Raw genomic sequence first — 60,948 nt, forward strand, 5'->3', positions numbered from 1 at the left:
TATTTCATAGTGAGGCTCATGAAATTTGTATGTAAATTGCCTACGTGTCTGCATCTTATTCGTTACCGTTGTATCCATGAGAACGGAATTACTGTTCTAAAGAGAGATTGATAGCATAACTCCTATATAATTATTTTTAAATATTTTAAAAACTAATTTTTCTTAAAAAATGATGTTGTTATCTTAGTTACATCAGTTCATGTGATGTATTTTAATATGGACCCTTCTCAATTGCCTAATTGAATTAGATGATCCAATTCGAGAGATTGATACACACGTTATGTGGGCCCACGACATTTAAATCTATGAGTATAGAATTTTGGCAAAATTTAAACCCCACGTAACTCCTCGAGTAAGGAGTTAATTTATTAGACTGCTTAAAATGTATCACATTAGTCAATTTATTATAAATGACAAAAACATATATTGAAGAAGAAAGACAAATAGAGAAACTCGTGCGGAGGAGAAAAAATATATGAGAAGATTATTTTTTAAATTGTCTCGTTTATTTTCACAATTCTTCTTAATTTATCTTATCTCATCATTATAATTTTTTTAAATCTCTACACTAAAGAAAATAAATAATTTAACTTTTTCAAATTTCAAAATAAAAATAATATTAAAAAAATATATTCTAAATTTTTTTATTCAACTCTTAAGTTTCATCTATGAAACAAAATAGTCTATTCATCTCATCTCAAAATTTCTTTTTAAAACATCGCTCAAATACAAAATATTTTTCAATTTCAATTTTTCAATTTTCTTCATATTATCATTACAACTTTTCCAAACTTCCAAACAAAACACAAAAAAATAATACAATTTTTTCAAATTTAAAACAAAAATGATTTTAATAAATAATTTTTTAACTTTACAATATTTTTATTCAATTTTTTCTCATTCATTTTTCAAAACTCAATAAAACATCTTAACTCAAACTTTTTCACTACTATTCACATTCTATTTCACTATTATTTACAGAATTTTTATCTCATCTCATTATCCAAATATGACCTTAATTTGAGGTGAGGTTTGGATAGTGAGTTGAGATGAGTTAAGATGAAAATTAAAATTTGAATAAAATATTGTTAAAATATTATTTTTTAATATTATTATTATTTTGGTATTTGAAAAAAGTTAAATTTTTTATTATATTTTGTGTGAAAATTTAAAAAAATTATAATGATTAAATGAGATAAGTTGATATTAATTCTAAATCCAAACAGGATCGGTATAGAAGTAGCATGGGGGCATAGTGATACCAGATGGTATCCTAACAAGGCACAAACCCCCTTCTTTTTGCATATAAAGAAATGGAAGCAGATCATTTAAAACTCCAAAAATCTATGAAGCCATATCTAAAGGGGTAACCGATCCGGTCTAGTTCAATTTTGGTTAAGTATCATATCACTACAAGAAAATGGCCATATTGCGATGATTTTTTGTCTGTTGCAATTAATATCGCCACAATAATCTATTTTTCACAGCAATTTCTTGGTCGACGCGACTTCCAACCCGTAATTTTTATTTCTATCTATTGCAACGATTTTAAACACAATTGCAGTGCCAAGATTTCGCTGCAAATAGTATTTGAACTTATTGCAGCGAATTTAGTGAAAAATGCGTCGAATTTTACCGCCGCAAAATGTCAAAACATTATTGCGACGCACAATTTCGCCGCAACTCTCATTGTAATGTCCACGACACCAATATTACCACATAAAGTTATATTTCCCCCCAAAACCCGATCGATTTCCCCCCCAAATCCCGATTTCACATCGTCTCCATTTTTTCCTACCAGCACTGGTTCTCTCCCAAATCTCGATACCTGCATCATCCCCCCAATTTGCACACGCTGATTTTAGAGCTCCAGATTCCATATCATTGCAGCCTCATCCGTTATTTCGTGGTTCTCCTTTCGCTGAATCCGAGCCACTTTTTCCAGACCCGAAGTGAAACAAAGTCACCTTTCTCCACGTCCGTTTCCGAGTGACCGTTTGGGAAGTCCAATATCGACGGTCGAGATCGTCCATCGACACGGTCGGGACTCTCTTTCATGCATCGCATGTATATGTGGTTTCCTTTAATCTAGATTTCTCCCCCTTCATCCTCGTATGAGTTGCTGATTGCCAAAATTATGCATTTCGGTGGGTACTGATTCAGTTGTGTCTAAATGAATGTCCTTTCTGGGCTTGTAAGCATTGAGGCTAATCTGAGTGAACCTTTTTTTTTTTTTTGTTCATCTGTAGCTTATGGAATTTTTTCCCTTAGTTTGGTTTATTCATGGCCCCTTTACTGGTGCATTGTTTGTGTTTGTCTCCTTTGATTGACTTTGAAGTTCCGAACTGTCACCTATTCAAAACAAATGAAAATGCTGGGTAAATGAAGTTACCCACCTATCGTTGAAGTTTCAGACCCTGAAATTTAATGTTAATAGAATGTCTTTTATGTTTTCTGTCATATTCAAGTGCAAAATCTTAGTTGGAAATCGCTGGTACTAGCTTAGCTATCCTTATATTATATTATAGTTGTCTTGTCTATTTTAATGAAGCCCCTTTTGTCCATACGTCTGAATACTGCTTGTCCTTTTCATTTTAGATAAGTTTGGAATCAAATACAATCATTATTGCGTCCGAGAGAAAGTATATATTATGCCTCAAGACCTGTGATTGGTTTCGAGTTTCATTATTTATATTTGGTGAATTGATTATAGTTATAATGCATTCATATATTTAATTGTTTACTTGAACTGATTATAGTTAAAATACATTCATCTATTTAATTGTTCTTACTTCAAATGTTAGTTTCTTTGGTGCTGAAAGCATTTTTTGTATGCATAGGTGGGGGAAGAGGATTCCTTCATTTTAACATATTACAATTGATGTTGGTTGAACAGTTGAACATATTGAATGTTTTAAATTCAAAATGATTTTGGTTAATAGTTGCAATAGGAAAATTATGAGTTTGAAAGATAGAGATGTAATGTACCTTGGTTAAGGATGACTTATAACTTGTTGATTTCTTTATTCGTCCCAGGTAGTTTAATCAAACCTACAAGAGAAAATTCAGCTTTACGTTAATTGACACCATTGAATATTGAGTTCAGAAATAAGAAAGGTTTTGCTTTAAAAATACTAAGGTATTTATTAATATCTATACAATTAAAAGTTTGGATAAAGGCCCTCACAAATTGAGTTGAGATGAGATCAAATGAGCAGTACCATTAATTATATATAAGGGGGACTAACAATGAAACACATACATCCATGTAATTGCAGACAGAAACAAGCAAAAATTACCCATTACTTTGCTTCTTTGAACTTGCCCATTTCACCTCTGTATGAGATTTTATCAATTTGATTTATTTGGAATGAATCCCTTGCCAAAGTACAATTAACAATTGTACATTAGGAATGAGCAAACTGTTCTTATATAGCATCCAACAAATTATGGAAATTCCTACTAAAAGAGTTTATACGAAAACAACTGTATATAATTAATGATGTCAACTCTCATAATAAGATTACAACCATGCATGATATATGCAAAACTACAACATGTGGCATCCATCACTTAGATCTCTTTTATTCTCAAGTAACAAGCTCATGATGGAAACAAACAAGACTCTTGACACATGTTATGTTGAGTTCGATGCTTATCTACTAGTTGATGATGATCATGTTAAGGTTACAACATTGTTAAACAAATTATGGGTTTGTCAAGTATTACATATCATAAATTAATATTAATATGTATTAAGCAAGTATGAAATCCACATGGATGATCACTTCCTCATGCTAAATCTAGCGGCTTTTTGTTCACACCTCATAAAGTCCGTCTTTACACTTTCTTATCCCATATGGATGTAGAACATCGTAATAACCTGTCATATCATCGTTCATCGAGTCGAGTAACAAATTTGATGACTCTTCTTTTTATTTAGATGGACAAAAGCTGGATGAATTTGGGTGATAGATTTGTATCACCTGCATATGCTGAAGGGGTTAAAAATTTCCTCACAATGGCACAAAACTATTGTGAGGGAAGTGATCGCATTCGGTGTCCCTGCCGTATATGATGTAATAACCTCTTATTGCCTACATTTGAGCTTGAGACTCACTTGTTCATAGAAGGAATCAATCCAAATTACACTCAATGGATATTTCATGTGGAGGAGGAAACACTCCCCATCATTGACGACGACACCAATCCCGAGGATTGAGTTGAAGACAAGTACATTGATGACATTGACCGTATGTTAGATGACATACGGGCAGGCCCTTTCAAAGATGCTCCTGAAGACAACACTACATCGCCAACTCAGCCATCGATACCACTTCCCTCCTCAAACTCAACTTTTGACCAACTATTAGAGGATGCTCAACGTCCTCTTTTCGACGACTGCACTAAATTCTCAAAGTTCTCATTCGTTGTGAAGTTGTTACACATTAAAACTCTCGGTGGGTGGTCAATCAAGTCTTTTGATATGCTCATAAGCCTTCTACGGTCTGCCTTTCCTAATGCTAAATTGCCTAGTTCATATGAGGAGGCAAGGTCATTGGAACGAGGTTTGGGTTTCAAGTACCACAAAATTCATGCATGCTCAAACGACTACATTTTATTCTGGAAGGAATATGCTAATCTTAATGAGTGCCCTATATGTAAAGCTTCACGTTGGATGCCAAATACACATGGGTCACGAGTGATCCCACAAAAAGTGATTCGACATTTACCTTTGAAGCCAAGATTGCAACGTCTCTTTGTGACAGACAAGATAGCATGTGATATGAGATGACATAAAGAGCAGCGAGTACCCGATGAGACTAGTATGAGACATCCTGCTGACTCTCAGTTCTGAAAGACATTTGATCAAACCCATTCTTGGTTTGCTCAGGATGCTCGCAATGTTAGGCTCGGCTTGGCAAGCGATGGCTTCAATCCCCACAACAACCTAGCAAAGCCGTATAGCATTTGGCCAGTGATTCTTGTCCCATATAACTTGCCGCCGTGGTTATGCATGAAAGACCAGTTCTTCATGACATCGCTCATTATCCCTGGCCCAAAATACCAGGGAATGACATTGATGTGTATTTGCAGCCGTTAATTGATGAGTTACTTGAACTCTAGGAGCATGGGTTACCTATATATGATGCTTCCACTAAGGTGCATGCTACCTTATTGTGGACAATTAATGACTTTCCTGCTTATGAGAATCTTTATGGGTGGTCAACAAAAGGGAAATTGGCATGTCCCTCTTGCAATGCAAGCACAGATTCCATTTGGTTGAAGTATGGCAGAAAACAGTGTTATATGGGACATCGACGGCTCTTACCGGCAAGTCACATTTGGCGAACGGGAAAATGGTTGTTCAACAGTAGAAAAGATCATCGCATGCCACCAAATTGGGTCAAAGAAGTAGGTCTCTTAACTCAACTACAACTGCTTGGATATGTCCAATTTGAAAAATCTTGTAGGAAGAGAAAACGCACTGCAGATCAGTTAAACTGGACAAAGAAAAACATATTCTTCAAGCTACCTTATTGGTCAATGTTGGGGCTTCAACATAATCTAGATGTTATGTATATTGAAAAGAACATTTCCGATAGCATATTGGGCACTTTAATGAACATTCCTGGTAAAACAAAATATAATATAAATTCTTGGCGTGATCTGGAGAACTTGGGCTTTAGAAAAGAATTACATCTTAAGCGTGAAGATAAACGTGTTACAATGTCACGTGCACTGTACACATTACATGGAGATGAAAGGAACAAATTATGTGAGTGGCTCGCTAAGGTTAAATTTCCAGATGGGTTTGCCGCCAATGTCACGCACTGTGTATCTGTATGTGATTGCAAAATCTTTGGGCTCAAAAGCCATGACCATCATGTTTTCTTGCAACGACTGCTTCCTATTGCTGTTGGGGGGGTTCTTAAGGATTGATATTGCATTGGTTTTGACTGAACTTAGCAGTTTCTTCAAAGAGTTGTGCGCCCGAACACTGGATGTGAATTGCTTATCCCAGCTTCAACTTGATATCGTCACCATTCTATGCAAATTGGAGATGATATTCCCTCCTTCTTTTTTCGATATTATGGTCCATCTAGCTGCCCATTTGTCGGGTGAGGTCATACTCAAAGGTCCAGTTCAATATCGGTGGATGTACCCGTTCGAAAGATATCTCGGCTAGTTCAAGCGGTATGTTAAGAATAAAGCCCATCTAGAAGGTTCAATAGCGGAAGCCTACATTCACATCGAGTGTTTGACATTTTGCTCGATGTATCGCCAAGATGTTGAGATGAAATTTAATCAAGCGGACCGCAATCTTGATGGTGGACAAGAGGATACTATAGATGGATTCAAAATTTTCAACCAGAAACTTTGTCCCTTGGGTACAGCTCGTAATATGCAATTAGAAGATAGACTACGTACCTCAGCCATATGGTACGTGCTTAACAACTGTACAGAGATTGGATCCTATCTCGAGTAAGCAATCATGACTTCCTTCGTGCTTTATACGAAACAACCTACTACTATCCATAAGGTTATAAGTAACTAACTATATATTTCATTGGCCGATTATGTTCTCCAAATGTAGGGAGCACTACGACAAATGTAAGGAGGCAAACCCAAATTATGTCGATCACACGCATCAAACTGAGTTTCTAACTTGGTTCAAACAACGTGTAAGTTAGCATTTGGGTGCATTTTATCTACTTATAATTAACCTGACCTTGCATTTGACTATGTGTATGAAAGTATAAGTTCACAATTTAGCTCGATATTCCTGTAAGTTCAAGACCAGCGTACGGGAAACCCACCATGTGTCTTCATAGATTTGTATGCGTTAGCTTGTGGTCCTGACCTTTGGGTTGCATCATATGCTGGCTGCATTATAAATGGTAAACGGTTTCATACGAAGTGACTTGAACTTCGTCGACGATCCCAAAATTCAGGGGTGTTGGTCACTAGTGACGAAGATACTAACCATTTAGACTTCTATGGTGTTCTTAATGATGTTGTAGAGTTACACTACATGGGAGGTCGTACAGTATACTTGTTCAGTTGTGATTGGTTTGATGTTGGTGATAAGAAACGTGGGGTACGAGTAGACGATCATATGATTAGTGTCAACATGGACAAAACTTGATATAAGAACGAACCATTTGTGTTGGCATGCCAGGCTTCACAGTGTTTTTACATTAGAGATATAAGATTGAAGAGGAACTGGTATGTCGTGTAGAAGTATAATAATAGGAATGTGTATGACATTCCACCAGTGCCAAGGGTTTTAGACGATATTGATGGCGAATCAAGTGAGGATGATGTCTATCAAGAAAATGAGCCATCATTTGATTATCCACTTTTACATTGTGATGCATGTCTAGTATTAACTCCACTTAGTAGGACTAATATAGAATCTATTCATATTGATGCACGAGGCCATATAACGGTTGGTGGTGACTGCAACAATTCAACAGAATTTATTGATGATGGAATGGTTCCATCTAGTTCCGAAGATGGTTATGGTGATTGGAAATATTCAGATGAAGATGACCTATCCACCGATGAAGAATCAGAGTCAGAATAGGCAACCTACCAACCATTTGGAAACCAGGTGAACATCGCATCAGTTGAAAGAGGCAATCTTCATTGATTGGTTTTCATCTTGGGTTGCCTATCTTAAGTTTATTATAAACTGAATCTAATTTTTTTCTTTGATTTATATTTTCCAAACCCCGGAATTTACAACATTAATGAGCGTACACGCACTAATATATATAGTTTCACAATATTTATTTTAATGCATTATACAATTGCATGGTTGACGTGGTTATATTTACACTACATAGCTTCATGTAATTCACGTTTGCTATTGTTGAATATCAGGTAGACAGAAATTTAGGAGACATTTGGTCAGAGTGTTGAAGGCAAAATTCATTGCAAAGTCATTTGAACCGAATGAGTTAATGAGGAGCATCAACGACCCAGGTATATCACTTCTCTGTGTACGAGGAACCCGTTCCAGGAAGTTTGTGTCGTACATATGTAGTGCACATAGGCCACGCGGAGTGCGCATTAGTGATGCCAGTTCAGATGATTCAACGTAGCCTCCAAGCCAGGCATTGGAGCCTTCTTGTGCGAACCCAATACTGGAGACCAAGGCAAACATAGAACCCTCCTTGAGGGAACAACCAGAGCTTGTTCAAAGTAATCAAGAAGGTATAGTTGACTTTGATGCAGGGTGATTTTACGAGTTTATCATTGGTGTGTAAGATGGATTTAAATAAATGAGAACCCTAACGCAACCTTATTGTTATTATGTCATATAGGTGAGGACGTCTCATCTGTTCCTGTAGCCAACCAGGCACAGACGAGACGTGGTCGCGGGCCGACAAAGTGCACTGAATTTGAAAAATTACGTAAACATGTGAAAGTGTTGTTGAAGATAAATAGTGGAGAAACAGCACCATGTTGCGAGAATGCAAACATGTTTACAACACGTTTAAGTTGGATCATTAAATAGCATTGCAACATGAGCTACCCTAAATGAACTGATGTACCCCAAGAGCATAATGATGAATTAATTGATCGTGTTCAGGTAAGACTTTTATACTTTGATATTTATTATTAAAAATTTAGACTATATATAATTCACGAGTGATCACCCTAAATTTTAATGGGCTATGCAGGCTGACTTTGAATTAGATTGGGACTTAGAGAACCATCGATTGACTGTGAATAAACAGCTCCGTAAGCGCTTTAATGCCTTCCACCACCAACTGCATAAGATATATATGTCATATGCTAGTCATGACGAGGCATTGGCGACTGAGACTAGTTTGGTTAGCCCCTTATTCTGGTTTAAGCTATGTGAACGATGGGGTAGCGAGGCCTTCCAGGTTTGCATTATGGGTGTTCAATGATAACCCATCCAAGTTGGGTAATAACTCCCCTAACTTGGATGGGATATTTGTTACCTTGTATACTTTTGCTTACATTGGTGGTTTTTAATGACAGAAAATATCAAGTAAAAATCAGAAGAATAGGAAGATGCTGAAAATTAACCACACAACAGGTCGCAAATCCTTTGTGAGGATGCTAGAATAGAAGGTATAAGGTTTGAACACAATGTATACAATTAACACATTTTCCATTTATAAGCTCATATCATGTCAACCACACACTCACATAATATTAAATTTAGGAGGACGATTTTTGCAAAGGGGTATGTTTTATCCATGGTTTAGTCATTTATTAGTGAGTAAGCTATCTATGCCATATGTAACATATTATCTGATTCAATATGTTACATGCACAAGGCCATGTAGTGTGCTGAGAATGCAAATTTGATGGACTTCTACAAGGAAACCCACTGGTCCAAGAAGAAAGATAAATTTGTGACACCTGCAACCGAAGACATTTATGTGAGTATTTTCTAGCATAAATCATACTTGGTAAATGCAAATTTGGTTCTATTTATCAGATTGAATCTTAAAAATGAATTATTAGGACATAAAATTCCATAATCGTCTCATTATGTCCTATTGCAGAAGGATATGGTAAGAAAGTTGGATACTCTAGAACCAGATAAACAAATTGAGGAACCAGCAGCAGGTGTCTTCAGAGACGTACTTGGGCATTGACCAGGTTACGCAAAAAGATTGAGAGAGATGGTGATCCCGGAGTGTACAAAACAACTCTCATTAGAACGAGAGAGAGAGTATATAGCTTTGATTGAAAAACATAAGAAAGAGGCTGAAACTTCCAAGAGTAAGATAGAATCAATGAAGGCAAATATGCAGTTTATGATGGATAGACAAAACGAGACCGATCGTATGTTGAGGGCCATTTTCGCTGCGTGCTCGTCTCTCATTGAGTCTCTTGGAGAGACTCAGTGAGGATATTTTTGTGGAAAAATATGGGAAGGTTTTTTTGTGGCAATTTTGGGTGCATTTTTTGTCCTAAGATGGTGGATTCACAAGATATATATATATATATATATATATAATGAGAGGTTATATGTAAATGTTTTATGGGAGCAAGCTGGAATGGGAAAGCTGTTTTGGCCCAAGATATATCTTTAAATTGAGGTAAGATAATATGTACAAACTTATATGAGATGATATTAGGCCTCACTGAAGATGAGTGAAACATGTAAGTATCTACGCCACCACCTTCACTATACTTATGATTGGGTGTAGTGGCATGCTTACTGCCATTTGGTTGCTTGTTGTGCAGGCTCATTCACCATGTATGTACATGGTATGAATGGAAGGGGTCGGCTTACGGCAGAGCCTAATACGTGACCATGGAATTTTGTAATCGGCTTCCTCGTGCATCTTATGTCGTGATGGTACGTGCTACCTGACCTTGTCTTATGCTTGACCGAAATGGATCCCAAGCACAAATTAACGGGAGACTAAGCGAGCAGGTGATGTCTTCATTCCCCTACGCGATTTATTTCTAGCTAGTATGCACATCTACAAGTAATGATATGATCTTCTTGTAATTTTTATACATTATATAGAAGTACTAAATTTGTGCTTTTGCTCAAGGACGAGAAAATGCCTACTTTACGTACACAGATAAGTTATGGTATGCTTTAGGTGATGATTGTCGTATGAACGAAATTATATTGGTTCTTAAGAATTTTATGTATTCATATTTGAACAATATTATTATTAATGGGATAGGAAAAAATAAAATTAATCCAATTTCACAAAAGGTTATAATGCAAAATCTTCAATAACTCCCTAATAAAGGATATATATCATATACAAGATTTTTTGTAGTATTTAAGGTGGTGGGAAAAACAAGTCCTTTTCCAACCCTTTGTTATTACACAGTAATCAACATGTCATTCCCTGGTTTTGTTCCTTTTGCATACAGCTTTTATCTAGAAAAAAAATACATGAATATGGTGTTCTTGAAAGAATATTGGGTACTCATATGTTTATCGTCTCTCTTATTTGTAAGGTTTGCCATTGGGGTAGATTTATGAGTGCTTGCATCTGATCTGCCCTCCTATGTAATTATAAGAGAGTCAATCACTCACTTACTCTAACATCATCTCTCTCTCTCTCTCTCTCTCTCTCTCATAATTATAAGCATGATCACTTAGGTACGTAGGACTGAAACAGAAATATGTTATATGCAAGCTGTTTTCATATAGGTGAATCCCATTTACTGCACGTGGAGGGTTGGAGGTGTTTAGATAATGTACCTGAGGAGCACGCAAAGCTAATGTAGCAAACGAGGCCGGGAGTTGTCAAGGAAAGGTGGTGGGGTAATGTACCAATTGTCTTTGGAAATTATGGGTTTCAACGCTAGTTTCATACAGATCATGATCATCTTGAATGCCTATATATAGTTCCATCTTAATAAAACTTTTTTAATTACATTAAAAATATATATATATATATATATATAGAGAGAGAGAGTAAATACATACCCTACTGATATTACTATTAGCTAGCTAGCTAAAATTTCCTCACAATGGTTCATGTACATGATGAATTTCCTCTTTTGGTTTAGAATGTAAAAAAATGATTTAAATATATAATATGCACATGTAAAAATTTCAGCTATTGTTCGTGTGCAACTTATGGTAATTCAAATTGTCACCTTCGAGATTTTTGACTTGGATATTTATTTTGCACAGCTCATGAGGAAATATAATTTTCTCCTTTCTCTCTAACTTTATGAGTAGTCCAGCTAGAAGTTGCAAGGAAAAAATCTTAGATCCTTCTTAAATTCCAACTAAGTTGTATATGATCCTTGAGATTCTGTCTTATTGAGGTTGTGTATTTATGTCTTACCTTGGATCATAGGAGTTTGAATTTTTCTCTTGTACCGATTCCAATTATTCTTTAGTTGCAATCTTAGTTGGATATATATGAGCCTGAAATCATGATGTACTTCATGCAATTCCTGGAGGTACACTGAAGTGTACTTTTGATGAAAGTTTGCTGATCTTTGTCCATTTATCCTATATGGTTAGTGTCCATGGATTGGATTTAAGCACTGTGTTTTTTTCCTCCTTGATAGATTTTCTATTTCCATCTCATGTGTGGCGCCAAAACTTTTGAGTTAGTGGATAAAAAAAAACAATCATTTGTATTTGCAAAGTTTGTTTGTAGCTTGTTTTGTAGTACTTTTAAGCTCACATCTGTCTCAACTAGCTTGTCTCCCACATCATAAGACTTTACGTTACTAGTACTGTTTAGGAGTCTTGGTGGGATTCTGCTTTACTTAAATAGTCGACTGAACTGACTATTTTTTCTCTCCTTTTCTGTTCTTATTATTGTTGTGATTGAAGATCTTCTTCATACGTTTGCTTTATTCCAATCTATATCAAACAATGCGTTCTTAAGACGTCTTTCCAAAAGAAATAACTTAATTTTCCCTTTATTTTCTTGTTAAATGCTTGTTTGATCGGTTCCATATATATTTATGTCCAATCTAGAAACGATATAATTTACTTGAGATCCCTTCTCTCCTCCAGCCGGCCCTCGATTTTCTCTAACCATATATCTCATATATATGTGTGAGCATATTTCGTAATAAATTAATTAGTCCTAGGTCGATCCATGACCTGCCTATTATAATAGGAATGTGTGTGGCAGCTTTATGCATGCCACTGTATAATATTAATTAATATTGGTGTAAGAGAACAAGTAATTATATATTCTAATGCTCTTGATGTCTTAACTCATCATTATCCTCTTCCTATATAGGAAAATTGATCAGGATGGATATACAGATCAAGATGATCAGCAGGATATAGATGGTCATCGCTCATCAAGGATCGATGTGCGAAGTTGCGGATGCTCTTGAGCCGACCATTTGTTTGAACTGGTAAAACATTTGTATTGTGGATGTTTTTGTACGTTTATAGCAAATTGTAAGAGACGGTGGATGCTCCCATTTGTAGAACTTAATTGTCTTCCATTAATGCACCATATGCTAGTGTATGTATGGTAGTAACCTTAAAGGGCCGCCTGATGTACTGATGTATAGATGTATTGGATGTTTACTTGAATTTATATATATATATATATATATGCTATTAAACCATGTAGTATTGGATTAAAGTATATTTGATAATATTGTAAATGAGTTGGAGCAGAAATTTAGAGATCCAAAAAATGGTGCATTTTGTATGCTGGTTTGGTACCAGGCGCAAAATTCTAATTGCGGCGATTTCCAGTCGCCGAGAAAAAAGTTTTGAAACTGGTTAAACATTTGCGGCGAAAAACATTGGCCGTGAAAAACTAAAGGAGCCGCGAAAGTGCTTTTCGGGACGCCAACAAATCGACGTGAATTCTCTATTACAGCGAACATTTGTCGTTGCAAAAAACTATTAAGACCATTGAATAATTCTCAACGGAGATAAAAACGCTACTAAAACTCTATTGCTACGCAATTAGTCGCTGCTAATCACAATTACGACGATTTATTTGACGCTGCCAAAATATAATTGCGACAATATTCGTGCACGTTGTAAATAATCGAAACATTTTGCGGTGATTTTTCATCTTTTAGCGACGCTATGAAATGCTGCCAATTATTTTTGGTAGCACAATAACGTTATTTTCCAAATGATATTTGCGGCGTCTTTTTAAATATTTGCGACGCAAAAATTCGATGCAAAAAAATGATTTTTGGCGACGTTTTAGTTGGTTAGCTGCTAAAACTTTTAAATGAGTCAACAATTGCGACGATTTGGGGCGTAGCATATTTCGCTGCCAATGTATATTTGCAGCGAATGTTGGGGTTATTTGCGGCAAATTTTTGCGCCGGAAAACGCCCTTTCTCTTATAGTGTATATTTATAAAAATATAAGTTTGTCTTATTGGCAATTCCTTTTTTTTTTTTTATAACAAATTTAGCCAATATAATTTTGTTTTTAAAATTATTTCTAGATGAATTTGTTCTCTGCTAAAATGAGAGTTTTTGGCTTAAATGAAATACATGAATTAATGACTTTTTTAAAATAATATTACATTATCTATTTTATGTGAATTGATTTTTTTTTTTTTGATAGAATGTGAAACAAATGTGATTGTATTCTAATTTAAACGTTTTTTTTTTAGTTTTAAATTCACACTACAAATGTGATTGTCATTTTATTTTTCTTTTTAAAAGAAAGGTTTAGATCCTTAGATCCTTATATCGATGGGTGAAAGCCCTGAAAGAGAGAAGAAACAAATTGTAAATAATTCTTAATGAACAGAAGAAAAAGTAATTCTTAAAAAAAATGGTTTTGAGAAGGAAGTACTGAAATTATATGAATTAATATAAGAGTATTGAAAATTGAGAGAAAGAAAATAAGCATTAGCAAATCTATTTAAAATGTTAGCTATAGTCTCTAAAGCATTAGCAATAGGTTAGGCAAAGTTTTAATTATTTTTTAGTTAATATATCACTTTTTTCACTTTGATTTCTATACTCAAGATTTAGGCATAGTTTGGTACACAAACCATCTAATCTAATCTCATCTAATCTAATTATTATAATTTTGTCAAATTCTCACACAAAATACAATAAACGATTCAACTTTTTTAAATCTCAAAATAAAAAATAATATTCTTACAATATTTTATTCAACTTTCATCTCATCTCATCTCTTCTCATCTCAACTTTCAGCCTCACATTAGATTAGTCATCTAATTCTCTATAAGAAGCAAGTTCAAACGTTACAACCCTTGTTAGCTAGCATTACCAATGATTTTAATGAAACTAGGATATTCTTCAATCCATATCCGATCTCCATCTGCCAGCAACGCATGTTTTGCTAGATAACGAGTTGTCTTTTTGCTTATATTTGCACATATTGCACTTTCTAGGTCAATCTCTCATTGAAGACCAACTTCATCTCTTCAATCATTTGACCATAGTTACTTTCTCAAAACTTATCCATTCATGTCTCATACCGTGATTCCAATATTTTCCATTTTATCTATCTTTTGAGTTATGACTGCATCTCAATTGACTTACACTGTATCTCTTTTAAGTTTTGTCTATTGCACTCATTCACCCTGATTCTGCAATTGTCCACTTTGACCACCGTAAGTGGGTCGATTTGAGGATCCTGATTGAGGAGGTTGGTGAAGTACATATGTTCATGGTCTTGTGAATCCATCTCTAAGAAATTATATACACACAACAATTGGTAGGGATGTTAGACACTTAAGAACTGTAGAGACATGATTTTGTTAGCTGGCTCAGGAACCGAATGGTAACATATAGGAAATTTGGCACCCTCGAATGACTGCAACAACCGGTTGCCTCTACTTATTGGTTGTCTAGATTACCGTGCCATAGAAGTATGTACCACATTTCATGTGTCCCCACGAGGCTTTATCATTATCACAGCCAATGTGGTTAATCCAACAAAGAAAATTGAGCGACATTACTATAAAACACAACATAACACCAAGCAATTTACTTTACAAAATCCAACAAAAAATACTAAGCAAAGCTGCATTATTGATTTCTTTTATTCTCATTGCTTGTTGAAACTCTTTGACGTCTCCTATTTCCAATTTATTTACTTTGGTTGGGCTAGTAAAACTTCCATAAAAGATTACAACATTTCTTCGGATTCATATCTTTTTCATAATGCATGCTACCAATTTAGCTTCCCCAACGGTCAACTTCCCCATTAGCATGCTCCATAACTCCAGGAAATCTTCTACAACACATGATCATTTCTGCAGTGGACTACCTTAACACTCCTAAGTGATAAAGATATGTGGTGCTTGAGATCTCATATTATCTGAGAATGAGAAGCTCTTATCTTTATAATGATTCCAAATGGAGCTACAATTGTATCATTAACTAGTTCTCTTGACATGTAAGTCAGATGTGGCTTGGACCTCCATTAGAATAGTTTATATGGTATTCTCTAAGTATCAGATGGTCCCGATAAGGACGTTGAGAATTTAATGGAGGGCATTATAATACCTCATACTAAGGATAAGGCAAAACATCACTAGCAAATGACGCTACAATTGTATCATTAATTAGTTTTTTTGACATGTAGGTCAAATGTGGCTTAGACCTCCATTAGAGCAGTTTATATGATATCCTCTAAGTATCAAATGGTCCCAACAAGGAAGTCAAGAATTTAAGAGAGGACATTGTAATACCTCATACTAAGTGATAAGACAAAGCATCACTAGCCACAGGACAATTCCAAATAATATTTAAAATTCAAAGTGATAAGATATTGATTTTTTCATAAATTTTATCATTAAATTCCAAAGTAATATTTAAGATTTATAGAAACTCATTTAATAAATAACCTTGAAAACTTCGAGGATGCTCATTCACCTACGTTCAAATGCACCAAAGAAATCAAGTATTTTTAAAGATAATGAAATTTACAAGGGAGGAGATATTTTTTTTTTTATAATTTTCAAATTTAAAGAGGGCGGACACGGATGAATACATGGGGTGTGGCGCACTGGCGGCGGGGGAAACAACCGCTGGTTGAGGAATGGGCCGAGGGCCGAAAGTTATGCATATAGTACGGATCACTCATACTTTAAACTAAAGGACATCAGGCCCAATAGATTAGGTTCTAATTCTCGAAGGGAAGCATTTTAGGGTTTCAGCGTTTTTTTATAGACAGACTCGTCACAGCTATATAAAGTCACCAGTCATTTTTGTTTCTAGGGTTTTGGTGCCTCCATTTTCTTCGCTTCGCTTAGACTCAGAGACAGAAACAGAGCAAAAATGAAGACCATTCTCTCGTCGGAGACTATGGATATCCCAGACGGCGTAAAAATCAAGATAAACGCCAAGATCATCGAGGTGGAGGGTCCGCGCGGTAAACTCATCCGGAACTTCAAGCACCTCAATCTAGACTTTGATCTCATCACTGACGAAGCTGGCAAGCGAAAGCTGAAGATTGAGGCCTGGTTCGGATCCCGGAAGACCTCGGCTTCGATCCGTACTGCTCTCAGCCACGTCGAGAACCTCATCACCGGCGTCACCAAGGGCTACCGCTACAAGATGAGGTTCGTGTACGCTCACTTCCCCATCAACGCTAGCATCACCAACGCTAACAAGTCCATCGAGATCCGTAATTTTTTGGGTGAAAAGAAGGTACCTTTTCTGCAATTTTGAAATGGATTTTTCTTGTTTTAAGGTTCTGTCTTTTGCTTCGTTTGGATTTTGATGCTTATTAATTTCTTTTTCTTTTTTTTCCTGTCATCTGTCTTGTTTATATACGAATGGTGGTTTGATCTGTGAGAATTAGTAACGATATTCGAACCTTAGTTCATTATTTAGTTTAATTTATTAGATTGTTGGTGTATATTGATTCTTAACTGGAAGAGTTATTTCATAGTTTACCTGTTCCATGATAGAGATTATATTGTTTATTCTGTAGTCTTATTAATTTGTGGCTTTATTTTATTTATCTCTATCCTAATGTTGAATGTTGATTGACTGCTAAAAAAATGTTGAATGTTGATTGCTGTTTGATTTAACACATACTATGGATATTTATAATCCCCATTTATATTATACATATTGTATATATTTTTATTAAAATTATGTTTGTGGTTGTACTCGTGTTCATGCATGCACAAGGTGTGGACCTATCGTACTTGTATTCTAATCTACGAATACGGATTGGTTAGGATACTTTGGAGGACTACGTTCTTGTTTCAGAATTGTCCTTTCGAACCCCTTCCAGTTGCTCGTTCAAACATTAACATTGTTGGAAGTTGTAATCACGTGCATTGGATTGCCATAAATTAGTTATTTGCAGCTACTCTTAATTTTTCTGATTTTAATGGTGGGCAGTTCTGTTGACATTGTGTTCCTTTTTACCCCATGCCTTTTCCGAAAATTTGTTTAGGATATGGTGGCATTAGATATTCCACTGTCTCGTTTTAAACATCACTGATACCATGTTACTTCATTTTGTTATTGGTGTACTGATATATATTACTTCATGAAGTGGAATGGTAATAGAATAAAGTAGACGAAGTCAATTTTTCAATGGGTAACTCATTTGTTGCTTCCTTTGGATAAGGCTTTTATCAAGCATAGATGCCTGCTTATTTGCACACAAAACACAAGGATTGGAAGGGGGGGGGGGGAATAAAAATAGAGTAGTTGGTATTGTTTAAACTGTTTTCTTGTTTCCTATTGGTTGCCATCTTGTTTGATTTATGGTGGCTATTGTGGAAATTGTTACTACTCGAGGTGTATCTATCTTGCAAGTCTTGTAGATCATATATATTGAGTGCATTTTTTGTCTTTGTTGAATTGAATCTAGAACAGGTTGAAGAATTGGTTTTGTAGTTATTGTTTTTGATGTTGCTAGGGGATTTAGATTCAAGTACATTGATGTTAAACTTTAGCTTATTCAACAGTGAAATGAGGACTTCATTGGACATTGTATTTTTTGGTTGTTAGGTAAGAAAAGTGGACATGCTTGATGGAGTGTCCATTCTCCGTTCCGAAAAGGTCAAGGATGAACTAGTTTTAGATGGGAATGACATTGAACTTGTTTCTCGGTCCTGTGCCTTGATAAACCAGGTCTCTCTCTCCCCCCAAATGCGAACAATCATTTTTATACCATGTTGCTTGCACTTGCTGATCTGACGTCTGTTTTGGGTTTGCAGAAATGTCATGTGAAGAACAAGGATATCCGGAAGTTTCTTGATGGTATCTATGTCAGTGAGAAGGGAACCATCCTTGAGGAGGAGTAATTGCCGGTGGGATAGAAATATTGTCTTAGTTTTTTGATTTGGTCTTTTTCTTTTACGCCTTTTGTTCGCATTTCATAAACTTTTGAGCATAACATTATGAGCTTTGTTGGAATTTGATTTGGAATTTTGTAATGTCGAAATTACCGGTGGTTAATTAGCCGACATGTGCTTCAAAAACAGTTTAGTTTATTTATCCTCCGTAATTTTGTTAAATTGAAATCATAGTTTTTGTGTTCGACTTGAATATTGTAAAATAGGTTGTTCCTCTTCGAGACTTGGGAAATCTGGTGCTTTCCTTCACGTTCACAAAATTTTTCATTTCATCTTATCTAATTATTATAATTTTTTCAAATTTTAAAATAAAAATAATATTAAAAAAATATTTTAATAATATTTTATTTAACTTTTAACTTTTATTTTAATTCATCTCATATTAAATAGATATTAAATAGAGCATGGCTACTTAATGGAAGAATGTGCTTTTCAGTCATTTAACTTTAAAATTGTGGCGAAATATCAAAATTCCCCCAATCAGATTCCTCCATTCACACACAGCCAACATCAACGCCGTTGGCCACCTTCGAGCTCCGTCCGCCACAGTAGAGGACTGGTTTAGGCTGATGAGAGATGGGGCAGGGTCGTTGGTGGCGTCTAAGCTTCTTCTCTCATTAAAGCTTTTGGTTGAAACCTGATGATCAGTGGTGGTTGGGTCTGATGTCATGTTGGGGTCCATGGCTGATTGCAATTTCTTCAGTTTCTTCTTCAGGTGGGTGTTCCAACAGTTTTTGAAAAATGATAGGTTACTATTTATTTACTACTCTTTTTATATTTAATTTTTTTTAGTTTTTTATATCATTATCTGTTCTTTGTGAGAGGTAGGAAGCTATGGCTGCCCACCTGATCAACCCAAATTTGGAAACTCAGAAATACAGACTACCAATTCCAGCAAAACAAGTAATTGAGAGGAAAAAAGAACAAGGAAAGAAAGGACAAGATAATGTTTTGCAAAACCAAATAAAATTTGAAAAAAAGGACATGAGGGAGTTGAATTTGTCTGTAGTTGAGTTTTTTCTTTCCTCTTTCTTTTTTGCCTGAAGATAAAAGAATACAGAGAAAATTGCTAGAAAAAAATTGTAATGTTTGAAGATTACTGTTACCCAGAAAAGCCTGCAAATGGATTATCATCCCTTCTTCATGTGGAGTGAAGTTCCCTCTTTTGATTCCAGGTCTAAGGTAGTTAGTCCATCTAAGCCTGCAACTTTTGCTGCACCTCAGTAACCCTCTTTGTGGACAAAAAGAGATGGATCTGTCAGTGCATTCAGTCTCAAAAAGAAAAAACGTTGAAAAAAAAAAAAACAAACAAATATCATTCAAGTTCATGGAACCCCCAATGGAAGTGTACCGATTTAAGAACATCTCCTCAAATACAGAAGATACAAAAAGCATGAAGAATCTTGATCTATATTATTGCACATACCAGTATTGGTTGGCACTGATCTCCAATTTCCTCGACCATGTTCTTGAATGACGTCAGATAGAGGACGTCAGATTTTAGAGAGAGAGAGAGAGCCCACCTTCGAGCAGTGCCTGGGCAAGGAGAATTTGGGGGAGGGAGTCATAGCAGTCAGTGCTCATTTGAAAATTGAGGGAGGCGAGTCGTAGCAGTCGGTGCTCATTTGAAAATTGAGGGAGGCGAGTCCTAGCAGTGCTCATTTGGGGGAGGGATGAAACGGAATCGTTTTATTAAGTGAAGTTCCGTTTCGTTAAGTATGCGTGGGCAGGCCTTGAATAATGACTACACCTAGAATTATTCTAGCCATCCTCCCCCTTCCTTCTTGGTGTAATATAAGGCCTGATTTAAATTTAGAGATAAAATAAAATAATTTTATATAAAAATTGAATAAAATATTATTTTTTAATATTATTATTATTTTAAGATTTAAAAAAATTAAATTGAGATTTAAAAAGATTGCATTGTTTATTATATTTTATGTAAAAATTTAAAAAAATTATAATGATGAGATGAAATAGATGAAACAATTTTTGAATTCAAATGGGGCTAAGTCTAAATAATTTTGAAAATAACAACAAAAATTTAGAATTTATAATCGGCTCAATCTTTATATAACTCAGATCTCTGCGGTTTATTTCAATCCAACTAAACAAGAAAATTACTGTCAAAATATTTATAAAATAAGTAATAAAAGTAAAATTATTTTATCAAAATATTATCATTTTAAGAACTCATTTTACAAGTTACAACTACTCTTTGTTGATTGTTGTGTTTAAAAAAAATTACTCATTAATTTTTAATGTTTTGATATTTTCCCTCATACGTTTTTATTCATCATTTTATATTTTATCTTTATTTTTTTTATTTTTTTAGTTTTTTATTTTTTTAGATTTTTATTAAGGGTATTTCTATTAAATTCTTGGTGGGATGCACTATAAATTTTTGAGTAGTTTGACAAGGTGATTGTCAAAATTGAAAAATTGAAGATGATTAGAGACAATTTTTTTTTCAATTTATCAATTGACAATCATCTTATCTTAACGCATCATATCATTGGTGCGGTTTCATTCGAGCAAACTTTATCCACGACTTTTCCATAATGAGAAATATATTTACAATCGTAAATTATATAATCGCCACGTAATTATTTTTAAAAAGTGAATAAAATATAAAATTTATATGAAAAAAATAATTTTTTAATAATAGATCCTATTTTTTTTTAAAAATAATTATGCGGTGTTTATGCACTTTATAATTATATATAGAATTATTCTTTTTTAATATAAAAAGAACATCTATGTGAAAAAGATAGTCCGAATGGCTTATATATTTATCTTGCGGAGCTTTACCTAATCGGTTATAACTTATGAGATGAGATGAAAGTTAAAAAAATATTATTAGAATATTATTTTTGTTTTAAAATTTAAAAAAATTGAATTATTTTTTATATTATATTTAAAAATTTAAAAAAATTATAATGATAAGATAAAATAATATAAAATTAAATGAAATGATTTGTACAAAAAAAGAAGAGAAAACATAAATCACACTCTACTGTACATAACACACTCTGCACATTAAGTATATTAGGTGAAAAAAAAAACTACAGCACTGGTGTGCTGCGGCTATGGGCTGATGCCCAGAAGAGCTCAAAAGGTAAACAGCGATCCTGCAAAATTTTCAATAATAGCAAATGAAATTCGGTTATCAAAGGGAAAAACCAACAGTTTTATGCCACTTTTGTTATGAGTGGGGAAGCCAATACGGAAACAAATCATTCGCTATCTTATCTTTAACTATCCTTTTCTGCTTCTAATCCTAATAAAGTAATAAACAAAGCATCTCATCTGTTGCAGATCTTTACAAGTGAAATAATCTCCTGACTGCTAGCCTATATATACACACACACACCCACCCACACCACCATTCTCAGTTTCTTTGAATGCATATATTCTCTGCTTTTTCACATTTCTTTGTTGGTTTCACGGAAAGTTAAAGAAGAAAATAAATGGAGCTTGATCTTTCTCCAAAATTTGCCCAGAGAGTGTATGGAGGCGATGGTGGTTCGTACTATGCGTGGTCCCCATCAGAGCTCCCCATGCTGCGTCAAGGCAATATTGGTGCAGCCAAGTTGGCCCTTGGAAAGAATGGTTTTGCTCTTCCTCGTTACTCTGACTCCGCTAAGGTTGCTTATGTCCTCCAAGGTATATATATATATATATATATATATATATATATATATATATATATATATATTCGGTATCTGATCTTTCATATTTTGCTCTCTTTTTTTTTCTGTAGTTTTGTGGGTATCAATTTCTGGTTTCTGCTTAATCGTTTTTGCGTGTTCTGCTGTTGCCTGTTGTTGTTAGATTCATTGAATGTATTAGTAAACAGCTTGACGATTGCCTCTCTCTCTCTCTCTCTCTCTCTCTCTCTCTCTCTCTCTCCTGCGATCATGAATTTACTGAATAGATGGGTTTTTTGTTATGTAGAATAAGATGTCAATTTTTTTTTTAAAATCTTTTAAAAGTATTCTTCACTGAGTTTGTTGGTGAAATTTAATAAGGTTTGGAGGTTTCCCAGGTTCTTTTGATGCGTCATGAAGTGCTTAGGGTTCTTTTGGAATATCACCTAGCCGTGAAAAATAAAATACGTGGAATTTAACATAATACCACCATGACTTATATACCACTCAACCTTGAAGTGCTGCGCTAATCATTATTTGTTAGAGATCAGAATTTCCTAATGTTAGGGGATTATTATATGCAAGAACCACAGGCATTGGGCACCTAATACCCAAATACAGAAAAAAAAAAAAAAAAGCCCAAGTGCTTTCGAAGATTTGATCACCCAAAACTTATAGACATTTATTGACCTTATTATTATATTGCGTCCATCTTTTATACTCTATCGTCTGTTATAATTTTTTCCCCAACCTTTTCTTGGGGGCTGTTGCTTGAGATTGGTTATTTAATTGGATAAAAAGAAGTGCAATTAGATGGTTTGAATTACTACTGAAGAATCAGTTTTAGGCGTTTATATGTTGAACTGAATTATGATCTGTGGTCCAGCTTGTAAGAATGACTTGATTATTTAGATTTTTAAACAGAGTAAAATTGAGCTATTGGGCATGTGCCAGAATATTTTGAATTTTCTCTTGAATGTAGTTCAGGCAAATTCAGTTTTGTTGATGGCTTCTACCAAGATACAGACCATTGTTAGAATATGATCCCATTACCATTAGCTGCTCATGATATACAATACCATTTTTATTATAATTTAGATTATCTTTTTGGTTACTCTTCATTGATCTTTCTTTTCCCTAGGTAATGGTGTAGCTGGAATTGTTCTTCCTGAATCCGAAGAGAAGGTCATTGCAATAAAAAAGGGTGATGCCATTGCTCTTCCTTTTGGTGTCGTTACATGGTGGTACAACAAAGAGGATGCTGAGTTAGTTGTTCTTTTCTTGGGAGACACTTCTAAAGCTCACAAAGCTGGTGAGTTTACTGATTTTTTCTTGACGGGTTCCAACGGGATCTTCACTGGCTTCTCAACTGAGTTTGTTAGCCGAGCATGGGACTTGGATGAGAATGTTGTAAAGAGCCTCGTTGGAAAGCAATCAGGCAATGGGATTGTCAAGCTTGATGAGAACTTTAAAATGCCTGAGCCAAATAAGGAACATCGAGAGGGCATGGCACTGAATTGTGAGGAGGCTCCATTAGATGTGGACATTGAAAAAGGTGGAAGGGTTGTGGTCTTGAATACCAAGAACCTTCCTTTGGTTGGTGAAGTTGGACTTGGGGCTGACCTTGTTAGGTTGGATGGTACTGCCATGTGCTCTCCTGGATTCTCTTGTGATTCGGCATTACAGGTAACTTATATTGTTAGGGGTAGCGGCCGTGTTCAAGTTGTTGGTGTTGATGGTCGCAGGGTCTTGGAAACTACTGTTAAGGCAGGGAGTTTATTCATTGTGCCAAGGTTTTTTGTTGTTTCGAAGATTGCTGCTCCTGATGGTTTGGAGTGGTTCTCTATCATCACCACCCCCAAGTAAGAAATTTTCCACTTTCTTAGCCGTAATATCACATTTCTGTTAGAATACTCATATATATCTAATGAATTTTGTAGTGCACTTCTTTTTGGCCCTTTACCCGATCTCTGTTGAAGCAATGATTATCATCAAGACAGAACCAGTCATGGCAATGGCCATATCATGAATAATTTTCTGTACTGAATTTTTTGATCTTTTCTTTCTGTGGCAGTCCAATATTCACTCATTTAGCTGGAAGAACTTCTGTGTGGAAGGCTTTATCTCCTCAGGTACTTGAGGCTGCATTCAATGTGGATTCGGATACGGAGAATCATTTCCGTTCGAAGAGGATGTCTGATGCCATTTTCTTCCCTCCACCAAGCTGAACAAAATGAACTTGCTTAGTTTCAATTTTCTTTGTTTCCCCAATAAAAAGGCTTAGTGTTTTGCTAGTCTGTTCCAGTTTATGGTTAAAGACCTGTTAAAATGGTTCATTCTGGATTTATATTTGGGTTGCGGTTCTGTTCTGGTTTATAATCGTAGACTTGGTTAATATGGTTTCAATCTGAATCATCATGTGTTAATCGTAGTTGGTTTGTCCAAGTCTTTTAGATCTATGCTGTATAATTTTTCATTTTATTTTGGTCAAGCATATAATTTGTACACATGTTGCTTAGCTGCTGTTGCTGAACGGGCAGAAGTAACTCCAGTGTGTGGGTGCTATATGTTTGTCTTTGAGTATTATTCAAGTTCTATTTTACGCCAGTTTGCGAGTAAAGTGTCTCACTCCAACTAGTATCATCCACCAAATATTCTTAAAGAGTGATTAGGAAAAGAAAATTGAACTTTTCTGGGCTTTGAGCTTCAAGCAACTGTTTTTCAAGAGGAAATCCGCAATACCCTCATTTACCCCTCCAATCTGCTATCTGCAATTTTACCAGAATCTCTGTAAAGAATTGATTATGAATAAAGTGTGAAGCCATCATCTCTCTCTACATACTGTTGTAATGTATCAATTTCTTTCTTTAACTTGCTTAAATTATGTTCACTTGTGTTATATTTTCCAACTGACTTCTCACTGCATAAAATGAACATAGATATTTCTTTCACAAGTCTGAGCAATGAGTATGATCTGTGTATGAACAAAGTAACAAGAGATATTAAGAGTAAGAAAAATGTTAAATGTACTTAAAAAAAATTTATTTCACTACATGTCAGTTAATGATATACTGAAAATTATGAAATTTGATATTCAAAAGCAAACTAACAAAGAGCAATGCTACGTACAGTCCTTAAATGGGGATTGCATTGCAATCCCAATTAATTTTGTCTTTAAATTTTTTTAAAATTACAATAACATCCTTATCAAAATGGTACTTTTTTTCATTTAATGAAGGGCTTACACATGCAGTCTCTATTTGGAGATTGCAAATAGGATTTCTCACTAACAAAATGAGTCTTATAAGTAAAATTATAAATGTAAGTATATATAGTACTATTCTAAGAGTAATGACTTGTTCAGCTCCTAAATAGACAAGCGCCCCTTTATATAAAAGTGTAAAAAAAAACTTATTTTTGCAACGAAAAGTTTTACTCATCATACACTTGCTTTTATTTTTTATTTTTTTTCCTTGACAAGTACTGTGTGATGCAGGAAAGATGAGTAGAAGAACTCTTTTAAAGACTTATACATGACTTATGTATTTCGAACTTCTAATAGATTTGGTTAATTGACAGTTCAAGAAATAATATTAGTATTTAGTTCTTTCTCTGGCAAGAGAATGTTTCTTTAAAGTACTAACACTAATAAACATTTGCTTTGGATCCAATTTGAAAAATAACATGGATCCATGAAGACTATGGAATATTTTTCTCCCTCTCACTAAAATGAAAAAGAAGGTTCAATGATTGCCCCCAATTAAGGTCTCTTTCAGAACAAAATAGGAACCGAATTGATGCAAAAATGACCAAACAGAACAAATTTCCAGCAAAGTAGACGCCAATCATGAACGAATCTGTATAAAAAAAAAAGTTTTTTTTTTTTTTTAATTTCTTGTTAATATTGTTAATTGGGATGAAAGAACTGATCAAAGGAAATAAGAACCAAGCTGCATGGTAGTATTGTAAACTGGGGTCATCAAAGTTTTTTCTTTTTCCCTTGGTCTTGATCTTTGCGCATAAAACGAATCCGGGTACAATGATATTTGACATTGCTGATGGTGACACAAGAGGATGTCTATTCTGAATTTGCTACTGACTCATGTTCGTGGCTTAGCTAGCAATTGCATGGGGACCTTTCACATGGACATAGGGTACAACAACTAAACTGAGATGCTCAGAACCTGCTCTGGTTGAGGGTCCTTTTGGGTGAATCATTGCTAGATTTCTTTATCCTGATCATGTTTCCACTTCTACTGTTCGTTTCTAGCCCTGAGGATATATTTTAATTGGCCCTTCCAATTTCTTCTCTTTTTGCCTTCTGGCACTGGATGACTACTACCTTTTGGGTGGTTGTTATCATGCAGATCATGCAACTTGCTTTTAGTGTGGAGAAATATTATTGAATTCAGATCAAGGAATGTATTTTAACATCATTATTCTCTTTGGTTGTCCCTCACGGTTCTAACTCACTTCCTTTTTTTTCTTTCTGAATTTTAAGAATATCCTCATTCATAGATCCTAGATCCCTATCCATGAATGAATTGATAGATTCGACTGATCAACTTTGCACGCAACCTGTGTGAAGACAATCTCCCTCATTAAACCTTGTCTTCTCAGTTCAAACCCCTTCATGAATACATTTCCGACCCATCCCAGTTGCCAGCAGTTTGAATTGACATGAGAATTACTTTAGTCACAAAGAAATTACACAAAAGTAAATACACAAAGTGGCGTGGTCTAATGTGATATGTTAGATTGTAGAGTAATTTTTATCGTAAAATAGATCTAACGGATCACATAAAATCACGTCACTTCGTGAATTTACTTTTGTGTTATCCTTTTGTGTCTATAGCACTTCTCATTACACAATTATGCCATCTGAATTCCTCATATTCTCATATTTATGCCTAGTTTTGATTCTGAATGAGTTTTACACATTCTGTGATTCTTATCACATCATGCAGAGATGCTATAACTTGAATGCAAGTTTGTGGACACTGAATAACTGCTATGGTCATAATAACACTCATAAGGGCCCCATTCTCATCTGGCTTTGTTCTTTGGTTGATTGCAATGCAATAATTAATGGAAGGACCATGGTAGGTTGCTTTGTGATGAGAACTTGTAACAAAAATTCTGCTAGATTTGATATAATCTTCCATTGGTTTCGTTTGGTTGCTAAACATGGCAAGGTCTTATTCAATGATAGAATACATCCAAATTGGGGGGTCCAAGGAAGAGGACCTAGAAATCAATATGCACCAAACGCCACCCAAAGTGTACCCCACAGACTAATTAATCCAACCACATGCAAGAACCCATCATTGTCACCCACTAAAACTGTGAAGACAAACACCAAGATTCCTCTTCAGCTGTGTCTACTTGATTATCTTTAACCCATCTTACTTTATGTTTTTGTCACACCAGGACAAGCTCAGGATCACGATGATCATATTCATTTTATCGTGCTTATAAACAGGGGGGCTCTTGTTTAGCCACGTACTAAAACCAGTCCTTACCCACATCCCCCCGGCCGTCTCGATCCTTTCTCAAAAGCATTCTGAATTCCATTATCCACACCAGCATAAGTTCTTTCCAGAATCACATCTTGTTTTTTATATTCGAGAATGGGTTTTTGTCATAGCTGCTGGTTGGCATGTTTATCTATTCTCCTAGCTTTAAGCGGAGAATACCCATTAGTTCTGGTTGATTCGGCTAGTGATCACAAGCAGCTCGAAGAGGGACCTGTAATCAATATAACCAAGCATCTTTCTTTCCCAGATTTCATCCTCAACAACAACCCCAGAATTGTCCATGATGTCAGACTCTTAGGTAGTGCCAAGTTCTCAAATGAAAAGGGTGTCCTCCAAATCCCTGGGGAATCCCTAGCAGTTGATCTCAGACATCAAGCGGGCCGAGCCCTCTACTCCTCTCCCATCCGCCTTCTTGACCCTAACACCAAAACTCCGGCTTCCTTTGAAACCACCTTTGCTTTTCAACTAAATAATGCGACCAACCTCGGTTCTGATACTGGCCAGGGTGGTAGTGGCCTTGCCTTCATAATTGTCCCCGACGAGTTCACTGTCGGACGGTCTGGGCCATGGCTTGCCATGCTTAATGATGCTTGCGAGGAAAATTATAAAGCAGTGGCTGTGGAGTTTGACACACATCGAAGCCCCGGATTTGGAGACCCTAATGATAACCATGTGGGAATCAACTTAGGTAGCATCATCTCCAGCAGAACATTCAATGCTTCCGATGTCGATGTTGTCCTTAATGATGGCTTGGTTCACCGAGCTTGGATCTCCTATGATGGTACACGCCGTTGGCTGGACATCCGTTTAGGGTCCGCAAAAGAAGATGATCCACTAAAACCTATCTTCTCTGAGCCACTTGATCTCTCACCATTTCTGAAAGAATACATGTTTGTAGGCTTTTCAGCTTCCACAGGCAATTTGACTCAAATCCACAACGTGTTGTCATGGAACTTCACGTCCCAAAGCAAAGCTTTTCTTCGTATCCCTTCGACGGAAACATGTGAGAGTAAGATCCTTGTGGATAACGAAACTACCAAGAGTGCTCGAACCGAACCAACCGGCAGCTTCTTGATTTTCTTGGCTGTGGTGGCGTTAGTTCTGGCGGTTCTGCTCAGTCTGTTCTTGAACAGTAAGCGCAGACGTGATAAATCGAGCAATGTTGTCGTATTGCCGGAGATAAAGCAACGGCCGACGCCTCCAAATAAACCTCGCCGCTTCACTCTTTCTGAGATTTCCACAGCAACTCGGTGTTTTAGCGAGTTGGAAGTACTCGGTAGTGATGCAAGAGGAATTTACTATAGAGGAAAGCTTTCCAATGGCTGCCAAGTAGCCGTGAAACGGTGCTCAGCCCAGTTTCTTAACTCTCAGGGGTTAGATAGGAGACGATTGTTGAAGGAAATCGGTACTATTAGCAGACTTCGTCACCCAAATTTGTTGTCCATCAGAGGCTGGTGTCAAGATAATCGCGAAATCATGGTTGTGTATGACTTCTTCATCAATGGAAGCCTCGACAAATGGTTGTTTGGGGCCGGCGTTCTTCCATGGACACGGCGATTCAAGGTTGTGAAAGATGTGGCAGAAGCCCTTAGTTTCTTACACTCCAAGCAACTAGCCCACAAGAACATGAAAACCAGTAGTGTCTTTCTTGATGTCAGTTTCCGAGCAGTCTTGGGAGATTTTGGCTTCGTGCTCTCTGGTAATGATTCAAGACAGTTCGAGGCAGCAGTGAGCCAAAAGATCGACGTGTTTGATTTTGGTGTCTTTGTTCTAGAAGTGATTGCTGGGAGGAGCCGGTTGGACTCTGAGGTGGAGCAGAAAGAGAGGGACTTGTTGGATTTTGCATGGAGAATGCATGAGATGGATGAGAAAGTTAAGGTGGTGGATGGAAGAATGGGCTCAGTGGTAAACTTGAAACAGGCAATAAGGGTTTTGGAAATTGGGTTGCTTTGCACCCTGAATGAGAGCAGAGGCAGGCCATCCATGGAGGAAGTGGTGGAGTTTCTGAGCATGGAGGTACCTTTGCCTGAACTGCCACCATCTAGACCTGTTGCTTTGTTTCCCTACAACAGCACCACAGGTCTTTGCAGTGGGTATTCTTGTGCTCCTTTCAAGTGATTCAGGGCTTACTAGAACCCCTCTTAATGTTATCCTAGATGGTGCAGTAGCATCACATTAGAATCACTAAATGTATGAAAGCCCTTTTTGCTAAGTGATGGTGTATGATTATGCATGAGTATCATTGATTCAAAATCAGGGTATGTTTTCTATAACTTGGCTATGAAGTTGGATTATTGGGTAGATGCATGGTAGCTTGGTTGGAAATAAATTTAGACTAAGATTTTGATTCAAGCAAATGCAAGATTTTGCATTATCTTCTTAAATTAGGTGAGTGGTATTGGTCTTGATTTGCTAAAGTATTGGTATGATTTTGCCCTGATTTTCCAAATTGGGCAGGATCCTAGCTACCAGTTTAATATCCAATATAAAATTAGCATATTGTTTTTCAAATTTCATTTTACCTAGACACTACACATGAAATCTGACCAACCTCGGGCTAAGACTACTTGATAATTTGTACTTACCTATCTTGCCTGAATATTGTTGTGGACCATGCCACATGACACATTCAAAATCTGTTCTCTCAATATTAGTGCTTTCAGTGGGCTGCCTCCCGTTATAAGTTTGTCACTTTCAGTGAGCTGGTGGGAGAATAGGGTGGGGTTCTTGTTCACGAGCCTCTAGGTATTGTACAGGTAAAAAGAGCATCTCCTGTCCGTGCTAATGCTAACAATAAACCTGTTTGGAACTGCAGCATCTCCAAACAGAGAGAAAGAGATAACATGATATATGTAGTTTTAGAGTTTGCAAGTTTTGTATATTCTTTTTTTAAAAAGTAGGTAAATTTGAAATTTACATTAAAAAAATGATCATTTTTTAGTTGTGGAACCTACTTTTTTTTTAAAGGGAATGTGCGAAATTTAGACATTTAGAACTATATCAAGCATTAATCTATTATTATTATTCTTATTATTATTATTATTATTATTATATGTTCTCATATATACCATCACACGACTCTTTCATCTCCACCATCTCAACAGTTAATTTCCTAATCCTTTTACGAGGCTCTTGTGATAAATTTGGTCGATATATTATCATATACTTTTGTATAAGGAAAGGGAAAGTATTTAAAATATATCCAAATTAGTGACAACTGAAAATGCTTTACCTTATATTGATGCTAAATATCCCCAAAATAAAGAAGCCAGATGTACTAATCTCAGTTCCCTTGCTTGCCTGAGAGCACCATCCCAATCCTACTCAACATTTGCCAACTTCAAAAACTAATGTAAAACACAATAGCTGGCAACCCATGTCACACACTCACATGCCATTTTGAGGATGGAAAATCAAACCCACAACATAATGGCTAAATACTTTATGAATTTAGTTTTTCGCTATCCATTGATGATGCTCTTACACCATTAGAATATGATTCTCAATGCAATATGCAATATCACTAAAAACTAATAATAATATAAGCAATAATATAACAAGAGTAATTATTAGGTATTCTCAAAGCAGGGATAAATACTTGTAATATTTATATCTTATCATAAGAAGTTGTGTTGATTAAAATTGATACTTGTATAAATAATTTTAATTATATGGATCATAATTTTTAACATTGTGTTTTGTATGCCTGGGCAAAGTTCTAGCAACTAGGGTGAGATCTTCACCTGCAAACACAAGGAAGAAGAAGACGGGCTTGGGATGGTTCGGGTAGCCTCCGATGCCTAAGTTAGTCTCTTTATGTATATATTCACGACTAACATATCTAGAGTTTAGAGAGAGCTTTTCATATCTGGAATGTAGTATTTATACAAGGCCCCATCAGAGACATTTTGTCCTCCGTGTCAGGGTTAAACCGTCCCGCCCGTGTCTATCTTAATCGGGGCATCAATGTGACGTGGTGTTATGAAACAGTGCATTTAATGCAGCATGGCTCCCAGGGCATGCCCCGACAGTGAGTGAACGGCGCGATCACTTATAGTCCCCTTTATCAGAGAATAGAGGGTCACCCACGTCCCTCGTGTGCTTACTGACGTAAGTCTTTCAACACTAGGTGTGTAACAGGGGATGTCAGAATCGACACGTCCCATATGTTTTCTTCAATCTAGCTCACCATATTGAGCACTTCCTTAATTTGACGTAATTTAAAGGGCTAGACCCTTTGAATGACTCTGAGGCTGTTGGAGGGAAGACTTGGGTTGAGATAGGCCTCCCTAACCGCCCAAGCCCGGCCAACATGGGCCAAGTGGGAAACAATCCTCCCAATAATATAATATTAAATACAAGCAATGCAAAGAATTTTATCTATCTTTGACTGAAAAGAAAATCATCATTAGTAGTGTAAAGAAAAATCGATAAATTGGACCGAGACAAATCGAACTGGTGGGTTTGGTCTGGTACCGAGTTTGGTTCGATCCGGTACTAGTTTTATTTTTCTTAAAACCGGTCAAAATCGGTCGGTTCATGTTTTTCTTTTTCTAAAATCAGATTGGACTGAACCGGACCGATTTATATATATTATAATTTTTTATATTGTATATAATTTTTATATATAATTATATAAAAAATAGTTTTGTATTATATGATAAATTATTAATTAATATAATATTAAATTTTAAAATTTGATATCACTATAGTCTATCGTATTAATAGTTATATTAATACTATATCATTATATATTATAATATACTATAATATATCACTATATTCTATAATACAATTATAATATGCCACAATATATTACCACTATAGTATTATCTACTATAATATACTATTATATATATTATATAATATATAATATAGTATATTAAAATAAAAAAACCAGACCGAACAGGACTAGAATCAATAAAACTGGAAGTACCGGTTTAGGGTGTAACTTGTACGAAATTGGTTTTTGAAAATACAAAATCAGTGCATACTGATTCGATTCCATATTTTATCCAAAATCAAACTAAACCAGACCAATTACACTCTAATCATCATGCATCCAAACTTCATTTCCTTTGAAATCTCTGAACAAACTTGGCAACGAGTCAAGTGCCTGGAGGCTGCAAAATGAAAAGGCAACAAGCCCACTTCTCATCCAAGGCACACGTGACTCAACACTTCGGCTGAGAACTGCCCAAGACAACAGTCAAAATGGAACTAAAAGCTTGGCAGCTCTGGGATTGCAAACAGAGAGAGTGAGAGAGAGAGAGAGTCACGAGGAAAGGTTTTACAGGGGCTTTACATTTCCAGAGGAAAAAAAAAAAGACCACCTACACAACCGCATGAACGTAAGAAATCCGAAGGACCCAGAAAGGAAAGCATGAATATGTGGAAAGTAAATTCACTGAAAGCCCTTAGATATCTCCGCCAATCTGCCGTTAACGACACCACATCTAGACCTTTCTCTACTTCTTCCCCTTCTTTGATTCTCAGAAAAACCAATTGTTCATCTTCAAGAGCTTTTCCGCTTCCCTACTCTCCTTTGTCTTCCACTATCCCAGTCCGCTTTCTCCGCACGGGTAGCGACCCAGGCATCAGGTAACGCATATACATACATAGATGTGTATATAGATTTTGGTTTTTGTGAATCTTTGTTTAATTGAGTGATTTGTTTGGGGCGGTTTTGATGTGAGGAAGCTATGAGATAACGCCGCCGGTGAATTGGGGGGTTCGGATAGTACCGGAGAAAAAGGCCTATGTAATCGAGAGGTTCGGCAAGTATGCGAAGACTCTGCCTTCGGGAATCCATTTCCTGATTCCGCTGGTCGATCGGATTGCCTACGTGCATTCCTTGAAGGAGGATGCCATTCCCATCGCTGACCAGTCTGCTATCACTAAGGATAATGTCAACATTTTGATCGACGGGGTGCTCTACATCAAGGTACTTCTTGAGATGTTGTTCACTTGGTCGTTGTCATTTTGGTGTTTCAGTTAACTGGTTGCTTGGTTTTATTCTTTTAGGTGTTGAATATTTATCTGGGATTGTGTTGTTTAGTTTGTTGGTTAATGTGTCTCTCAATTCAAATGCATTTGATGCAGATTGTGGACCCTAAGCTGGCCTCTTATGGTGTTGAGAATCCCATATATGCTGTGATTCAGCTTGCGCAAACAACAATGCGTAGTGAGCTTGGTAAGATCACTCTCGACAAGACGTTTGAGGAAAGAGACACGCTGAATGAAAAGATAGTGGTTAGTTTAATTAGCTCAAGTTGTTCAATAGATTTGTCTTGAAAATCTGGCGGGTGTCTAATGTGTATTGAGAATCCCATATTTATTAACACATCCATCCACTGATAACCGGAGGGGGATAAGGGAAGCAATTAATTTCATGCTCATTCATAGTTTAATGGCTTTAATTTTTGTGAATAAAAAAATTGGTTATAATAACTTATTTTATATGAGTGATTTTAATACCTTTCATTGGCTTTATTCCTTCACCTCTTTTCCCCACTTCCTTTTGGATACATACTGTGATTTTTTTTAGTTCATTCCAGGGGGGAGTGATGCAGAAAATGCTTTGTGAGCGACTTCTAGTCTAATTCATAATTATTAGATGTGCCATACAACGCCATTGGTTATAATTAACACTGTAGGGTGGCAACATGTTTGAAAATTATGCTAGGACAAACCTAAAGGTGTTTACTTGCATCTTTTTATGTTATGACAAATTGATTCATGGATGAAGCCATTTATCCTGATCAAATTAAAATTAGGTTTTGAACATCACAATCACTTGCTCCCTTCTCCAAATTAAATAATTAAGTAGTCCACCAATTTGGGTCCCTTATAAAGGTGTTCTTTGGGCCTTTGATCCTCTAATATATAATATTCTATTATTCCCCAATGAGAAACAATTCATTGTTACTTATAAAAAAAAAAACCAATTCAGGTTTAACCCTTAGGGATTGGCTCATGTGGTGAGGGTCTTGGTCTTGGTAGTATGCTTTCTCCAGATCTAAGGTTCGAATCCTCTTAGGTGCAAACAATTTCTATGAGCCATTGGACTAAGGGAACTTCCTCTTGAATTACCCGAGGTGCACTTCCGGAAACTTCTTGCCGAGGGCTGATACACCCCCGGGATTAGTCGTGACTTTGTTCTCGGACATTCAGTGCCAATAAAAAAAACAACTCAGTCATTTGTGCATTATCAAAACCATTAGGATTCTACTAGAAGTATCTCTATCTTGATCTATCTCCGTATCTAAATATGGAAGAACAAACACTTAAAGGGCGTTGATCCTCATCTTAAAAGATTGGGTTTTTAATAAGAGATTTGAATCCTAAAAGATTTTAAAAGTAGATTTCATCATTTTAAATTGCTAGGTTCATAGAACTTTGTTTTGGTAAGCAGTAGGTTCGTAGAACTATTAAATGTTAGAATCTGAATTTCGATTTTAATAACCATGGATATGCCTGGTATCCACATAGTTTGTCAACATTATTTTGACTTTATGTAATGATATGAGTTGCAATCAGATTGATTGGAAGCGAATATATTTTGCTACTGGCAGGGAACCTTTTAAGTTCCAAAGGGATGAGATAAAATATTGAAAGCTAGAACATGCGGTTCAACAGTATGGTCGTTTTCCCCTTCAGTTTGCTTCTAGCCTACTGTTTTAGAGGTTGTGGTACTTTCTAACTGTTTTATCATATTTCTATATCGAATCAGCTTGAATCAGATTTGGGTTCTTTACAGTTTGATATTACTCTTACAATTTCGTGAATTAATCTAGATGTTTTCTCTTGTATATGTCCTATGAACTTGGGTTATGCCTATTCCTCTTTTGGTATTAATAAAATTTATTTTACTTGTAAAAAAAATTCACGGATTACTTTAGAGAAAGGAGTAATAGATTTTTGTAATGGCGTAACTGTTGCAGGAGTCTATCAATGTGGCTGCAAAAGATTGGGGTCTACAGTGCCTCCGTTATGAAATAAGTAAGTCACTTTTCGCTTTTGTTCTTGTATCAGACTTTCTTATGCCAAGTTTTCTTGGATTATTTGTAAATGATCTCTCATCCTTCATCTCAGGGGATATATCTCCTCCTCGTGGAGTGAGGGTTGCTATGGAGATGCAAGCAGAAGCAGAACGCAAAAAGAGAGCTCAAGTTCTTGACTCTGAAGGTAATAAAGTCAGTTTTATATGCCAAGTTTCTTAGTGTACCACTTTTCAACACTCAACTAGGTAGCCTTATGCATTCTTAGAAATTAACGTCTCTTTATAATTTACAGGAGAAAGACAAGCCAACATCAATATTGCTGATGGAAAGAAGAGTTCTGTAATCTTACAATCTGAAGCTGCAAAGATGGATCAAATTAACAGAGCCCAAGGTTATTTATCACGTCAATATAGATTAATTCCCACAGTATGGAAGTATTGTTTTTCTTCCATCCTAATATTAGTACTAAAATCTGTTTTGATAAGTAAGTTATTACTGATATCTTTAGAACATATATGCTATTTTGGACATGCATTTAATTTTAGCATGGACTATGATAGAATTCATAATCAATACAAGCTTTGGTCTGTATTAGAATGTTTTTGTTGGAGTGGTTGCCACAAGAAATTTAGGCTGTGTATTGGATTTTGAAAGGAACTTATGTATATGTTATCACTGAAGGGGGCTTGTTCATGTTCTCTTGTATGTTATGTGAATATCAACTCGAGAAGTCCTATGCTGAAGCCCTTTTTTTTCTCAACATATCCTATCTAATCTAATATAGCATGCACAAATTCAAGGGCACCCTAAGTCTTAGTGTTGGCACTCCTTTACTCTTTCAATTGACATCATTCAGTCTTCTTATCTGCAATACTGCTGTCTCAGGTGAAGCAGAAGCAATCCTTGCTAAAGCAAGAGCAACAGCTGAAGGACTTGCCACGGTATCACAGGCAGTCATGAAAAATGGGGGAATAGAGGTGAGGTCCTTTGATGCTCTTGAGTGCATGGGCAGTATTCTAGACATAATATTAGCATGTCAACTACCTTAATATTATTTTATTCCTCATGGAGAAAGTAGAATTCATATAGGTTTCATTTACCAAAATGTGCTTTCAGTGACAATGAATGTGCATGTAATCTGGTCTTCACCATTGGATGCTACTTCTGACAATCTGCATGTAGTTGGTTTGCTCTTAGTTTTTTCTTCTCTGCAAATATAAAAGATTCATTAAGAAAATATAGGAGTCTTACAACAATTACAGCAATTACAACAATTAACAAGGAATAAAGGGTGGGTCTTTGCCACTATGGAAATCAAGCATACATTGAGGCACTTTCTTAAGGGGGATGCTTCCGACCAGTTTGTTCAAGGCTGCCCACTACGCAATGGAATGCGCGCATCGATTTTGATATTGATGTATTTTGATTGCTTCCCATTTATTGAAATTCTGAAGCATGATCCTTGTATCTCTGATTGTGGCTTCTATTGTCCAGTCTGGAGTTTGTTGAGGTTGTTGTAGAGCTTTGACAACCACTTGTGAATCACCTTCTAAAATGACATTCCTGTTTTGATGTAGAAGGGCTTCCTGTACTCCTATACTTGCTGCCATAGCTTCTCCTTGGTTCGGGTTCTTTGACCTTAAGAACTTTGTGATTACAAAGATAGCTGTACCATCTTGGATTCTACCCACTGCTTCTGCTGTGCTACCAGACTCTCTTACTGCTGTATCAAAAGAAATTGAGAGAGAACCTGGCGGAGGGGGGTCCAGAATGGTGTGTTGCCAAGTAATTTCCATTCCCATGCATTGCAGTGTTCCTTGAAAGACTTCAGAACATTTGAAACAAACTGGTCTGTATTGATTGGGGTGGATTCATGAATGCTTTGGTTCCGATAGAACCAAATATTGTCCATAGCCAAGACTGCGAAAAGCTGGAATTTTTGTACATCTTGAGTTATTGCTTGACTGGTGGTTGGATTTAGGACGAAAAGGATCCAGTTTGTGATATCTTGGTCAGCTATTCTTTCAATGTTTAAGGGCCAAGGGGATTGCCGCCACAGGATTCTAGAGTAGGGACACTTTAGGAAAAGGTGAGAAATGTTTTCCTCTTCTGTACTGCAAATGGGGCAAAGTGCCTGATCCTCAAAAGGGATAAACAGTTTTTTAGGAGGCTCCTAGTTGGCAAGATACTGTTCAAGACTTTTCAAAGAAACATTTTGAGCCTATCCTGGATTTTGAGGGACCAGATTTTTTTCCAAGTAGGTGGGGGGGTAAGCTGAGCTTTGCCCCTGGTGTTGGATTAAAATGGCTGCATAAGCTGATTTAACAGAGAATTTTCCTAAAGAGTGATGGATCCATTTAATGCAGTCTTTTCTGTTGTGAAAGTTAAGTTGAGCTAAAGGGATTAAAAATTGCTGCATGATCAGATGAAAGAATAGGGAAGTTGTGAATTTTTGCATCAGGGAACAAGAGGGTCCATTGAGAGTTAGCAATTCCACAGTCTAATCTTTCCCTAATATTGCCAAACCCATGCCGCTTATTGGTCCAAGTGAATTTTGGGCATAGGAATCCTAGGTCCGTTAGGCCATTTTGGTCCATAAAGAGTTTTAACCCACTGGGATAAGAAGGGGAAGCAAAGGGCCTTCCTCCAATTTTTTCATCATGATTTAGGCTAGAATTAAAATCTCCTATTCCTAACATGGGACCCGAAAAAGCAGAGGGATATCGTTGAGCTTGTTCCAAAAGTTAGTCAGGGACAAGGGTTATATTGTTGGTTGTTTTCAAAGCAGAAGATGGGTCTATATTTGTGTAGTGGAAAGGGCCCACGAATGTTGTCTAGTTGCTGAAATATTTGCTTGTAAATGGATGGGCTTTGGTCGGATTTGGGTCCTGGACTGGTTCGGTGAGATTGACCCTTTTGGTTTGCTGAGAGGTGGGGAGTTGTAGGAGGGCATTGAATGGGTTAAGCGGCTGATGGAAGACGTTTGAAGCCAGGGGACGGGTGTTTAATAGGGAGGACGTTTGGAGGCTTGTCAGGTGTTAATGGGATTTGCTCTAAATGGGTAGACACTAAGCCATCAGTCAACTGTTCCTTCCCACGTGCAGATTCCCTTCCACGTGCGGCATCATTCCCACATTAAAAAATTGCTCTGGCGGCTTTTCCGATTGGAAAGAAATTCTGGTGGAGAAATTTTGTTGAAAGTTTGCACCGGTAGTGGAGAACAGGAAGGACTCACTCCACTGGTCCTGAGTATATTTCTGATTCAAAGGGACATCTAGGATTTTTTCTTTGCCTTTTCCAGATGGTGCAGCTGCCAACCTTCTTGAAGATGACGAAGTTCTCTCATCTGGTTCTTTTATACGCATTGGGGGAAGAGCAGCCCTTATAATATCTTTTGGGAGAGAATGTTCCAGAGTAGGTTCTGTATCAGGGGAGGGAACCACAGGGGGTTCAATAGGCATGCATTGCACTTGAAGAGGATTTGGATGCTGTTGAATATGTTGCATGTCGAAAACTTGATTTCTTCTATTGAGGGAGCCCTCCACTCGCATCCATGGACCAAAATGTAGGAGTTCTATGTTGGCTGCAAAGCTAGGACAAACTTGTATGGTGTGGGCCATGGCCAAGTCTCCCACATCCACAGCAGAAATCGGAAAGCCTCTCATATTTGATGTGAATTTTCTTTGTTTCCCTATTAGGCCGTGGTAGGTTGAATGTGTTTGGGAGAGGTTCTTCAACATTTATTTCTACTCCGATCCGAAGGTATCTTCTCAAAGCAACTCCGAAAATAGAGGCTCGGTCAACCTCAACTAGTCTTCCTAGCATATTGCCGATCTTTTGAGCATTGAGGTTTGTTAACAGCTCCAGTGGTAGGCCAGGATTTGGACCCAAAAAGCAGAGAAATTCAGATTTACTTCATAAACACTGAGTCCAGGGGGCCAAATACTCAAAACCATGTGGAATCCTTTAAAGTTCCATGGCCTATTGTTTAAAATCATATCCTTAGCTTGTTGAGTGGGAAACTTAAACAAGAAGACATTTACATTTACATCTACATCTTCAATGATTAGGTCGGCCACAAAGCTCCACACAGCTTTGATAGTTGTATGGAATGTCCTTCTATTCAGTGGCTTGGAGGAGATCAGCTTACCTATGAGGGATAGACTGGAAAAGTGATCTGCAAGCCCAAATTCCGGTTCCAAGAGTAGTTCACTCCAGGTGAGTGCTGCCTCTTTCTTGATGAGGTCCTCAATGTCTTCTTGGTTGGACAGCAACGCAGGAGAGAGAGAGTACGAAAATGGTAGGGGGAAGTTGCAGGTGTTAAGGAAAATGGTAAGGCTGACAGAAACTGGATGGAGATGGAAAGGGTGTTGGATGGGTGGGGTGATTTTTCTGTAAGGATGATGGGGGGGTTTTGGGGGGCGGGTTGTTGAGGAGGGATGGGAACAGAAGGCTACTGAGAGCAGGTTTTTACTCACTCACGAGTTGAGAGAAAACTCATTTGAAGAGAGAGCCAGCTCCATTGAATTGGTTTGCTCTTAGTTATCATGCATTCAGGTTAGGATGCTTCGTTTTGAATGTTTCAAATGTTAAAGCAATCAATACATTCTACCATTTGAGTCAGTGCATACATGATACAGATCTACAACTGAATCTCTCTCCCCTCTGGCTTGTCCTAGCGTTTATTGCGGTTTGGAAATCACTTATTTTCTATAGAGTGGTTCCAAAGTTCTATCCTGCACTTTTAAGGTGTCCATACTTGCAGTATATAGCTTTGTGGGTTTTTTATTTTTGGTGAGAAAATGTTTTTGATCAGAAATGTTTTGACAAGTTTAACTTTCTTTGTGCTCTTTAATCAATTTGATAGAACTGAAGGTCTTGATTACTGCAATGTCAACTGATTGCATTCATAACCTTTTCGAGATAGATACTGATATTCATTTGTGTACTTGTACGTCTTTCAATTGGAACTAATTAGGATGAAGATATGGTTGCATGTTCCTTTTAGTGTCTTCCAAAGACCCGGCATACCTGTGATTCAGAGACAAAATTGATGGCCTGTGGCATGTAGCAGTTGTACATTTACGTGAAAAAATATATATCATAAAGACTGAGTTGGGAACTGATATTATGGTTTGCATTGCAGGCAGCAAGTTTGAGAATTGCTGAGCAATATATTCATGCCTTCAATAATATTGCCAAGGAGGTGATGAACAGACCAATATATCATTATATGCAATTATATCCTTTGATGCTCAATTATTTTCACTAAACTCTCTCTCGCTCTCTGCTTTCCTTTATTTCAACAGGGCACGACAATTTTGCTTCCTAGTGGAGTTGCCAATCCTGCCAGCATGATGGCTCAAGCACTCACTATGTACAAAAGCCTGATTGGTAACGTTTTCAGTGATAGGTCTCAGAAAACCTCTTCCCCTGTATTGACAATAGGCGGAAAAAGAAATGCTTCCTCTGGAGAAACTGGAAATGAGAGTGCCACCGCTCATAAAACAGCCGATAAAGGTCTTCTTGGCAATAGCAAACCAGGATTTTCACTTCAGAGCCCTTATAAATGAGCATAGAGTTTCCGCAGAAAACCTTATGGATATTTTTTGTTTTTTTCCCTTCAGTTTTGTGGGTTGTCACTCTAATTCTACTTTTAAGTTTCTAGATGAATCTGAAAGAGGAAAGCTGATGATTATGGTAGATTGATTGTAGGATGCCTACTCTTTTGGGAGAGCACTTGCCGTGCCATATGGGACAATTAGGATGTCTTTTCTTAGGCACCGGCAAAATCAAACAAAGGAATGGAAAACTTTTCCGGTTATGAGGTAGAACTTTCAGTTTTTGTTACTTTTTCTGCATCCCTTCATGCGTGGGCTGGCAAATTGTTTATGTTCATTGAATCTGATGGTAAAGTTTCTATCAACAAGATTTGACTTTGGAAATGATGATAATGAAATCTAAATCAATTTACAAATGTTCTCTTTTTAGCCCCAGATATCATGCATAAAAATAAATCAGAAAATACATTTTCTTTTCTATTGAATTCACATTTTAGCTAAAGATGCAGAACAAAGATCAATGAGCAGACACCGGAGTCCAATCAAGCGCACAGAAGGGGCTACAATACCAGATTCAGGCTCTGTGGCCACACATAGATGATAGATACATTAGCATCAATGTGTCCAAGTAACAAAAGCTATAAATAAGCCATTGAAGAGTGGGCAACTATTTAAACCAGGCTTTATGACAAAAACCGCACATCTGATCTTCGAGTAAGTAAATAAGCTAAACATTGTATGGAGAAGTAAAATTGCAACTTCCTGCACCCAATATCACAAATACGGAAAGGAAATTACAATTGCGAATAAGCTTTCTACCATACAACTACTTTTCTGTTGCACTGTAAATGCATCATATTCATGTACAGGACGAAGCGGAGTCACGCCAAAATAATCGGCGCGTCGACCTCACACATGGCTTGTTGCCGCACGTGGCCTTCACGTGCCTCTGACGGCTACATGCGCCGTACCAGCAGCTTCAGCTTGCCAAGATCTTCTAGATCTGGGCCACCCTGTCTCCATCCCACCAGAGCATGGCTGCTACGCGCCATCACAAGAGCGCGGGAGCGCAGATGATCACAGGCCGTAGATTAGTCAACCCGATGCCGTGTTTTCCACTATGTTATCGCTTTCTCTAACCGATAATCTTGGAGAAGTAAGTGTGAATCTCTCTAAAAATCATCTCAAGACAATAAACAACAGTGCACCCACCACTCTCACCACTTTCAGCAGAGGTTCTACCGCCACTAGTGGTGGTTCCATTGTTTGCAAATTTTTACAAACAACTTATTACCATCTTTAATGACGACATCCTCTTTATAGGACATGGGTGAAGATCAAGAAATTGATAGCAAAAACTTTTTTTTTCTTTCTTTTTTATCCATCATTTTGCATTGTTGTTATTGTTATGGGATGTTGGGGAACCTCACCTCCTCCTCATGTATCATCTTTTCTAATGAAGTTTACTTGCTTACTTAGAAAAACTTAGGGAAAAAAAAGTAAAGAAGTGCAGCATACACTTAAGCAGCGATGAGAGGAGATTTCGAACAATGTGGTGCCAATTTAATAAGAGCCATCTCCCATATGATACATAAGGGCTACTGGAGCTACAAGTTCATAAATACTATCTATTTTCAACAGGCCAAACATGACTTGGCCCTTTCGCCAGGGGTGTAAAGAAAAAATTGAAAAACCAACCGAATCAACCCAACCGATTGAAAATCAGTTCGATCCCCATTTTCATGTTTTGAAACCGATTCACACTGAACCGAACCAAAACATATATATTTTAATTTTTTATATTATATATATTATATACTATATATATTATACATATTATAAAATTAATATAAATAAAATTTTAATCTTATTATTTTTGCTTCCTTGATATAAACTTACTCTTAAACATGAATATTAATATTTAGTTATTAACATGGTATTATTTATCCTTATATATTAAGTTCCATACATACATATATAATATGGTACAAGTATAAAAGTACACTTTTGATATATATTATATATATACACACCAAGGATAAATACATTTTTGATAAGTACATTTTTACACATTTTTTGTATAATTTTTTTTATCCGATTGGAAAAACAACTAGCCCAGCAAAAAAGTCCAAAACCTCCAAAACCGAATCACACATGTAAATCTAAAGCGGACCGGAAAAAAGGGGGAAAAAAATGAAAACCGAAATTTCCGATGTCCTGAATGAACCGGTCTGTATTGGTTTTCAAACTTTCAAAACCAACTTAGACCGATTCGATTCCAAAATATGTCCAAAACCAGATCGAACCAAACCAATTACACACATACCTTTCTCCTCATTCATATTCCCTCCCCAGCTTGGGATGATTAACATCATGAACAAATATGTCACAGTGTAGTTATTTTTGCACAATATCTTGTATATGATTGAGGGGATTTCACACATTATTATTATTATTTTTTTATGACGGGGGAACAACCCCCAATAAAGCCCTTAGGACTCAACCATGGAACCTAAACACCTGGGGAGACTAGCACAACAACCCACCGCCATGACCTCCCACTTAAATCCCAAGAGGAATCAAACCTGTGACATGAGACTCATGCACACAAGTTCATCCTCACACGATATTACACACTTCTTTTTATTATAGGCACCAGATGTCCAAGTACAGCGTCCCCCAACTAATCCTAGAAGCGCACAGGCCCTCGACAACGAATTTTCAACAAGTGCACTTCGGATAATTCAAGGGCAAACCAAACCAGAAAATTGGTGTAAAAAAAAAAAACCTAAAAACTATGTCCTAATAGACCTTGGAACAAACGGTATCTTCCTCCCTGCTATAGGAAAGGTGGGAACAGGTCGCTGTTCCATCCTGATGCAAGTGCACAAGAAAATGAGTGAATTTGAAAGCCATCATAGGAAAAATGAGTATAATTACGCCATCAAAAGCATCCTACTAGGAGGAGCTAGAAAAATATAAAAAGAAATGGAAGTAGATAATTTGGAGATACCTCTGCACAACAACTGAAATAGGACAAGATGCCTACTCCAAAATCCGAAAAAGAAATTTGAAAAAAAAAAAAGAGAAACAGATCAAAATCCCTAACTCAAGATTTTTCTTTTGGATTCGGGGCTGAGTTCAGTTGGAACTTCATGAAAATTTATTCATAAATCAAACAATCAAAGCCATATTTAAGCTCATAACTCTTTACAATAAAGTGGCCAAAAATAAATTAACAAAGAGCTGGATCAGAAGCGCAAACTCTTGCCACAAATTCAAGAACCCTGATTCGTAATAACCATAATATCCAAGCATATTTATCCTTTTCACTTGGCTGTAACAATCATAAATTATTTAATCTGGTTTTAGAACTAAATCGTTCCCTTTTTATGTAAGTAGAACTAAATCGTATACTTGAAAGATTTTGTCTTTATTTTGTTTGATCATCTTAAATACTTCCCCAAACATAATAAAAACCGTTCTGATATCCTCAATAACTCATGCAAATGAAAATAAAACAAAAACACAAACTAAATCAAACCCACAACCATCACCGAAGAAAAAAATGGGAATTTATATATATAACAGAAGGAATCGGAGGAAATGACAGACAATAGCCGTATATATGTGCATCCTACATACAGAACAAAGAAAATGCACCGAATGCCTCTCCTCTCGCCCACATTCTCACAACAAAATGAACAAAAATAAAAAGAAAAAACCAGACCAATCAATCAATGACATGAAGTCCATGAAACGCCTCAAAATCCATCAGAAAAGACCGAACAAAACGGAGAAACCGAGCACGATGAGCCAGACGATATGGACGAGAAGGAGGGCCTGACCGGAGAGAGGGCCCGGCCCACCGTTGCCGACCTCGCAGAACCCCAGCTTGGCGACCTTGACGCCGGCGCAGAGAGCGTCGGGGCAGCCGCACCAGTAGGTGACGCCGTCGACGCCACAGACTGGGTCGGCGCGGAAGCAGTTGATGGGGCAGGAGGCTGGCACGGAAACTCCGCCGCAGAGATCCGCGTCGTTCTTGCCGTTGTCTTGGGAATGTAGTTGGAGGACAGAGGAGTGGTCATCGGATTGGACGGTAGGGACGGAGCAGACGGTGAAGAGTACGGCGATCATGATGAAGACGGAAGAGAATGTAAGTTTGTAGGATTGGGCCATGAAGTTTGTCAATTTCGCAGAGGCGAGCTATGGAGGGCGCGCCTAAGGGAATCGATAGGACCCAACCCAAGAAGCCTTGAAGGTTAATGTCAAATTCTTCAATTAGGGTTCAGAATTTGGGTTGGAAGAATGAGGAAGAAGGAATGAGGATTTTTCTCTCCTTTTTTGTTCGGAGGATTGGCCGTCCAAAAAGGAAAAGGTCTTGGGTATAGGTCGTGTGCGTTTGCGGTGGGTCCATCGGTAAGAATTTTGACAATGCAAGAGCAAGGAATCGTCTTTTGTTTGCCGTTGTACAGTTTTTTTTTGTTTTTGTTTAAATACTACTATTCCTATTTATTTCTACAGCTAGTTCTTATCGCTAAGATTTTTTTATTATTATTTTTTTTACTTAATAATTAAGTAAGTATTTTTTAATATTATTATAAATTTTTTTATTTTTAAAATATATTTAAATATGCTAAAAAAATATAAAAAAAACACTCATTTCAAAACTACTAGCAGGAGCTCTAGCAGGAGCTGGGGCTCCCAACTGTCCCATGTTTTGGTCACTGATAAACAATCAAGCATGTTGTGGTTTAGTTATTGTTAAATGCAAGGTTTTTGCATTGCATAGAGTTAAATATGTAAAAATTTCTTGGCTAAAAATATTAATTTTCTAGTTAAATATTGTGGTTTAATTATTGTGATTTAGTTGTTGTTAAATATTTGTTTCTAGTTGGATGAAAATATTGTTTCTAGTTGGATGAAGAGAGGATGGCATGTGGAAAGTTGGTTTAGTCATTGCTATTGATGGGTTTGGTACATGTCTGGCATGTGTAATCTTATTTGATGCTAATCAAATTTTGATCCTTTTTTTTTTCTTTGAATAAGTATGTATAATATTAGTCTTCATTCTCTCTCTTGATCGATTGAATTAATTTTCCTGAAAACTTATTAAAGATTGACATTGGATATTGAACAACTTGTACAGGACATGGAAAAAGAGGAAGAACACTCATCTCCGCTAACATCATCTAGCTCAAATCCCCCAAATTCAGTATACTATTTCATAATTAAAAAACTTATTGCAACTCAATGTTTAGCATCCTAATTATTATTATTATTATTATTATGTTCATTCCTCAAAATGATCTACTAAACTATCAAAATTACATGTCCGGTTACTTTATACCAGTGCCTGCATGGTCACCAGCTCTCCTGCCATATCCAGATGACAACAAAAATTCAAGCAACATTTAGGTGGTTTTTCAACTTCGTTCTTGTCTTTTAGTTATAAGTTAATTATTTTTTAAGCAGTTTAAATGTTTTCATTTTTTTGTTTTAAGCAAAACATTGGTTACCCATTTCAATATGGGATGGGACCTCCGAGGCCATTTATCGCTACAAGTTCCGCAACGAGTGCAAGAGTTGGTCAAGAAGATAGACCCGATTGTCTGGAAACTGAAGCGCCACGTACTTCCGCTAGAGTTGATGAAGAAACTCTGTTGTATAGACCAGATGGACGAGAAACTAACGATGGCATTACTGGTACACCACAGGTAGTGCCATCCTCAGATGGTGATGATATTATTAAGGAGCCAAAGTCGGGGATGAAGTTCAATTCGTTTGAGGATTTGTTGAGCTATTATAAGCATTATGCTAAAAAATGCGGGTTTGGAGTGATGACACAAAGGAGTGAGAGGTCAGAGGATCAAAGTGTCAAAAATTTAGACTAAGATGTAACATAAACTACTACCATTTCACTAAGTAATAACAAAGGAGAACTACAAAACTCCAATAAACTCGAGATAGCGTGTATGAACACCTTAGGATAACTTCTCTCTCAAGAAGCACCAACTCTCTCTTCTCGATCTTATCTGTTCTCTTACATAGCTCAATCTCCATCTTTTCGACATCGCTGAGTCTCTTCTTGATCTCTTTCTCATTTCTTAATAGTTCATTTTTTCTTTCTTGTACATTCGACTCTATGTATTGATTACTATCTGCCCACTTAAAATTCTTACAGTATGGTAATCCCTCATATTTTGCACACACATATTAAAAATGTTAGATATACGTAATATTAATCAAAATATTAAACATGTAACATTATAAATCTAGTAGTTATTCACTTTAGACATCCAAAGAAGAGGCATCCTGGATTTCTTTTAGTATTTGAGTATCTCAATGTAGCTTCAATCTCACAAAAGCAAAATGGTTGACCCAAAGTACGTTTAGCAAATGACGAAGAATACAATGATAATGATGACATTCTAACATGAACTAGAATCACAATGGAAAGACACATATATCAAAAGCATAAAATTATTCATTTGAGAGTAGCAAAACTGATAGGGGTACACTGCTTGTTAGCATCGTGGCAGACAAATCTAAATATCAAAATTTGACTGAAGCAAGGAAGAACACACAAATTTGAGTAAGCTGCCTTCAAAATGTTAAACAAGCTTGATTGGCCTTGAATATAAATATGTATTGAATGTAACAGTTTTATCACTGCACGTATACTACAAGCACAACTCATTCACTAGTCATCACTTGAAAAAACTCCAAAACAAATGAGTTGAAAAGTAAAACAACAACAAAAGAACACCGAATTAAATAATGCATAAGCATAATACAAGTTAGTTGTACGTTTTACAAAATCGAAAAGTAAAACTCCAAAGCAAAAGAGTTGAAAAGTAAAACAACAACAACACCAAAGAAAATAATGCATCATACAAGTCAGCTGCACTTTTACAAAAGAGTTAAAAATTAAAACTCCAAAGAAAAAGAGTTGAAAAGTAAAACAGAAGCAACACCAAAGAAAATAATGCATAATACAAGTCAGCTGCACTTTTTACAGAATTGAAATGTGATAAATTATGTCACTACATATTTCGAAAAGGCATAAACAGAAACATTGAACCAATGTGAGAAGGAAGGATAGATAAGCATGTCCTACTATTCAGTGTTGCACACCTATAACTAAAATATAGAATTGATGCAGCGCCGCCACCATTATTCGAAGTTGCATGTCTATAATTATTAAAATTTTTGAAGTTACTCTATCACTATTAACTTCCAGTGAACCACCTCCCCTTCCCCCCTTGTTGGCATCCTGGACAGATTGCTAAAGGGTTATAAGCACAAGGAAAGAACCTTTATGGATACTTAATAAGCATAAAAATACTGACATAGATTCATCTGTAATTATTTAATACCGATTGGCTCTCACAAAAACTTAGAAGAACCAAAAATTAAAATAGAAACAAAATACTTTTTGGCTATTGTGACACATCAAATTAATTTCATCATCAGTCTTATCATGAAAAAAATGAAAAAGAGAAAACTGCATACATTAAAATGCTCAAGTAACATATCAGATAAGACACATCCAAGATAGAAGTGCAATAATGTAATGCTTGCTTCACTTTTAGGGCTTACAATTGTTGACATGACTTATGAATTTGACACGAACCCAATACAAAATTAATAGGTTTAGGTTAAAGGATTTGACCTATTTAGTTAAATGGGTTGGGTTACGGTTGTCAATGTTACAATCCAAACTCAATTCTTGAAGAAAAATAACCCTAGCATGGGACATATGCAACTGCCATTTTTTTTCACAAATACAGGTATACATCATGCAAACTTGTAACAAAATAATCAACCAACGTGAAAGGGTTTAACCTCTTTATTTAAATGGGTTGGGTTATCGTCGTCAATGTTACAATCCAAACTCAATTTTTTAGGAGAAATAATCCTAGCATACGACATATACAACTATCATTTTTTTCACAAATACAGGTCTACATCATCAAACAACCTTGTAACAAAATAATCAACCAACAGCACTAAACAATACTAGATATATACTTGCCTTCCACCTGGACAAGACAGAACATGGGTGACTAATTGGCTGCTTCCTTGATCACCGTCTTCTAGGATTAGGGTTTCGGGATGAAGGGAAAGGGGCTAGGATAGGGTTTTGGGATGAAGGGAAATGTGTTTTCTTTTGGTCAGGGTTAGGGTTAGGGTTAGGTGTTAGTCATTTTGGGATGGAGGGAAAGGGGCTGGGTTAAGGTTATTTCTCTTCCATCTCGTCTTCAAGGGAGAGAAACGCAAAGAGGGAGGAAAATGCAAGGGAGCTCTTTGTTTTCAAGGGAGAACACAGAGATGAAGGGAAATGGAAGGTCTTTGTCTTCGAATGAGAGAAACACAGAGAGGGAGGGATTTGGAGAGTCTCGGAGATGGCCAAATCATCTTCAAATGAGGAAAAAAAGAGAGGGAGGGAAACCGAAGGAGGTAGGGTAGATTTGGGGCCAGGTCGAAAAGGAAGAAATCACTTGAAACGGTGCATTTCTTTTTTATTTTTGGCCACGTCAAACCTATTCGCGCCGCGGCTGCATGAGGCAACTGCAGTAAGCGTTTTTGTTGCAATAATGAGTAAAATACAACATTTATCGTTCAAAAATAGATTCAGGACAATCTTCCATCCACATTCTCCCTTCTTGCATTAATCAAGTAAAGTAAGGAATCATCATTTGTTTGCCGTTGTACACTTGGAACAAGTGGTTGCTTTATTTGCCAACTCTACTGGTTTGAAAAATGTTTTAGCAGATTTGATTCGCGAGATGATAAAATTATTTTTATTATAAAAAGTAATATATTTTCTAAAATTATGTTAATTTTTACGTTTCTTTTTATGCAATTTGTTTGTAGTTGTACTTCTCTACTAGTTTTCGTCATTCCCACTTAAAAGTGACAAAAAAAGTTTGCCCATATTTTGAAGAATGGAAATACTTATATAATGGGTTTCAAAAAAAAAAAAAAAGTGGTGTGTTATACATTGTGCTTTTAAATAGCATAACTCCTATATAATTATATTTAAATATATTAAAAAATTATTTTTCTTAAAAATGATGTTCTTATCTTAATTACATCAGTATAGAATCGTGGCACAATTTAAACCCCACATAAGTATATGATGATGGTCATTCTAAGTAACTTCTCGATTAAGGAGTTAATTTATTGAATTACTTAAAAATTAGTCAATTTATTATCAATTACAAAAATCAAAATAAAAAAGTGACAAAAATGAAACTCAATTGAGAACAAAAAACATATACTGAAGAAGACTTAAGGTGAGTAAGGGATGTCTAGCATATTGCTAGACAAAATAAATAAGTTAGATTAATTCATTCTCGATCTGTGAGTGCGGAATTTGCAAACCTGGGTCGTTTTTCTAGAGACGTGAGGCATTAGTCACTTAGCGTTCCGTTTGGTGGAGAAGAAGCGAGGCGAGGAGTCCAAGGCGTCGCTCGTTTGGCATTCTGTTGTTGGAGATGATGTAATATCTAGTAATCGAAGGACTAAAACCGCTCTCTACCAGGGGAGGGGTCAGGATGCTTTAGGCAAACCCCGCCCCTTTGGTCCATTTAGGAGGTAATTTGTCGGATGGCTAAGGAGCCAATGCGCTCTTCACCGTGATGAGAGTGAGGTAAGTTGTCGGGCAGCCAAAAGGCTGGACCCGCTCTCCCACATGAGGGGAGTTGGGCCACCTACCCACCTATTGATCCTCACGAGGAGGTAAATTGTCAAGCAGTTTGAGATTGGACCCGCTCCCACCCGTTGACATCACAAGGAATGTAAGTGTTGGGTTAGGCCGGAGCTGATCCCTCTCTTCATCATGGCAAAGGTCGGGGTAAGTTGTCATGTAGTAGAGGGGCTGGATCCACTCTCCATTGCGGGAGGGACAAGACGGCCTTACAGCGCATCTCGCCATTTTCCTCCTGCAGGGAGGTAAGTTACTGGACAGTTTGAAATTGGATCCACTCCCGCCTGTTGACGCTCATGAGGAAGGTAGATGTCTGGTAGGCGAGGGCTAGCCTACTCTCCACCGCGAGAAGGATAAAGCAGCTTTAGGCATAACTTATCCCTTTGGTGTCTCGAGGGTGGTGAATGTCGGACAGCTGAGCAGCTAGTTCGCTCTTCACTATGATGGGGGCGGGGTAAGTTGTTCGGAGAGCTGGAGAAGCTGGACCCACTCTCCCCACGAGAGTGGTTGGGCCACCTGCCCACCCTTTAGCCCTCGTGGGGAGGTAAGTTGTCGGGCAGTTTGAGACTGGACTCGCTCCCGCCCATTGACATCACATGAAAGTTAAGTGTTGGGTTAGGCTGGTGCTGGTCCCACTCTTTGTCATGGTGGAGGTCGGGGTAAATTGTCAGGTAGCCGAAGGGCTAGACTCGTTCTCCATCGTGGGAGGGATGAGACTTAAGCTATCTCATCATTTACCTCCCACGAGGAGGTAAATTATTGGACAGTTTCGAATTGGACCCACTTCCGCCTGTTAACGCTTACAAGGAAGGTAAGTGTTAGGCAGCTAAGGGTTGGCTGCTCTCCACCACAAAAGGGATAAAGCAGCCTTAGGCGTAACTCATCCATTTGGTACCTCGCAGGAAGGTAAGTGTCGTCGATGGAGATTTCGTTGATGGAGATACATTGTGGAGATTATGCCGATGGAGGTTACATTGATGGAGATTATGTTAGTGGAGATTATGTTGATAGAGATTATGTTGGTGGAGATTACGTTGATGGAGTAAGGAGTTGAGATATGCGAGAAACATTTTATCCCTATAAAGCCACACTCTCATTAATAGAATTTACACCATCGACATGGAAATATAAATTACAAGTCATAAGGCTCTTTCGCAGTAAAACTCCCGTAGATGCTCTGCGTCCTGTGGGCGTGGACCATGTGCACCCCCTATCCTTAGCTTCAATTCTTGCACGTAACACATCCACGCCAGGACCTGTTCTCCTTGAATTTCTCCCACCCCCTGAGAGGCTTGCCTTTTGACTCTCTCCGCACTTCCTCCATTCCCACTCTAGCCTCCGAGAGAGAGGGTATCGATGCCTCAGCTGCCAACCTGCTCTATTTCCTCTTTCAAGGAAAGGCAACCTTCGATGTTATGAGTAATGGATTGGTGGTAGGTGCAATAGTGTCGACTAGTGCTATTATAGTCGTCTTCTTGGGCAGGTTGGCAGTTGTCTTTCTGGGTGGCGAGCTCCGGCCGATCAAATCGAAGCCCCAAACCCTTCATAGGGCCTTCTTCTCTCCTGTTGGTGCACGACTCTTTCTCCAGCTTCTTGAGAGCCTTGCCTATGGTTGGTGATTTCCTTTTCCTTTCCGCATGTTCCAGCTCTTTCCTCCTCGGCTCGATCAAGACTCAAAGTGTGTCCTCGGCATTGATAAAGTTGTCGGCTTGATCCATGAATTCTCACAGCGTAGCGGGAGTTCTCCTCGCCAATTCTGCCATGAAAGCAGATCAGGGCCACACTCCTCCCAAGAGGGCCGCCAAAGTTATCTTCTCGTCCTGGTCGTCTGTTGGTCATTCATTTTTTGATGAACCTGAATAAATATGTCTTCAGACTCTAGTCTTCTCCCTACTTGATGGTGAGGAGGTACGCCGTGGGGCGTCTCCTTCTCTGACTCACCATAAATTGTGAGGAATATGCTGACCAGCTCCCCAAAGTTGTCTATGGACCTGGGTGCCAAAGATCCAAATCATACTCTCGTCGGCCCCCTCAAGGTCAGCAAGAAAGCCTTGTAGGCCACTTCTCCCAAGAAACCATGCATAGTCATGTGGGCTCTGAAGGTTTCTAGGTGTTCAAGGGGATCTCTAGTACCATCGTACATGTCTATGAAGGGCACTTAGAACTTTGGTGGTAGGGGCACGACCATCACCTCATCGTTGTAGTGTAGGCCTGTACTGGTGAGCAATTAGTCTATTGATAACGATGTGTCCATCTTTCTCGCCATCGTCCCTTTGAGGTTACACAGCTCGTCCTGCTTGTACTGGAGGCATCTTCCTCGCCATCTCTTCAGATCTCACATGCTCGTTGTTGCTTGGTTCTGCTTCATTTTCTGGCTCGTTGGTGGCTACTCTGAGTGTCTCGTTCTCCTTTTGGAGGGTCTCCACCTCCATAGTTAGTTTTCCTACCAGTTGTTCCATTGCGGCGAGCCTTGCTTTCATGTTAATCGACATTGCTTATTCTTATCCCGAGTTGTCTGAGAACGGGTTATCATAGGCATATGAAGAACACGTGAAGTCTATAAAGATCTCACAGACGGCGCCACTGTTAACGTCGTGTTTCACACGCCTTTAGGTCGAGTTCTAGCAACTGGGGTCTTCGGTCTTTCACTTGCACACTTAAGCAAACACGAAGAATGGGAGGCCTTGGTGGTGGCCGGGGAGTTTCTGATGCTAAAGTCAGTATATCTCTTTAGTAGTTTGTGCGTAAACTTAGAGGAATCAGAGAGAGTTTTTCGTATGTGGAGATCGACTCTTATACTAGATTTCCTGTGGGGACAGCTTATCCCTAATTTTGAGGGGCATTTGTCATTTCCACTGTTCATTTAGTCAGAATCCTTTAATGTGGCGTGGCTTCTGGGACGGCGTCATTAATGCGGCATGGAGTCTGGAGAGTGACGTCATTAATGCAGCATGGCTCCCTGACTCACTTTACCCAAAAACTTTCCTTATTAAGCCTTTACATGCCTACTGTCAGAAGATTACGGGTTCTCCATATTTCCTGCCTACTTGGTTGTGCAGGTTCTCGATGGTAGTTTGTCATTAGGGCGGTGTCAGGCGACGAGTTTTATCTACCCCTATCGTCCACTTTCCCTACATGTGAGTTGTTTCGTGCGTGGGTTTTACTCACGGGCCGAGTACTTTGCAGAGGCCTACTAACTCCTTTTAGAGAAGGATCGTTCGGCTTGAATGAACTTGGCTGGACTCTCTTACTTACTTCCTAAGTGGTCCCTCCTAGGCTTGCTTTAAGGGCCGACATTGAGAAAAATCCCCTTACACTGACTTTAATGAAAGCCACATATTGATTAAAAATATATATTTATAAGAAATCTCGACTCGAGGCATTCCTAACATAATTCCCATATAATGAGACAGGAACCTATTGTGCAAGTAAACGGAGAGTTTCTGCAAAAAAGAGAACATCATGAGTGAAGAGGCCATTTCCATTTCCAGCTATGAACAATAATAAGGTGAGAACATCCAAAAATGGAGCTAAAAAATATTTCCAAACACCATCCGCATGCAACAGAACCTTCATAAAATATATATATATATATATATATATATATATACACACACACACATATACATATACGCGTGTGTGGTTTTGGATGATCCTTGAATACGGCAACAACATTTTGAAACAAGGGGAATGCCACATTTGAATAGCATATAATTTAGATAAAAACTAGTATATAATTTGTTTACACATGAATTTTTTACGAAATAAAGTTTCAAAATAGACTCGCTTTTCGCTTTGTTGTAAGCATCGTATTTTCCTTTACACTTTGAGAAATAAATAGTTTAATTTGATTTGTTAATTGGGTTGAGATTTTTAAAAAAAACTTGAAGGTAGTTGAAAATGTTGCCGAGACTCGAGAGAATTGAAGATCTAATGTGAAAGCGATTAATTTGCGTTGAAAATTAAAATCCCCAAAGCAAGTAGCAGATTTCAAATCCTAAATAGATTTGAGTTGTAAAATTTAGATTGATTTCGTTTGGTTGTCAAACTCCTCTCAACTCATCTCAACTCATCATTACAATTTTTTCAAATTCTAACACAAAATATAATAAATAATTTAACTTTTTCAAATTTCAAAATAATAATAATATTAAAAAATAATATTCTAATAATATTTTATCATCTCAACTCAACTCAACTCAACTCACTTTAACATCCAAACACAATCTGAGTTTGGACAGTGTGGTGATGTTAGATATTTTGTGAAATATAATGAAATAATAATAATAAAATATTAAACAATAGTGAATAGTAATAACAAATAGTAAAAAAAATGATCAAATAATAAATAATAGTAGAGCCTAAGCATTACATTTAGTACAGTTTGAGATTGTGGTTGAAAAAAATAATTTTTCACAATAAATCTTTTAATTATAGAACTTTTTTGAAATTATTATTATTAAAAAATTGTTAGCTGTTTGATAAATATGCACTTAAATCTTGTCATTATAAATCATAATAAACAGAAATACTTTTTAATTTTTAATTTTTTACTTTTTTCATCTAATCATTATAAGTTTATTAACTTTTTCAAACTTCCAAACAAAATATAAAAAATAATTAAATTTTTATTCAACTATTTATCTCTTATTTTCCAAAACTCTATAAAACATCTTAACTCATAATATTTTATTATTATTTACAAACTATTTCACTACTATTTATAAATAATCTCATTTTATCATACTATCCAAACAAGATCTAAAATGTTTGACAGTTTGTTTGAAGCAGCTTCCATATCAAATACGAAAATGGGTGATAGTATGGAGATTCCAGGTGTTTCCCTTGTTTACCCGTCACCCCAGGGTATGAAATTCAAATCTAGAAAGACAACCAATTCGCGACATAAGAGTTCTAAGTTTAGAGCAACCATCAGGGTAGTCTAGGCTGCCATCCAAGAATTCCGGACTAACTGTCATAACTAACAACAAACAACAGTTACTCCATATCCATCACGAGAGGCCCAAAAAGCAAACTTCTGGCCGTCGGTATGAATAAGTCACACACAGACTTTTGGCCTATAATTTGCCAGCCTAACGAGCTCTTGCACAACCAAAAATAGCTCCTAAATATCTGCATCTTCTGGCTATATTACCCTCCCACCTCTCCCTTAGTCCTCCTCAGCCTCAAACTCCCTCATTCATAAGCAAATATATATATATATATATATATATATATATATATAAAAATATATATCCTATACTGGTCTTTCAGCAACCCAACTCCCCAACTCGCCCATCCTTCCCACAAAATTCAATAAAATGGGAGGCTGTGCGACCAAGCCCAGGGAGTCTGACGTCCTTGCCGAGTCAATCCACACTGATGGTTGCACCGCTCCCAAGAAGGATGACGGGGAGACTTCTGCTCAAGTATGCATTGCATGCATTCTGATCCCTCCTGACCATCTTGAGATTCATTGCAGAAGTACTTGATTATTTATGATGCTGTTTCCTTTTGTTTTGTTTTGCTGATTTGTGACTGCAGGGGACCGACAACGGGGTCAAGAGTCAGAGTGCAGCACCCTTGATAGACATCTCCAAGGAGGAGAATGGAAACTTGTCCTCTGAACCGAAGATCATTGAAGCCGCACCAGTTTTGGTGGAGGCAGCTGAAGAGACTACCAAGACAACAACAGAGGACAAAGTTGAAGCCCCTGCTAATGAATCCAATGACAAAGTTGACAAAGTTGAAGCCCCTGCTAAAGAATCCAATGACAACAAAGTTGAGGCTGTTAAGGAGACCCAAGAGCCGGCAAAGGAGGAGCAAGCTGAGGCCAAGACTGAGAAATCAGATGCCACTCCAAGCTCAGGAGATAGAAGTGATGCACCTGTTGCAACTGCGTGATGACACTTCCAACTTAACAGAAACAATAAATCTAACTATAAGAGATTTATCATTGGAATGATACTTGTCTAATTTCAGTCTGTGGTTTATTGGGATTCATGTGAAGATCTGGAACAATTGTTAAATTATTTTTATTCCTCTGATATTTATATTTGGAGTTTTAATTTGTTGCTTTATAACACTAACCCATATATCCGGTTTTAGGAATCAAGTATGTTCTGCAAAATATTAGGACATTAACCATCATTCATTTCCTTCAAACCATTTTTCTTGGAACAGTAGACGTTCTTAAAATGCTGTCTTTTGAGGAGAACGAAAATAAAAGGAAGAAATTAATGAGAAAAAATAAAGCAAGAAAGAAAGATAGAAATGAGACGGAAAGAAATCTGTATTTGGACCTCTGAAATTCATCTTTCATATCATAGGTACAATTTTCATGAATATGTAGAGTAGAATATCACATTATTCTTTCACAACACAATTACCAAATCTTGTACAGTTTTGTTAGTGTAAATTGAAAGTGGATTCTGGTGAGACCCATTTTGGTCCCCAAAACTTTTTACACCTGAAGATGTAGAAAATCTTGTGAGCAACAAGGCACTCGCCGAGGTCTTTTGGACCAATTGGCAACACCCTTGGTTTCTCACTAAGAGAACCAATGATCAAATCCCAGTCCCCCTTGTATGAAAAAAAAAACACAAGGCACTCAGATTCCATTATGACTCTAATCCTAAAGAAAATAAACTATGAAACTTCACTCAACATTTATATTTTCACATCCTAAGGATTTGTCAGCCACTTCAATCAAAGACTAAAACACACCAATTTCGGCATTCATAAACATGAGCAGTAAAGAGACCTTCCTGCGCTGTGTTCAAATACAGATTGTTGCATTAGCCCCACATCATCACAATTTAGTGCAGATGTCATAATTACCTTAATGAAATTATCACACTAGAGCTCCATAAGAACTCTTTTCCCTTTAAGTCAGTCTCCTTCGTCCCTACCACTACCTCCAATAATGGTTGACGGTGGTAGTTTTGTCAATGCTATGCTATGGTCCACTATAATTTTACTAAGTCAAAAGGTAAATCACCAAATCCAAGAGTTTTCATGGTTCTGACGTGCGGCAGATTTGCTTAGTTCAATTGCCACTTCGGTCACCTCTTATCTGTACTGCCCCCATAGGTAACTTCAGAACTTAATTCAAAGCATTTAATTCCTTTCTCTGCCGCATATAGTCCTAAATTCTATACGATGCTCTTTAGTTCCCTGCTAGGCGACATTTCAAAAGAATCAAAACCACAACCTGTGAAATAATAACATGAACAGAAAACTATGATATTTATGACATTGAGCAAGATAGTACTCCTTTTCCAATATCTCTCAGAACTCCCACGTGGAAACCATCTGAGTGAATCTCTATTAGAGTATCAGGCAAAACAATATAGGGAATCAGCTTGTATAAGATTACAAGGTAAACAATGCTTTATCAAATCCGCTTTTTCTAAGGACACGAATTTAATGATATGGGGCCTAGCTTGGTGGTTATTAAGCTTGCATAAAGAGGAGCAACAACAACATATGGGGACAGACATTCTGCACAAAACATGAACTTCATTTCCCTCGTGTAAGATGATTAATGACAGTAAATAAATCGCATACAGCCTTCGATGAAACTTTCAAGCTCCCAAGATTTAGATCACCGTGGAGAACACAAGAACCATGATGGATTAAAGAATTCAGCCCCTCCACATCTTATGTCATTTATAGGCAGGGGTAGCTGGAGTAAGAGCAGCCTCCTTGGTAGTTTCCTCTTCAGCCTTGTTGTCATCGTTCACTGCCAACATGACAAGAACCCCCAATAATGGAATACCGACTGTAGTAAGGCCCCAATTCAAAATCAACTGGCCAATGAAGGATAGACCGTGTGCATCAGCTTGCCAAGCGGCTGCTGCCCCAGCACTCTGCACTCCCTTATAAAACCCAGCATACCTGCAATACAATGACACAAATTTCTGGAATAAAAAACAATTCTCAATACCTATACATATAGAAGGTCTAGAAACACATTTACTCTAATCCTAATGCACAACAACAATACAAACATGCACAGAGTTAACAATAAAACAATAATCAATACCTGCTGAGGATTTCAGAATCGTTAGCCAAAGCTCCAATTACCCAGTAAACCATGCTCTGGAACATGGCATCCAGCAACCCATAACTGAAGTATAAGACGAATGGCCCCGCGAAATCGGCACCCGAGTCCTTGAAATCCAACTTCTCCGGCTTGTCACCGCGCGAGTAGCCGAGCTGGCTGGCAAGCCCACCAGCCCAAATAGCAGTCCCGAGAAGCGCAACCACTCCAATCCCAACAAATCCCCTCATCCTCCTGCTCTGAAAGCTGAAATCCATTATGTATCCAATTCCAACTGAGCCCAACATCTGTGCCCCCCAGTAGAACACATTGTTAAACCCCCTAGTCCTCAAATTAAACATCACCCCATTCACGTTATTGAACTGATACGTGTAGAAAAAATTGCTGGCCAAAGCGGCAGGCACTATGAGCAGCATCTTCCAGTTCAAGAACAAAAAAAGAATCTCAAGCGCCTCGGTCTTAACGTTGGAGTACTTGATATTAGTACAACGTGTCCCATCGTCACGAACCACCTTGCTCGGTGGCAAAATAGACAAAGAAAGAAGCGTCCCAGCTGACATAAAGGCCATGAAACCGATATATGTGCCATCGTTAACCGAAGCTGCCTCGGCACGGTTATAGTTGAGAATGAAAGGAATAAGGCCGCCGATTACACCACCCATGTTGAAGATACTCCAGAAGAGGGAGATATAGGTCCCTTTACGATGAATTGGGGGGTAAGAGGTCATGATAGCGCCCTGGGCGGCCCAGAGGAGGCCTGCGCCGACGCCCAAGAAAGCACCGGCGACAATAGCGAATTCCTGGCGCTCTTTGTGGTTGTAGTAGAGGAAAGAGCCGGCGTAGAGGATGTAGGTGGAGCAGCCGGTGACGAGGGTGAGGCGGGGACCGAGGATGTTGTAGATGCCGCCGCCGAGTACGCCGAAGACGGCGAAGGTGGTGTAGAGAGCGGTATTGGCGTTGTTGGCTGCGGTGGGGTCGACTTGGCCACCACCACCCATGCCGGAGAGGGCGTTGAACATGCCGGGGCAGCAGAAACAGACGAGGCCAATAAGGGAGACTTGGACGAAGGGAGAGTTGTACCTGAACATGGATTTGGCGGGTAGTTGCTGGGTGCTGAGCGACTCTTCATCTCCCTCGAAACCCATTGAGATTGAGATTTCTTGGCCGAGTGGCTAGACTGCTCAGAGAGAGAGAGAGAGAGAGAGAATTGGAGATCAGAGGCGGAGATTAAGGGATGAAAGGGAAGTGGTGAAGCTCTGAATTTAAGGGACTGGGAGAGGCATTCTGTACTACTCCCTTCTCACATGACATGACAACTGTTTGATTAGGAAAATGAATAATAAAATCTTGTTCATTGTTCATAGAGCCTCTCTCTCTTTCATTTTTCTTTTTCATTGGATATCAATGTTGTTGACTTTTAATTGAAGAAATTAAGAGTTTGAGATTCTAAGGTATCAATGGTTACACAGATAATTTCGTTTGGATTCTAAAATTACTTCAATTATCTCATTTTATTATTATAATTTTTTTAAATTTTAAAATAATAATAATATTAAAAATAATATTTTATTTAACTCATCAAAAGCTTTCTCACATAGCCGAAATTGGTTAAGAAAAGTAAACAAATAT

The 60,948-nt window shown here is 37.3% G+C and overlaps 7 protein-coding genes across 7 annotated transcripts; 5 read left to right on the forward strand and 2 right to left on the reverse strand.

Annotated features, from left to right (window-relative positions):
- The first annotated feature begins 16,588 nt into the window (after window positions 1-16,588).
- On the forward strand, window positions 16,589-18,973 carry LOC108996598 (60S ribosomal protein L9). Its single transcript, XM_018972579.2, has 3 exons — window positions 16,589-17,118; window positions 18,442-18,564; window positions 18,651-18,973. Exons 1-3 carry the CDS (start codon window positions 16,747-16,749, stop codon window positions 18,735-18,737), a joined length of 582 nt encoding a protein of 193 aa, XP_018828124.1. The 5' UTR covers window positions 16,589-16,746; the 3' UTR covers window positions 18,738-18,973.
- A 3,017-nt stretch (window positions 18,974-21,990) lies between these two features.
- Window positions 21,991-24,869, forward strand: LOC108996597 (glutelin type-D 1-like). The gene is made up of 3 exons (XM_018972577.2): window positions 21,991-22,454; window positions 23,580-24,300; window positions 24,513-24,869. Exons 1-3 carry the CDS (start codon window positions 22,259-22,261, stop codon window positions 24,664-24,666), a joined length of 1,071 nt encoding a protein of 356 aa, XP_018828122.2. The 5' UTR covers window positions 21,991-22,258; the 3' UTR covers window positions 24,667-24,869.
- Window positions 24,870-27,855: 2,986 nt separating this feature from the next.
- On the forward strand, window positions 27,856-30,359 carry LOC108996609 (L-type lectin-domain containing receptor kinase VIII.2-like). The gene has a single exon (XM_035684443.1). The coding sequence runs from the start codon at window positions 28,069-28,071 to the stop codon at window positions 30,091-30,093; it is 2,025 nt and encodes a 674-aa protein (XP_035540336.1). The 5' UTR covers window positions 27,856-28,068; the 3' UTR covers window positions 30,094-30,359.
- Window positions 30,360-33,003: 2,644 nt separating this feature from the next.
- Window positions 33,004-41,870, forward strand: LOC108996614 (stomatin-like protein 2, mitochondrial). Its single transcript, XM_018972608.2, has 9 exons — window positions 33,004-33,576; window positions 33,676-33,919; window positions 34,078-34,227; window positions 35,919-35,976; window positions 36,070-36,162; window positions 36,271-36,369; window positions 36,864-36,955; window positions 41,125-41,184; window positions 41,288-41,870. The coding sequence occupies exons 1-9, from the start codon at window positions 33,359-33,361 to the stop codon at window positions 41,549-41,551; spliced, it is 1,278 nt and encodes a 425-aa protein (XP_018828153.2). The 5' UTR covers window positions 33,004-33,358; the 3' UTR covers window positions 41,552-41,870.
- A 3,224-nt stretch (window positions 41,871-45,094) lies between these two features.
- LOC108996615 lies at window positions 45,095-45,949 on the reverse strand. The gene has a single exon (XM_018972609.2). The coding sequence runs from the start codon at window positions 45,716-45,718 to the stop codon at window positions 45,314-45,316; it is 405 nt and encodes a 134-aa protein (XP_018828154.1). The 5' UTR covers window positions 45,719-45,949; the 3' UTR covers window positions 45,095-45,313.
- A 10,555-nt stretch (window positions 45,950-56,504) lies between these two features.
- LOC108996593 lies at window positions 56,505-57,369 on the forward strand. The gene is made up of 2 exons (XM_018972570.2): window positions 56,505-56,683; window positions 56,799-57,369. Exons 1-2 carry the CDS (start codon window positions 56,576-56,578, stop codon window positions 57,156-57,158), a joined length of 468 nt encoding a protein of 155 aa, XP_018828115.1. The 5' UTR covers window positions 56,505-56,575; the 3' UTR covers window positions 57,159-57,369.
- A 1,124-nt stretch (window positions 57,370-58,493) lies between these two features.
- On the reverse strand, window positions 58,494-60,667 carry LOC108996625 (UNC93-like protein 1). The gene is made up of 2 exons (XM_018972620.2): window positions 59,302-60,667; window positions 58,494-59,153 (listed from the first exon to the last, which is right to left on the reverse strand). The coding sequence occupies exons 1-2, from the start codon at window positions 60,462-60,464 to the stop codon at window positions 58,922-58,924; spliced, it is 1,395 nt and encodes a 464-aa protein (XP_018828165.1). The 5' UTR covers window positions 60,465-60,667; the 3' UTR covers window positions 58,494-58,921.
- Between the last annotated feature and the right edge of the window lie 281 nt (window positions 60,668-60,948).

This window comes from Juglans regia, chromosome 13, assembly GCF_001411555.2.
Source record: "Juglans regia cultivar Chandler chromosome 13, Walnut 2.0, whole genome shotgun sequence".
NCBI lineage: Eukaryota > Viridiplantae > Streptophyta > Magnoliopsida > Fagales > Juglandaceae > Juglans > Juglans regia.

Coding starts and splice junctions, on each gene's coding strand:
- LOC108996598 (XM_018972579.2), top strand. CDS start 16,747: ATGAAGACCATTCTCTCGTCGGAGACTATGGATATCCCAGACGGCGTA. Junction 17,119..18,441: donor ATTTTTTGGGTGAAAAGAAG/GTACCTTTTCTG, acceptor TTTGGTTGTTAG/GTAAGAAAAGTGGACATGCT. Junction 18,565..18,650: donor CCTGTGCCTTGATAAACCAG/GTCTCTCTCTCC, acceptor TTGGGTTTGCAG/AAATGTCATGTGAAGAACAA.
- LOC108996597 (XM_018972577.2), top strand. CDS start 22,259: ATGGAGCTTGATCTTTCTCCAAAATTTGCCCAGAGAGTGTATGGAGGC. Junction 22,455..23,579: donor GGTTGCTTATGTCCTCCAAG/GTATATATATAT, acceptor TCTTTTCCCTAG/GTAATGGTGTAGCTGGAATT. Junction 24,301..24,512: donor TCTATCATCACCACCCCCAA/GTAAGAAATTTT, acceptor TTTCTGTGGCAG/TCCAATATTCACTCATTTAG.
- LOC108996609 (XM_035684443.1), top strand. CDS start 28,069: ATGGGTTTTTGTCATAGCTGCTGGTTGGCATGTTTATCTATTCTCCTA.
- LOC108996614 (XM_018972608.2), top strand. CDS start 33,359: ATGAATATGTGGAAAGTAAATTCACTGAAAGCCCTTAGATATCTCCGC. Junction 33,920..34,077: donor ACGGGGTGCTCTACATCAAG/GTACTTCTTGAG, acceptor CATTTGATGCAG/ATTGTGGACCCTAAGCTGGC. Junction 36,370..36,863: donor TCAAATTAACAGAGCCCAAG/GTTATTTATCAC, acceptor CTGCTGTCTCAG/GTGAAGCAGAAGCAATCCTT.
- LOC108996615 (XM_018972609.2), bottom strand. CDS start 45,718: ATGGCCCAATCCTACAAACTTACATTCTCTTCCGTCTTCATCATGATC.
- LOC108996593 (XM_018972570.2), top strand. CDS start 56,576: ATGGGAGGCTGTGCGACCAAGCCCAGGGAGTCTGACGTCCTTGCCGAG. Junction 56,684..56,798: donor ACGGGGAGACTTCTGCTCAA/GTATGCATTGCA, acceptor TTGTGACTGCAG/GGGACCGACAACGGGGTCAA.
- LOC108996625 (XM_018972620.2), bottom strand. CDS start 60,464: ATGGGTTTCGAGGGAGATGAAGAGTCGCTCAGCACCCAGCAACTACCC. Junction 59,154..59,301: donor GATTCTGAAATCCTCAGCAG/GTATTGATTATT, acceptor ATTGTATTGCAG/GTATGCTGGGTTTTATAAGG.